This window comes from Cornus florida, unplaced genomic scaffold (assembly GCF_030987335.1).
Source record: "Cornus florida cultivar Cherokee Brave unplaced genomic scaffold, ASM3098733v1 CherokeeBrave_3.0.0_Hap2_Chr03, whole genome shotgun sequence".
In the NCBI taxonomy this organism is placed as follows: domain Eukaryota; kingdom Viridiplantae; phylum Streptophyta; class Magnoliopsida; order Cornales; family Cornaceae; genus Cornus; species Cornus florida.
The window spans coordinates 28,059,399-28,131,487 of NW_026775573.1; the positions used below are offsets into that span (position 1 = coordinate 28,059,399).

General features: G+C 35.6%; 5 protein-coding genes and 1 long non-coding RNA gene across 9 annotated transcripts in view; 5 read left to right on the forward strand and 1 right to left on the reverse strand.

Annotated features, from left to right (window-relative positions):
* Window positions 1-12,079, forward strand: part of LOC132300079 (uncharacterized) — a 14,187-nt gene extending 2,108 nt beyond the window's left edge. The window contains exons 3-10 of one of the 3 annotated variants that reach the window (XR_009480276.1): window positions 6,746-6,866; window positions 7,005-7,099; window positions 8,571-8,642; window positions 9,352-9,657; window positions 9,842-9,950; window positions 10,318-10,504; window positions 10,698-10,924; window positions 11,419-12,079. Coding sequence is in view for 1 of the 3 variants with exons in the window: in XM_059797011.1 (XP_059652994.1) it covers window positions 6,746-6,866; window positions 7,005-7,099; window positions 8,571-8,642; window positions 9,352-9,657; window positions 9,842-9,950; window positions 10,318-10,504; window positions 11,419-11,506 (978 nt within the window). In the remaining 2 variants the exon portion in view is untranslated. The remainder of the gene's footprint in view (window positions 1-6,745; window positions 6,867-7,004; window positions 7,100-8,570; window positions 8,643-9,351; window positions 9,658-9,841; window positions 9,951-10,317; window positions 10,505-10,697; window positions 10,925-11,418) is intronic. The other 2 variants (XR_009480277.1, XM_059797011.1) reach the window with 2 other exon arrangements.
* Window positions 12,080-16,505: 4,426 nt separating this feature from the next.
* LOC132300080 (transcription factor bHLH84) lies at window positions 16,506-19,204 on the forward strand. The gene is made up of 5 exons (XM_059797013.1): window positions 16,506-17,895; window positions 18,012-18,251; window positions 18,342-18,407; window positions 18,516-18,581; window positions 18,806-19,204. The coding sequence occupies exons 1-5, from the start codon at window positions 17,302-17,304 to the stop codon at window positions 18,896-18,898; spliced, it is 1,059 nt and encodes a 352-aa protein (XP_059652996.1). The 5' UTR covers window positions 16,506-17,301; the 3' UTR covers window positions 18,899-19,204.
* Window positions 19,205-21,191: 1,987 nt separating this feature from the next.
* Window positions 21,192-26,257, forward strand: LOC132300081 (probable beta-D-xylosidase 5). Its single transcript, XM_059797014.1, has 6 exons — window positions 21,192-21,902; window positions 22,657-22,826; window positions 23,600-23,697; window positions 23,896-24,660; window positions 24,840-25,907; window positions 26,032-26,257. Exons 1-5 carry the CDS (start codon window positions 21,213-21,215, stop codon window positions 25,448-25,450), a joined length of 2,334 nt encoding a protein of 777 aa, XP_059652997.1. The 5' UTR covers window positions 21,192-21,212; the 3' UTR covers window positions 25,451-25,907; window positions 26,032-26,257.
* A 3,904-nt stretch (window positions 26,258-30,161) lies between these two features.
* LOC132300082 (uncharacterized) lies at window positions 30,162-32,488 on the forward strand. The gene is made up of 2 exons (XR_009480278.1): window positions 30,162-30,596; window positions 31,272-32,488. It is a non-coding gene; the product is annotated as an uncharacterized LOC132300082 (long non-coding RNA).
* A 3,866-nt stretch (window positions 32,489-36,354) lies between these two features.
* On the forward strand, window positions 36,355-43,750 carry LOC132300083 (uncharacterized). 2 transcript variants are annotated; one of them, XM_059797016.1, is made up of 9 exons: window positions 36,355-36,571; window positions 36,698-36,860; window positions 37,556-37,666; window positions 38,049-38,183; window positions 40,512-40,616; window positions 41,568-41,737; window positions 41,850-41,949; window positions 42,483-42,739; window positions 43,282-43,750. In XM_059797016.1, the coding sequence occupies exons 1-8, from the start codon at window positions 36,480-36,482 to the stop codon at window positions 42,720-42,722; spliced, it is 1,116 nt and encodes a 371-aa protein (XP_059652999.1). In that variant the 5' UTR covers window positions 36,355-36,479; the 3' UTR covers window positions 42,723-42,739; window positions 43,282-43,750. The 2 variants fall into 2 exon arrangements, with proteins under 2 accessions (XP_059652999.1, XP_059652998.1); XM_059797015.1 differs by having other exon boundaries at window positions 36,356-36,571; window positions 43,303-43,750.
* Window positions 43,751-44,681: 931 nt separating this feature from the next.
* Window positions 44,682-51,994, reverse strand: LOC132300084 (uncharacterized). Its single transcript, XM_059797017.1, has 4 exons — window positions 51,865-51,994; window positions 47,773-48,043; window positions 46,332-46,392; window positions 44,682-45,507 (listed from the first exon to the last, which is right to left on the reverse strand). Exons 1-4 carry the CDS (start codon window positions 51,930-51,932, stop codon window positions 44,918-44,920), a joined length of 990 nt encoding a protein of 329 aa, XP_059653000.1. The 5' UTR covers window positions 51,933-51,994; the 3' UTR covers window positions 44,682-44,917.
* Between the last annotated feature and the right edge of the window lie 20,095 nt (window positions 51,995-72,089).

Here is a 72,089-nt window from a genome sequence, read left to right on the forward strand (position 1 = left end):
AGGGTTTTATTTTTTTTTGCATTTTTGCCCTAGATTTAAACCATCAACTGAGTGACTAGTCTCTATGATTGCACGGATGCTTTTCAGAAAATTGAGAAACTCATGGTAGTAAATCAATCTCCGTAATTAGATATTGATGGGAATAGATCCATTTCCATCCCTGAAATGTAATGGGAATAGATCCATCTCCTAATGATTGAACTCATCACAAGGTGGACTAGTCCTTGGAAGGTAATTTCATAGGTGCTCTTTAGAGCTTTAAGGACTATATGCTCTTCCCAAGGGGTTTTTATTTAGAATGAATCGATCTTTGATACATAGCAAGATGTTTTAGGAATGCAGTAACTCCAGTGGGTGATTTTGTTCAAATTGGATTTTGAGAAGACTTATGGCCATGTGGATTGTGTGTTCCTTCAGTTTGTCCTGAATATGGATTTTTTTTTTTTTTTTTTTTTTTTTTTTTTGATAAGTAAATTGTAATAGAAGGCGTTCAAAAGGGGAACGCGTCCCAAGGACTGTACAAGACGAAAAAGAGAGAAGAAAATGAGATCTATGGACCTAACAACCCCAAAAAGTCCATAATAGCATCCAAAGAAATACAATCTCTCCCCATACCCCAACTAAAGCCCCAATGGAAGTCCCCTCCAACATCAAAAGATCTTTGATTGCGTTCTTTCCACAAACTCATCCAAATACAAAGGGGAATCACCCTCCAGAAATTACGAGTGCGCGCTCCCACCCTTTGGCCCCTCCAACCATCAATCAAATCCCTTAAGGTCCGGGGCATAACCCATTGAACTCCAAAGAGACCCAACAAAAGGCTCCAGCAGTCGTGAGCAACGGGACAATGCAAGAGAAGATGATCCACGGATTCTCCATCATTCATGCACATACAACACCGGTTAACGATAACATGTTGTCTCTTCCTCAAATTGTCAAGAGTCAAGATCTTACCCCAAACAACAGTCCACACAAAGAAAGCCACCCTAAGAGGAGCCATCGAGCGCCAGACCGTTTTCCACGGGAAGGTGGATCCATGAAAATCTGAAGCTGGTGAAAATAGGACCGGACTTGGAACTTTCCCTAAGGAAAAAGCACCCAAGTCAGTGAGTCCGGCCCGGTGCCATCCATCTCCTGTCTATACAGAAGGTCCAACAAACCAATGACATCATCCAACTCCCAATCCTGAAAGGAGCGTCAGAACTGAACATCCCAAGACAACCTACCGCTATCAAGACGATAGCAGTCAGCAACCGTAGCATGTCTATCAACAACAATCCTGAACAACCTCGGGTACAGATGAGACAAAGGACGGTCCTCGCACTAAGCATCCTCCCAAAACCGGATATCCCTTCCTTCCCGGACTCTGAATCTAATATGCTTTGAGAAATCATCCCAACCTCTCCCAGTGGATTTCCAAACCCCCACATCGACAGGCGACCTAACCGGTCTAGCTAACCATCCCCCCCTCCTCTCCAAACCGACAAGAAACAACCTTCCTCTATAGACTATGTTGTTCACTGCCGAACCTCCAAAGCCACTTGCCTAGGAGGGCCCTATTGAAAGGGGCTAATCTCCTAATCCTTAGGCCTCCCAACTTAAGGGGCCTGCAAACCTGCTCCCATCGAACGAGATGATACTCAAACTTCTTACCTCTACCGCCTCATAAGAAATTCCGTTGGAGCATCTCAAGTCTTCCAATAACAGTAGAGGGGATCTGGAAGAGCGACGAGAAAATAGTTGGGAGACTAGATAAAGTACTCTTCACCATAGTAACTTTTCCCCCCTTTGAAAGGTATTGCTTTTTCCACCCTGCCAGGCTTTTCTCGAAACGCTCAATCACCGGGTCCCAGCTTCCCACCCTTCTTGTCGAGACACCCAAAGGCAAGCCTAAATAAGAAATAGGAAAGGAGCTCGTCCTACACCCTAAGACAGCTGCGAGAGACTCCATCTCTTAAATATCCCCCACAGGGACAATAACACTCTTTCCCACGTTGACTTTCAGCCCAGAGACTGCCTGAAAACAAACAAGGACACAACGCAAGTATCTCAACTGGGACTCCTCAGCCTCACAAAAAACCAGAGTGTCATTCGCTAAAAGCAAATGAGAAATTTCCAAGTGATGAGCTGCGTCAGAACCAATCTTGAAGCCCCGAATAAACCCCAAGTCCATAGCTCTCCTCATCAACCTACTAAGAGCCTCCATGCCAATAATGAACAGGAAAAAAGAGAGAGGGTCCCCTTGCCTCAAACCACGGGAGCTGCCAAAAAACCCGGATGGTGACCCATTGACCAACATCGAGAATCTGACAGACGAGACGCAAGTAACAATCCATCGCCTCCATTTCTCTCCGAAACCCATCCTCTCTAACAGATAAAACAGAAAATTCCAATAAACATGATCATAAGCTTTCTCAATGTCCAGTTTGCACAAAACACTCGGAATCCCACTACTGAGCCTGAAATCATAAACATTCACTGGCAATAGGGGTGGAATCCAAAATCTGTCTACCCCCAACAAACGCATTCTAAGAATCAGAGATGACGCTATCCAAAACCCCCTTCAAACGAAGCGCAAAGACTTTAGCAATCAGCTTATACATACACCTAATCAGACTAATGGGTCTAAAGTCCTTAACGTCAGTTGCCCCTCCCTTCTTTGGGATGAGAGCAATAAAAGAAGTATTCAACGACTTTTCGAACCTCCCATTAGAATGGAACTCATGAAAAGTTCCCATAACCTCCTAACGAACCACCTCCCAACTCTCCAGAAGGAACCTCATAGTAAAACCATCCGGACCTGGGGCTTTGTCACCCTTACAACTCCTCAGCGCCAAAAGAACCTTCTCCTCCGTAAAGGGTCTCTCAAGCTCTTTTTTATCCTCCACTGAGATAGACTCAAAATGAAGACCATCAAGACGTGGCCTCCAACGAAGAGGCTCAGTGTACAACCTCTGATAAAAAGAAACAATCCCCGTACGCACTTCCTCCTCAGAGCTCAACATTGTTCCGTCCACACACATCCGCCCAATATGATTGCCCCTCCTATGAGCATTAGCGGTGCGATGAAAGAACTTAGTATTACAGTCACCTTCCTTAAGCCACAAAGCCCGAAATTTTTGTCGCCACGAGATTTCCTCCAAAATCGCAATTTTGCCACATTCAGCCTGACAATTGCTCTCCTGTTACGTTGAGACTCAACATGACCACTCACTGCTTCCAATCTGTCTAACTCTGCAATGTCAGCGAGGGCTCTATTCTTCCTCCATTCCAGATTACCAAAGACCTCCTCATTCCATGTTTTGAGCTTATCTTTTAAAAGGCGAAGCTTCCCTGCGAAAATGAAACTCGAAGTTCCCACAACCATATCCTCCTCCCACCAAGACCGCACCAACCCCTAAAAATCCACCGCTCTAAGCCACATATTCTCAAATTTGAACGGGGTATGACGTGAACACAACCCTCCACAGTCCAAAATCAAAGGAATATGATCCGACATGACTCTAGTCAGAGCGGCTTGAGCAGCATCCAGAAACTTCTCCTCCCACTCTCCAGAGAGCAAAGATCTATCCAGATGGGAAAAGGTAGGCGTCTCCCTCCCACTGGACCAAGTAAAAGAAACACCCTCCAATGGAAGATCAATAAGCTGATGACCATCAATAAGCTCCGAAAAAAGAACCATGGCCTGGGTCCATGCACCCCCAGTAGATCTCTCAGACGGGGATCTCACCACATTAAAATCTCCTGCCACGCACCAAGGAAAAGTCCACCTCCCCTTCACCCCACTAAGCTCCTCCCACAAAATTGGCCTATCGCAGTCATCCATCGGCCCATACACACCAGAAAAGACCCAAGAGAAGTCGTCCTCCTCCATCTTGAAAATACAAGACAAAGAAAAGTGCCCCCTGCAAACATCCACCTTTGCCATCCATCTCCTATCCCACATGAGAAGAATTCCTCCAGAAGTCCCAACTGAATTCAAGGTCTCCCACTCCACGAACTTATTTCCCCAAAGACTCTTAACCACACGGTCAGTCATAGATTTGATCTTCGATTCTTGAAGACACACCAAATGGACCCCCCATTTTCTCACAGCCATCTTCACCACCTTCCTCTTGCCCAGGTCATTGAGACCACGAACATTCCAAGATAAGATTCGTAGCTTTATGGAAAAACAGAATCCCCCACCTCCCCCAAACTCCTCCCCCCCTCCTTAACACGCCCTCCTTCCACCTCCCCCACGAGCGTCCTATCATAATTCACATCAGAACAAAGGTTTCTCAACTCCCTCTCCCCTCTCCAAGGAGAATGAACCTTCTTCTTTCTATTCCTCCTCCTAGAAAACTGGATCATCTCCCCTTCCTTCCCCTCCACCGTGGCCTGAAGAATTGCTAAGGCCTGATCCCGATTATCATTACAAGAGACCTTCAACAAATCACTGGTGACACCGATATTTTCCAAAACCCACTCCTTGCCTAAGTCGCCATACTCCTGTCTATCAACATTACAATCCAGAACCTCCGGATGCACAACCGTCAGGGGGTCAACAATCCACAAATTAGAGTGACACTCCTCCTCCCACAAAATCATGTCAAGGGGCCTACCTTCGTCATCCCTACTCCCTCCCTCATCACCTCCCCCAGCCTCCTCTGCCTCGTCAAAACAAGACTTCCAGTCCTTAGAATTGTCCACCCCACCTTCATGAACAGCAGTGAAAGTGTCTGGATCAACTGTAGGGAAATCATTCTGATGCCTGTGTTTCTGCAATTCCTTGATTAACAGAGAATTGGTGATCTTGGATTAGGATATGCTTGTTTTTTTGTGAATTTTGTGCTATTGTTTATGGTGAGCATAGAGGTTGGTTTAGGGCTTCTAGATGCTTTCAGGGGGAACCCATATTCCTCTAATTGTGGTTGTTTATGTTCTTTCTTAGTAGGTTTTACTCTGCAGTTGAAATTGTGGATGTTATTGAGGGTTTTGTCCTGGGTAAGAAAAGAATTAAGGTTTGTCTCTTATTAATTGTGGATGCGATTGAGGGTTTTGTTATTGGTTGGAAAAGATCTAACTTTTCTCTTAATATTAGGTTATTCCTTTTTGCTCCCATGATAAATGAAACTTCATCTCAATAAATTACATAAGTTGAAATGTTACAAAAAGGCACTTACTGGGAGAAAGAAATATTAAGAAGACGTACATCATCAGTGAACCAGTCCTGCCTAGGGCCCTAGGTAGAATGTTGAAATGGGAAGATGGGAAGCAAACTGAACCTTCACAAAGTGGCTGCTTCATGAATCATGACTTGAATCTGCATCCTCACACTCACCAGCTCGAGCTTTGCCATTGGATCAAGCAACGACCTGCTAGTAAAATATTAATTTTTTTTAAAAAAATATACCCCATTATCCACCACTCTGAAGCGAACTTTTTGAACTCAATGAACTGAAATTTGAGAAATTTGGAAGTGAGTAGAGAAATCAAACAGGGGCAAGGAAGACATGCATAGTGCAAGACAATATATTTAGCATACTGAATAAAAAATTTTAGTGATGATTTTAATGTGTTTTTGTGTGTGCGCGCATGCTCATGCCACAGTTTGTGCTTGTGTTGCCCCTCAGCTTCTCAATAAATATTGTTAAGGTGAAATTTTTAGTTTTGCCACATGATCCAATATTCCCGAATTTGAAGGTAACTTGCCAAAATGAAAGTGTGAGAGAGATCATGTAGGGACAAGGAGCACATGCATGGCACAAGACGATATTTCTAGCTTTGCGAAAGAGAAATCTTCATAAACTATGTTCATGTGTTTTTGAGAGTGCTAGTGTGCTCCTGCCAGAGTTTGTGCTTGTGTTCTCTCTATTTACTCAGCAGCATGTACAAATGATGCAGTTGCTGCTTACTCATTTTATCAAGACCATGGAAGCATGGAGTGAATTTTCATAAATGGGTTGTTTTTAGAATTTAGGTTTCCTAACCTGTTCACAGTTACTTTAGAATTCTGAGATTGATGTCATTCAAATGTAACTATGGCGATTTTTATGTCATTTGTCTCTTGTAACTATTTCTAATGGTTTGATTTGGTTCCTATGTATTCTCATTTTGTGAACTCGCACACCGTGTAAGTATCTCAACAATGGTGTATTTGGTTTAGATTTTTTGGAAGTGATTGGTATTTTGCTTTTATTTCCAGATTTCTTAAAATGGAAATGCTAAACAGTTTGAAAAGAAGTTCAGTTTTAAGTTGGTTTTTTATTTTTTTTAAATTTTTATGGACCCAGTTGCCCACTTTTCACGAAATTTTTTCAAATTAGTTATTACAACTGGTGTATAGTCTTTTCGGATTTTCTGTTTATGAAAACTGAAAAACAGTTTTCAGGAATGAAATGTGACAGAGCCTTGAAGACATCATATCTTTTTGTTAGTGATTTCCTTTTGGCATTGATTATTAACTGTTACATTTTCCTTTTTGTGTTCTCTTTTTGGTGTTTGCTTTGTTGGGTCCGTTTGTACTTCAAGTTTCTTACTTATTTGGTAGGATTCCCTAGAAAGGCATCAGTACTGGTTAGTTGTGTATGGCTATTTTAACTTTACATAGGATTATCTGTATTATTTTCTTGATAAGATATCTGTATCTTGTGCACATGCATATGCTGCATTTGAAGTTTAACTTTATTAAATGATATCTTGTTGGCCAGATAGGATTTTGATCTATTTGGGTTATGCTTACTTATATTGTCAAATTTCATAGGTTCGTACTTACTCAGAATGGGTTATAGATGGAGAGTATGATTGGCCTCCTAAATGCTGCCAGTGTCGTGCTGTGCTAGAAGAGGAGTCTGATTCTCAAACTACTCGATTGGGTTGCTTGCGTATGTGATTCTGTGATATATATTTAAATTTTTTAAATGCAATTTTTTTTATTATTATTATTAATTTTATGTTTTTTAGAAATGAAATCCTGTTGAAGTCACACTGCAAAACTTACGTTTCTTTTTTGCTCATTTCAGATATTATACATACAAATTGCTTAGTCTCACATATTAAAAGTTTTCCGCCACACACTGCGCCAGCTGGATATGTGTGTCCTGACTGTTCCACTTCGGTAAGATTTATTTCCAGAAGCTATAAACAGTCTCACATCTATAATTGGGTTCTTTTGGTTAACACCTTTCAGGATGTTGTAGTTCTCAATTCTCATCAGTGTTTCAGATGTCGAATTAAAGTGTACATAAACACATCTTGTTTTTCACAAATTACCATTAGCAAATGATGATTTCTCAATTTGATTAGTGATTGTGGTGAACGGGGCTTTAAAGAAAAAGAAAAAACTCAGAAAAACGTAAACATGCACTAAACTGCTTTACGTTACTGGAGTACAATTTGCTAGTGACAGATATAGAGAAGATGTGATTAGTTATTAGTTAAGGTTTAACTTGAAGTGTTATTTTTGTGCAAGGCTTGTTTATAGATATACGGATTATTTTATACCTGTTATTTGGAGTTCTAGGGATTGGTAGAAAGGACCAACAGTTATAGTCTTGTGTACTTACTCACTTCCTAGAACATTATGCTTTTGGACTTCGTGTTGTAGAGTTACTGAGTTGTTTTGATTAAAGATTGTGGTCCAAGAGCTTTAATTGTAGGAACTTTGACTATTGAAACAAGAGAATAGCAGGAGTAGGAGCCTATGATAAGTTCTGTGCGCAAGTAGCTGAGTAAAAATGTCTAGTTTTCTACTCATTAATAACGAGGAAATGGTTATTTTTTCTTGTCAAAAAATGAGGCAGGAAACTAGTTAATATTAGGATTTTTATTGTTTTCTTATGATAGATCTGAAGGAAACAATTGTTTTCACCCCTCCCACTCTCAAACCACCTATGGTTAAAAAAAAGGGTAACTTTTTTGCTTGTGAAACAACTTGGAGTTTTTTATGATAGCTTGACTTTTGCTATAATCAATTAAGATGGTTTTAGCATTGTGGAATATAAAGAGAATGCTAACTCACCATGGAATATAAAGATAATATTGAGTCCTGCAACTTAAAGGTGGAACTTAGCTTGGATTGGTTTTCCTGGTATTGAGCCTGATCCTAGTCATGAACTGTTTCACATTCCAAGAACCAAAATGACATTGAACTTCTCAATCCAAAAAACAACTTTTGCTAGAGTGAGTTCTTCTGTTCTGTTTGGGATGGTTTACATTTGGTCTAGCTTATTGATAATACATACAGAACAAGGTGTAATCTAACTTGATCCTGACATTCAAAAGGCTTAACCCTGGAAAGCTTCAGTATGCATGGCATAGCCCTCATTATCCTTTATTAACTTGATGGATGAATTCAAACCACTTATTGCAATCAATGAATTAATAGTAGAGAAGAACCGAGGAAGTCATCGTAAATTGTGATTGGTTTTAGTGACCTCAATTCTTTTGACATTTACTAGGAAAATCAGAATCCTTTGGGATATGCATTATAATAAGTACTCGCGGGAATATGGTGTTGATTTAGAAGTTGTTTTGGCTGTGTTTATTGCATTGAGTAGTTTGTTTTAAATGCTGCTTTGTTGTTGCAGGTATGGCCTCCAAAAATTGTCAAAGATTCAGGATCCCGTCTTCATTCGAAGCTGAAGGAGGCAATTATGCTGGTAATTCTGATGCTTTGCTCTAAACTTGCTGGAATGAATTTGTTACTCTATGACACTATTTGACATATATATATATATATTTTCCCCCTTAAAAATCTTTTTCCATCATACCGCACAAGTTTCACCACATATAATAAATAAGGTATAACAAATCGTCTCTGTTATTGGTCTTATTTTTGAAAGTTGCGGTCCTTATAGTGCGGTGATTTTTTCCATCTTCTTTGATGGATGAATAAAAACACGAAGGAGAAGGATCCTTGTACATTTTCTTATTTCCCTCTTTAGCAATGGTATAGATGAGGTGACTTTGGAGGTACTTTCATCTGTTTAAGTGATTCTGTCAGTAAATATATGAGAATTCATTAAGTGAGGAATTTAGATATGAGGAGACATAATCTAAAGTTGGTACTCTCATACAAGCGTATACAAAGAAAACATTTTGGGCATGTTTGTAGCCAAAGTTATTTTGTCCAACCTATAGGGTCCTATATGTGGTGCAGATTATAATGCAACAGAGAGACAAATTAAATGAACCAGGCCAAGCAAGCATGTGGCTACATATAGGTTGATACAAGTGCTGCAATTGAACCAGGCGAAGGGAAGCCTGGCATTGTGTTTATGCATTATACATGAAAGCTAGAGTCAATGGTCTTGATAATTAATATCCCTGTGACATTATATACCGTGTTTCCATGTTTCTGTTGTGCAGACTGGTCTGGAGAAGAACTTATTTGGGAACCATCCAGTTTCATTGCCAGCTACAGAATCCCGTGGTCCTCCTCCTGCTTTTTCTTCAGATCCACTGATGCATGCATCTGCAACTGGAGGGAGAGAGTATAATGCAAGCTTGTCATCTTCAGTAGCTAAAGATTCTGAAGGTTACTCGGCTGCAGCTGGAACAGGGCCTACTAATTCTTCATTCACAGATATTGTGGAGATAGATGGTCCTAACTCGGCAAGTCCATCCCTGTCTAATCATGAGTCCAGTTTCGTGAAAAATGCAAGTCCTGCTGGTGTAAGAAGATTCTCTTGTTAATCATTGCATGTAAATTGGGATGTATTGGTCATTTCTTTTCCTTACGACATGTATATACTGATTTAGCATGTTTGTGAATGCACATTTGTCTGGTGTGTATTTTCTAGTTTCTAGTTTGGTGTCTTATATATCCTCTTTATAAAAAAATTGCAACAATATGCAGGCTGGTGCTACAACGCGAAAGACTGCTTTCCAAGTTGATAGGCAAAACTCTGAAATTTCATATTACACAGATGATGAAGATGGAAATCGGAAAAAGTACACGCGAAGGGGTGAATTGTTGCTTCTCTTCTTTATATATGAATTGCAATCTTATTGTTATATGACCTTCTTGATGACAAACTTTGCATTATAGTTGGTGCTAGAATGAATGAATCCTTCTATCCCTGATACTTATCAAATTTGTTTAATCTTCCACATGCTATACTTTTATTTACTTCTGGTTGAATATTTCATGGTTTTCAGTATCTTTGTACCAAACTGTTGGAATTAAGGCATTTCTCAAACTTATGAAGATGTTTTTGAGTTCATTCTGTTTGCCTTCTCATTTTGTTTTATTTAATGCATGTTACGTCGTCATTTCATTAGATACCATAAAAGAATTCTCTATTTTCAAATTAATGAGGCTCTCAATTGCAGGTTCTTTCCGCCATAAGTTTCTTAGGGCATTGCTACCTGTCTGGTCGAGTGCATTACCAGTTCTTCCAGTGACTGCACCACCAAGAAAAGATGCATCAAATGCAGATGATGTCCCAGAAGGTCGTTTGCGGCATCAGAGATCCTCAAGGATGGATCCAAGGAAAATCCTTCTCTTCATAGCAATCATGTAATGTTTGCGGATCTCTTAACTTGTTCCTATTGCCTTGTTTACCCATATTTTTCCCCAGATAAGAGAATTAATATAAAGTTAGAAAAAGGCTTGATAATAACCAAAGGAATTGACGAAGTACAAATGAATATTCAGCGATTGAATCAATGAACCAATTGATCTAATAGGGATTTTGTTTTAGGGTGTGCAGGCATGGCGCATTTCCCATGCTTGTATTCATATGCCGCACCTGGCCAAATTTATTTGTGGGGTAAAATTCTGTCAGATGACTGCAATCATGTGATTTCAGGCAAGGTGCACCATAAATGGTTGTTGCTGGAGAAGGGAATGTATAAAGAATACAGATGAAAGTTATGTGACTGAATCAAGCGATTCAGTGGTTGGACTCGAGGGATTTGCTTTAGGGTGTCAGTCAAGGTGCAGTACCATACTGGTGTTCATTTGGTGTACACTATCAAACGTGTTGTAAGCCTTGTATGGTAGAATTCTCTCTATCAGATGATTGCGGTGATGTGATCTTGCTCGGAATTCTTTCTTTTGCACTTGTGTTTTCTTCTTGGAAAAAAAATGGAATCATTGAAATGTGGATATTTGTCCTGTAACGTGGGGCAACTGTTAGCACCAACCACCTCTCGTGTAATTAATATAGGTTCTCTTATGTTGATGCAGGAGTGTTGCATAAGCCTCATATCAAGTTCTCACCACTGGCCCATTTAGAGAGACCAACAAACAAACAATTATTAGCATTATCATTATTACCATTCTGGAAAAACTATCAGCATCATTATCGTTCCAGTCTTAACCTAGATAGAGAAAAAACACAAGATTTGAAGTTGTTATTTTCTCACTTTTTTCAGTTCATAAATCATGCCTAGATTCACTAATGCAAGTGTTCCATAATTTACATGCAGGGCATGCGTGGGTACGATGGGTATTCTGTATTACAGACTTGCACAAGGTGGCCTTGGTGAGGAGCTGCCCGGTGACGAGCAACAGTGATCAAAATCTCATAGAGGTCGTGATGGTATATTATTTCTTGATATTCTGGTTACTTCCACGATTCTTCCTTGTTTCCGCTGAGTCACTCCCTCGTGATGGACTGGGCTGGTTCACTGCTAAGCACACCAGTCGATGCTTGCTGTAGAGAATTTTCATTTTTCTCTGATGGCAGCAAAATGGTGCGTATGAATTTCTTGCTCATCTTGGTCCTCTGCTCGTGTTTTGGCTTTTGTTTGTAAACAAAAGTATCGCATTAAAACCAATTTTTTATTTTTATTTTTAGGTTCAGTTATTTTGTGAATATCTATTTTGAACTAATAACCTTGAGACAGCTAAGGTTGTATGGACCATTTGTGGTTCAGAATGTCTCATTTGTGTATTTTTTTTGCATCTTTACTGTGTTGGTATTGTATGCTGGGCTGAAGAGATCATTGTTTCAGTTACTTCTGGAAGATAAATTTGTGAGAACCACTGTCCACCTTGATAGTTTTGAAAACTAGATTTGATCAAGGGGTTGTTTCTCAGATGACAGAACAATGGTGCATGGAAATTTTATTGAAGCTTTCATCATAATTTATTTTTGAGTGTTGCCGAATTCAATTTATGTGAGAAGGGCGGTTGGTCTTATTACATGATGTCACATCATGATGACATTATATAGTAGGATCCACCACTACACTCACATAAATCGAATTCGATAATTACCAAATTCGTTCTTTAAATCACTATTGTTGATTTTTTCAATGTTTTGGTTTGGCAGTTGAACAAGCATATTAACTAAAAGGTACCTGAATGAGTTCTCTAGTTTTGCTGTTTCTTAGATTGTGGTGCTGGAAAGCAGAAGTAGAAGGAATAGCATATTTGAGAACAATCTCTTCTGTGTTGAACCTACCTTGGGTCTACCCCCTTCCATTTAGAAGGGTTATGGGAGGGACTGGGATGGGAATGAAAAAAGATTACCCATTCCTTTTATACATACAAGTAAATTATAATTTTGCCCTTATAATTTATTTTATATTTAAAAATATTAGGTATATAGTAAAGCAAAATCTGGTTAACCTATTCCAATCACTAGATTTCCTTTCACATTCAACTTTTTACTGAGTAGAATATTATGATTTCATATTTATTCATCAACTCTTATATTTTTCAAATTGAGCAAATAAAGACATTTAGTCAAATTGAAGATTAAAATACTTAAAATGTCCTTAAAAGACAAAATAAAATAAAAAATACTAATTTAATAAAACATGGGATTTTATTTCATTTTATTTTATTTTATTTATTTATTTTTTTGATAAGAATAAAACACGGGATTATTAAGGATATTTTGGAATTTTAATAAAAAAATCAAAGGGACAATTTGTATATATTTTCAAATGATAGGGATATATATGTACGTACCAAACTATAATTTGGCCCAATTTTTTATACAGCGTGATTTCATGTTTCTTGCTTTTTATTCTTATTTAAATAAATCATCAGATGTTTACTAGAAAAATTATATGCCGAAGTGGGGAAAATATAAGATTGCAAATGGAGTGCTTTGAACTTGAATTTCTTAGTTGTCTTGACAAACTTAATTTTAGAGTTTCAATTAAACTCCGTTTGTTGGTAAAATAATTTTTTTATTTGTATTTTTTTATATTTGACAAAGATCTAAGTCGATGTTGAGGTTAAGTTTATCGGGTGGAACGTGTAAAATAACCTGTCATAAGTCCATAAGTAAATTACTTTTGTTAAATTTTGATAATTTTTTTTCTTCATAAATATTTTATAACAATGAAGAATAAAAAAAACATAAAAAAATATTTTACATCCAAATAAAAAAAAAAAGTTATAACAAGGACAGATAAATTCAGGCTATTTTTAAAAATAAGACACTCTATTTTAAAATGTGAAATGACATTATCATCTTTTATTCAATTTTTGAGGAACAAGTACTGGGAGCATTTACAATTTAATTTTGAAAGAATAAAAATGTACATTTATTTTCAAAAGTAAAAATAAAAATTATAAAAATTGAAATGCATTTATCATTTTTAACCAAAATTTTATTAATGTACTTCCTCGTGTGACCAATTAAGAATTAGGCCGACTATAAGCATGAAAAGCCATAATCTTTTATAATAATTTTCCACTCACAACCAATCATTCAATCTTTTAATTAATGCTTATCATTTCAATTGATCTAGTGTTATTATAATTATAAGTTATAACTATATATTTTTAAAAAAAATGTCATGCAATAATTCATATTTAAGTATACACTATCCAGTTTAGTCACTTTAATACAACTGACATATTCGATTTAAAGATAAAATGAAAACTAAATTATTCAATGCATATACTAGTATATCTAAGAATTTCTACCAACCTATACAATGAAAATAAATTAAGATTTTTAAAAGGCTTCTGTTAATGATGAGGGGTCACATATTGTTGCTAAACAAAACCCTAGAAGGAACCCCAAACGTGCAGGTTGGCCATGGATATTCTCCATGAGCTACACAATCTGAGTTTCCACTTTAATTCTCGCAATCCCTAAAGATCAATTCCATTCTCTCAAAAGTTGGTGTATACACACATGAATATATATATATATATATATATTGGATCAACAAAAAAGGAAATGCACACGGATGTGTGCGTGCATATATGATATCTTATGCATAATTAAGATTCCAATTGTGTGTGTGTGTGTATATATAGATCGTGAAATGGCCGGTGCAACATTCAGCTATATATATAAATATAAATATACATATACATGTATATATATTATATTGTATATATGTGTGTAATTACAAGGAAGCTTCGTTTGATTCCCTGTAGAGAGGTCGATTCGACGCGTATGATGAAGAGCGAACAACGGCGGAAAATCGGGACGCGACATGGCCACAGATATGGACAGACTACTCCGTCTCGGTGTGTGTCAATTGAAGGTATCTTTGTTATGTAATTAGATTGTGCTGCTGAAATTTTCTGGCGGGAAAATTTAGGGTTTTGTTTGTTTGTGATCTAATTTTTTATTTAGGTCTCACAGCGCATGTCCCTCTGATGGAAAATGGGAAGTATAGCATTGGTTAAGATACTGGGAGATATTAGTGTTGTTTTTTTAATTCTTTCCTTCCATTTCTTGTTAAGTTGTGAGTAAAATATTGTATAAAGGGCCAACCGTTCCTTATAATTATTTTGTTGATGCCAGGTAAGAACCCATAAATGGATAGGATTTTATATTTGTAAGCACTACTTTGTTGTTGATCAGATGCATCTACATTTAGAAATCAGATCCCCTCACCTTCTGTGGAGAGGAGGGGATCCTGTGCCTTGGTTGTGTATTGCTAGTGCAACGCATTACATCGTAGTTCAACAGCCTTATGACAAAGTGCAACACTATGAACTAACAATGTAATGTAGTTGTAGTATATACAATGTAAAGGCATATGATGTGGCACAAAATGAAACGGCACAAGAGAGGATCCGAGATCCTATATCGAGTTCCTATATTTATTGATTTATTGCCTGTTATGGGGACTTGAACTCTCAACCTTTCACTTGCCACTTGGATAGTAGAGGTCCAGAAGTGACCATCGCTGGAGCTAAACTTTAGTGATATATGCATCCATAACACCTCTCTATGATAATTTGGTCATTTTGTTTATATGTATATTTTTTGGGTCTATGGATATTGGATGGTTGATAGTTATTCTACTTTTGACTAGTGTGTCTTTAACATGCAATTCTCATTTTGATTTAGCATTTTGATAGTCCTAGTTGAGCACCCAGAGTAGCAAATGGCGATGAGCCAAAAATTAATGGCATCATACCGCCCAATATCTTTAAATGTGTTGCATGCTGATTCTTTTTTTATAAGGCTGACATGGTTAGATTTTGTGGAAAAAAGTTGAGGGACAACCATTGTTTGATATGAGCACCAGCCTAATTTGATTAATATTGTGGGAACCACATGAGTTTTTATAAAAAAAAAAATCAAATCTAACATAAGTGGTATAAGTTTTGCAATTTTATAAAGCTTATAATATGGTATTTGATAAGAAAGAGAGACCCTCTGGTGCGATGACAGTATATTTATTATCATGTGGCTGTGAAGTTATTTATGAGTTTTTTGTAAATTGATTTTTGTACCACTAACATTATGGTGAGTTAAATTTGACCAATTCATTTTAATCGAAATTTTGAACACACAGTAACATTGTCAATAATTTTTTTTTGAATGCAGATGCAAATTTTCTGTCAGTGTCTTATTTGCCTGATGGGATTCATTGATGGTGAGTCACAATTCTTTTTTCTCTCAGTAATGATATACTACGATGAGGAGGTATTAAGATAACAGATATCAATCTCTCATATATGAATATATATATATATGTATGAATATATATTGAGGGTATTCGATTCTGTGACTATTCACCTTTATTTTCTATAAAGAAGGCATCCAGTAGTACAAAGACAATAATATTCTGTGCTCTTTTACTTTTGTCAAATGATTAATGCAAGTGGCTCAAGTTTACATTGTATTGGAGTGCTCTTTTACTTCTGTCAAATGATTGGTGCAAGTGGTTCAAGTTCACATTGTATTGGATCGGCTTGTATTTCATGTCTGCTATTTTCTTGCGTTGTGAAAATATTTGAACTGGTTTCGTGATGGGTTCAATTTAGTAGCTCAAGTGACCAGACATTAACTTGATTTAAATGGTTGCAGCCATTGCATTTAAAGCGAATCAGTTGGATGATGGAAAACTTTTGACGATGAATCGGAAAAGGAAACAGTAAGGGGTGAACATGGTAAGAAATTTTATTGTAATACTTTGTATATTTTTAGCAGTCAATGGAGCCATCAGTTGAAAAATTCTCCAAATTTTTTTTTTTGCTGGCATTTCAGGAATTCAGAGGTCATTAGACATTACGAGAAAGAGCACCGGAGACGTATCAAACCCTTTAAGATCAATTTGCTTGGTAATGCAGAGGTAACTATATGGATTTCAATTTAGTAGTTTTGATGTCTGGTTCACTTAGTGAATCATGTAATGGATTCGATTTTTTATCTGCTCATATTGTTTTGTAACTAACAAACCTGATGAAAATAATATAGTACTAACCAAGTGGTTATATAGCATGTTCAAAAAACAATTGTTAAGTTTGGAGCATTGTAGGGGAAAAGGATCCAGGTTGGAATATATTGTGTCTGGTTCCAGGTTGTTTGTAGATGTCTGACCCTTCTCCACGATCTTGCCGTCCTTCAGAAACATCATTATCATAGATTTTTAAGTTTAATCATTCATGCTAACATATTCAGAGGAACCCCGCGTTCTCTGGACCTACCAAGTGTTGTTCTCTGCCTTCCTCTTTTCCCAAATCTTACTTTCATTTTACCTAATCTAAGTGTTCAGATTTTGATACTAATTAATAACACTCGTCGCTTTCCAACGATGAGTCACCCTGAACATTTTTATTTCGTTAATTAAGTAAGTTTAAGGCATTTAAAGCCACTGAAAGGTCACACTATTTTAGTGCATCATTGGCTTGGATTTGGTCACTGGCTGAGTTGTACTTGCCCCCATTACGGATTGGGAGTTGTTTTTTAGTTAATTATTGGGAATTAATAATTGAAATCTTGTTGTACAAATGAAGTTCATCCAGTTCGACATTCTTCCGTACTTTTTGGTATAAATAATCTTCATCTCCATTTCTTCTAAGCAGAACAGTTAGCACTCTACAGAAAGTCCCTTTATTTCCCCATAGGCTGTCCATTTTTCTGTGGCAATAAGAAAATGGAGTCTTTAGGAGTCATGTCAGATGAATGGAACTCATTTAGTGGAATGTACTCCACTGATCAGGAGGCTGACTTCATGGCACAGTTGCTTGGTTACTGTGAACTTCCGAATGAGCTGTCAGAGGGTTCGAGCTTTTTCGTCCACTCCTCCCATGAGTCAGCTGTGAACATGGCCGGGGTTGGCGAAGGCTTAATGTGTTCTTCAAATAGCACTAATACTAGCATGTACTGTTCTCCACAAGGGACTAGTACTTATAGTGGTCTTAGTAGTATTCTTTTTCCCAGTACTTCAAGTCTTGAAAGCTACTACCTGAGTGATTCTCATCATACATCAGGGGCAAGCGATGGTTCTGTGTCGATGGATTTATGCATTGGGGAGGATAATAACACCGGCTTAATAGAAGAGGATGACTTCTGGAACCAAGATATGAGTACTGGCCGTATGGAGTCTGGTGTGAACCTGTCAGAAGCTGTTCACGGAAAGAATTTGCAGCTCAAAAGGGAACCTACGATGGCAGTACCGGATCTGTCTAGTGAAGATAAAAATGATTCACTGGACAATTCTAAGAAAAGATCTCGAGTTTCAGGAGAGGTGAGTATATTAAGAAACACATTACATTGTTAACAAAGTGTTTTACTTTTCCTATTGCAAATGCTACTTAATTTTGAATATTGTTTGCCGTTTCTCATCACAATTTTCTAATGCAGGTCCAAAAGAAGAGGAATGTGAAGTCGAAGAAGAACAAGAAACTTGACGAAGATAACAATGCCGAGCTTAATAAGCAGAGCTCAAGCAGCTGCTGCTTAGAGGATGACTCCAATGCTTCTCAGGACCTGAACAGAGTGACTTCGAGTTCAAGCTCAAAAGGGGCTGCAGCTATGGATTCAAATGGCAAGACAAGAACCAGTAGGGTGTCAGCTACTGATCCCCAGAGTCTCTATGCAAGGGTAACTACTTACCAGTGTTTCGACATAGTGTGTTTGCTGTTAACCAATGTGCAATTGATTTGGATTTTTCCTTTTTTTCCCATATTGTAGAAAAGAAGAGAGAAAATAAACGAGCGGTTAAGAATCTTACAGAACCTCGTCCCAAATGGAACAAAGGTAGGCAATTATGTATGGAACTGCTTTTTTTTTTTTTTTTTTCGCGCTAAATGGAACTGCATGTTGATTTCTAAGTTCTTCAAGTTAATCAATTCTTGGGCATGACAGGTTGATATTAGCACAATGCTGGAAGAAGCTGTCCATTATGTGAAGTTTTTGCAAGTTCAAATCAAGGTCAGTGAAAAAGAATGATAACTTTATTTTCATTTCAAGATTGTCTAAGTTCCACTGAGATTGTACTATTCTCGAACTGAGTAGAGGAAATCGACAATGTGGTTTTGGAAATAAGTGTTTTTATGTATCTATTTACGAGATTCAAACATTGTTTGTTTCTTGAAGCTAAGTTGGGAATGGAGTTACTGATCCTAATGCTGACTTTACTGTTTGTATATATGTAGCTATTGAGCTCTGATGATCTGTGGATGTATGCTCCCTTCGCATACAACGGATTGAACATTGGGCTTGATCTGACGATCTTGACGCGGAGGTGATGATCTTGAAGATGAAGGGAAGGAATGCTGGTGCTGAGTATTCAATTTATTAAATAAATATAGCAAATTATATAGAATATGTATGTAGTCAATTCCGTCTTGTAATGAGTTTCTTTTTGCAATTTATTGACGGCCTATTGCTCTTACACGATGAGTAATCATCATGAATAATTGATTAAACTACTAAGTTTCTGTTTGATTTTGCCTCAACATAATAAACAAGGCTTTCATCTTCATCTGTTGTTGTCAATGATAGTATAACTCTTGTACAGAACATTGATTTGAATTAGTTGCTTTGTAACAACTTGGTGGTGAAATGGTAATTTCAATTGTTTAAATTGTGTGTAATTAATTTAATTTGAACTGACCTCTTGGGAACGCCTCTCAAGAATTTTCTTGGTAATTGTTTGGAGTGTGTGAGATGGTGGATTACGTGTCAGATGGTGAATGGTGGATTATGGAGTGCTCTAATCATCCTTGGCTTGATATTATATAAATAGTGTTGGTCATATGAATTCTTTCTATAATATTTTCACCTACTATATTTAAACTTTCTAAAGTCATTTTTAACTTCATCCATGTTATTTTTAGTCGTTGTCGGTCTCTTTACCTTTTATTACAATTAATCTTGATCCTTTGACCGGCATGTCATTCGGTCTCTACAGTACTATATGTCCGATAAATTGAAATTCACTCTCTTGAATTTCCTTATCAATGGATGTTATAGTTAATTGACTCTCTCTCTTCTAGTCACTCCACTCGATCATTTTAACACTCTCATTTACTAACAAGTTCCCGAATAGAATTTGTTACATTTGCTTTTTTGGTATGGCATTTGGTTGATAAAATTTATATTTCTTTTAAATTAAAGCCTCAGGGATCCTCAATGTACAGTGCCATGGCTTAAAAATACATAAACAACAAAGGTTGGTAGACTTTCATTATTATTTTAAAATTAACTTGACATCCATTTTCTCCTTTTTATTCTTTAGGACTGACCATACTGTAAATTTGTTAAGAATCAGTTTGATTCAATGGATTGTAAATTTGTAATCTCCACCATTCCTTGTCAATCAATCCAAAAATTATTCAATTTTGCTTCTTCTTTTTGACATGAAGTGCCAATTCAAAGCATTCAAGGCATGTTTATTAATTATTACTCAACTTTCACATTATATTAAACTTGGAAGGGTCTATTTTTGTTAAAAGAGTTATTAAAAAATTTAAAACTGAGTGAACCAAACCTATTTTTTTCAGAAAGTTGAACCAAACAATGTACTTAGATATTGTTCTGGTCTTTTATGGGGATAATTGTGGAAATTTGAGGGAATTAGTTCCACCCGATACAAGATTGGGACACAGTCTTTCTGAGTAGACAGTGTGCCCCCATGCTTTTTGTGGCTTAGCCGCATAGGTGCTATAGTGGGCTTAGCGTGCAATGTGTTTGCAATTTCTTTGAAGCAACGTACTCTTCTTCCCCTCTCTCTCTCTCTCTCACACACACACACAAACTCTCTCTCTCTAGACTCTAGAGTAGTAGTATAGCTTGCCTGAGATGAACTCGATCTCTTGCTTTCCAACATTAAGCTTGTCCTGTACAACATACTACGATACTGTAGTAAGAAATGTATGTGTACTACAATCCAATCTTGCAATTCAAGCATGAATTAAAATGACGGTATCCAATTAAGATTGCCTGAAAAAGACCATCAAAGTTCAAAATCACCCCAAACTATCTTTCCTCCTCCTTATACATACAAAATAAATAAATACATAAAATAAAAAAATTAAGGTGGAGGTAAGACGTTGGTCAATTGTAGAAGGATTTCGCCTCTGGAAGTGTCAAATATACGAAGACCTACATGAACTCGTCACCTCCTAAGTCACAATAGAGAAACTTATGGTACCCATCCTATCACGACCTCTTTTTATTACAACCATATATTACAATAATACCAAGTCCATACTTTTCAAAAGAAGGTCAAGATTTCGAGCATCTGAACACTCACAGTAGTGTCATTAAAAGGACTCCATATATTCACGTGTGGGCAAAATTAATAGAGAATAAAATTAGACCAAACGATGTAAGAATCAAATTAGGTCAATTTACCATCTCAACTGAACACTCATAGTAAGCTTCCTGAAAAAGGTATACATATATATATTTTACACACGTTACCTTATAGTGTATACTAGTTTATAGTAAAGCAAAAGTTAAGTATAACTTTAGGATCACATTCTAGTCCAAGTATAAAGACTGTGAGAGGTAACAGAAAATTAAACACCAAACACATACACCTAAAGAGAAGAAGCCATGAAAGCCCATCTTCTCTTACCTCTCTTCTTTTCACTCCTCCTCCTCCTCCTATTCCCACGCGCCACCCACCAATACGCGTGCGACAACCGCGACCCCAACACGGCCAACTATGCCTTCTGCGACACTTCCCTCTCATACACAGACCGAGCCAAGGACTTAGTGTCACGCCTCACTCTCCAAGAGAAGGTGAAACAACTAGTCAACAAAGCCACCGGGATTTCCCGGCTTGGCGTCCCCGCCTACGAGTGGTGGTCTGAGGCCCTCCACGGGGTCTCAAACACCGGACCAGGGGTCCGTTTCAATGCCACCGTGCCTGGTGCAACTAGCTTCCCGGCAGTGATTCTTTCAGCTGCTAGCTTTAATGCCTCGTTGTGGTACGAGCTGGGGCGGGTTGTGTCAACCGAGGCTCGAGCCATGTACAATGCTGGCTTAGCCGGGCTGACGTATTGGAGTCCGAATGTGAACGTTTTTCGGGACCCGAGGTGGGGACGGGGGCAGGAGACCCCGGGAGAGGACCCTCTGGTGGTGGCTAAGTATGCAGTGAACTATGTCCGGGGTTTGCAGGAGGTGGGACAGGAAGGGGACTTCAGTAGTGAGAAGCTCAAGGTTTCGAGTTGTTGTAAGCATTATACTGCTTATGATCTTGATAACTGGAAAGGGGTTGATCGGTTTCACTTTGATGCAAAGGTATGCATGTTTGATCATTCATATATATATATATATATATATATATATGAATAATGTTTTTGTGTCCGAAAGAACATTTCCAAGCTTTCAAGGCCATCAAGGTATTTTTGTCAAAATAATTGTCCCACGTGGTCACGTGCTTGAATATGATCACTTTAATTTTAGAATTCTAACTTTTGTGCCTAAGAGGAGGGTAATTTGCAATTTTTGATAAATTAAGGGTTTGTTGCAAAAAAAAAAAAAAAATTAATATAGGGGGTATTTTGTAACTTTTTTATAATACAAGGGGTCTAGAGCAATTTGGCATGTTTTATTATTTGAATTGTTTTGATTTTTGATTTTATTTTATTTGATTTTATTTATTATTATTTTTTTTTAAACACTAAGTGTTTTGATTAAAGTGGACTACATGAACTATCTAATAATTTCTTATAGTACAAGAAAATATAATATTCCGGGATATTTTACATGTAGTCTTCCCACTCAATACACATTCATGTTTTTTCTTGAAAATTCCTCATTTCTCGTATATTAAGTCAAATTGAGAGATTTTATAACTGTGCATTGGGCATGGATATAGCACTTATAAAATACCCTAGGGTTTTGTATACTCTCTCCTCATATTAGGGTGTACCAGCTGACCATTTAGTTACTGAAGAAAGGAAAAATAATCAAAGAAGTCCAATTAATAAAGCTATGTTTGTGTGTGTGTGTATATATATATATATATATGATCATTGTATTGGGGCTGCAGGTGACACCACAGGACATGGAAGATACATATCAGCCTCCATTCAAGAGCTGTGTAGAGGAGGGGCATGTCACCAGTGTGATGTGTTCATATAATAGGGTCAATGGGATCCCCACATGTGCTGACCCTGACTTGCTCCAAGGGGTAATCAGAGGACAATGGGATCTTGATGGGTTTGTACCTCTCCCATGTCATTTTTTTTATTTCTATTATTGTATTGTTACTATTTATTATTTTGTTTTGTTGTAATAGTGGACTGACAATAAGCAAAACGCTAATGTTATTTAATAGCATTTTTATAACTGTACCACATTGGTTTTGCCTCTACAATATTTTCAAGCTGGTTTAATTTGAAGGAGACCTTATATCAATATTTGTTGGAAAAATCAAAATAAAATTGTAGCTTTGTCCTCAAGATGTAGATTGGGTGGCAAAGGGTATAGTTTGAGAATGCCAACCTGATGAGAAGGATTTTTTTTTTTTTTTTTTTGGGGATCAAGATTGGCACGTGTCATTACTCGATCATTAGTTCAGGTGGTATAACCTTTCTTTTTTTAAAAGAGAGGTGAGGGGTTCGAGCATTTGTGGGTGTGTAAATATTTACCTAATTAAAAATTGACATGTGACAAAATGGTTGATGTTTAAGGCTAAAAATGTAGGATTAAAGGGGGCTTTTTGCACTCTTCTAGTGAGAAAACGGAGTGATACAAGAATGTACTTCATGACTACTCCCTTGGACACATTGGAATTTGCACCTTTCTTCTACTGCCCTAACTATTGATATATGTATGGGAGACAATCTGATATGAAACCAAATGAGCCAACTATTCAAATCTAGTTTAATCTCTTAATATCATAGATGGGGACCCTTTTTACTACTTTAAAATGATATTTTAATTGTCTTCGTTACCCTAATCAATACTAATTCAAGTATACTTTGGAACAGATATATTGTTTCAGACTGTGACTCCATTCAGGTTTATTTCAACTCTATACATTACACTGCTACACCTGAGGATGCAGTAGCTCTAGCCCTGAAAGCAGGTATTCCATTTTTTAAATTATTATTATTATTATTATTATTATTTTATATTTTTATGTTCAAGAAAATGCGCACACACCCACAATATTGCCCCCGTTCGAACGAAGAGATCATACCTTTTGGGCTAATATATATTGGTAAGCAGGTATCCTAATTGCACCAACATATCATATGCTAAATAGTCCTACATGATCATGCAGGTTTGAACATGAATTGTGGAGATTACCTAGGGAAATACACAGAGAATGCAGTGAAATTGAAAAAAGTGGAAGAGTCTGTTGTAGACCAGGCACTGATATACAATTATGTGGTCTTAATGAGGCTTGGTTTCTTTGATGGTGACCCCAAATTGCTCCCATTTGGGAAACTTGGCCCTTCTGATGTATGTACCAATGATCATCAATCATTGGCAGTTGAAGCTGCCAAACAGGGAATAGTTTTGCTAGACAACAATGGAGCTCTTCCTCTGTCTCCAAAGACCATCAAGAATTTAGCCATTATAGGACCTAATGCTAATGTCACTGTGACTATGATAAGCAACTATGCCGGTGTGCCTTGTCGCTACACTAGCCCTTTGCAGGGGCTACAAAAGTATGTGTCGGCAGTGACATACCAGCCGGGGTGTAGCAATGTGGGATGCAGCAATGGAGGCCAAATCGATGCAGCAGTCAAGGCTGCAGCTGCAGCTGATGCTGCGGTGGTAGTAGTGGGGCTTGATCAATCCATTGAGAGGGAAGGGCTGGATAGAGTGAACTTGACATTGCCAGGATTCCAAGAGAAGCTTGTAACTCAAGTGGCTAATGCCACTAATGGACCGGTAATTCTTGTCATAATGTCAGCCAGTCCAATTGATGTTTCCTTCGCGAAGAACAATAGCAAAATTGGGGGAATTTTATGGGTTGGATATCCTGGTCAAGGTGGAGGGGATGCCATAGCTCAAGTCATATTTGGAGACCATAATCCAGGTTCTCTTTCTCTTGAACACACAACACACACACACACACACACACACACACACACACACATTTTGTATTGTCTTCAGTGCATCTCTGAAGTTTTTTAGGCATCTTCTCTATTTTACAATGCCTTGCAATTGTTTAAGCATAAGGCACAAGTATATTGATACATTTGTTTGTGCTTTCAGGTGGAAGGTCACCTTTTACTTGGTACCCACAAGCGTATGTAGATCAAGTCCCAATGACTGACATGAACATGAGAGCTAATGCCACTAGAAACTTTCCGGGAAGAACCTACCGATTCTATAATGGCAAATCTCTCTATGAATTTGGCCATGGACTAAGCTACTCAAAATTTTCCTACTCCCTAATATCTGCCCCTTCCACCATAAACGTCCTATCTTCCGAGTCCACCACGCAGCTTAATGGCCAAGCAATCGACATTTCAAGTATAGATTGCCAGGATCTAGAAGTGGAATTGATGATTGGAGTGAAAAATGAGGGGCCTATGGATGGTGCCCATGTCGTGCTATTGTTTTGGAAGCCGGCTTGCTCACAAGGGGTGATTGGGACACCGAATGTGCAGCTGGTGGGGTTTGAGACAGTGGAGGTGAAAAAAGGGGAGACAGGGACAGCAACCATGAAGTTGGACGTGTGCAAGGAGCTAAGCGTGGTGGATGAAGATGGAAAGAGGAAGTTGATCCTTGGGCCGCATAAACTTGTAGTTGGTTCTTCTAATGAGAACCACCTGAAGCACAATTTCAATGTCAGTATGTCTGGAAGTGCCTTATCTATGTAATATAGCAGCTAAGAGTACTACCACCACTTCCACAACCATTATTAATAATATTGGCTAATTAAGAGTAAGAGTAAAAGCTAGAATACATGTGAAAGAGATGTGCGCACTCATATGTAATAGAAGCTTCTTTCTCTGACTACAAAATATCACCCTACCCTTCGAAACTTATTTGATTTCTGATAATACAGGAAAATAAATGAAATCCAAGAATTTTCTCTGGATCAACTCACTAAGATGCCAAACAGTCCTTAAAGGATTCTTGTAAAGACCAATTCAATTATAATCAAATAATACACACAGCTAAACTTGGAGAGATACCATAAAAAATAGCAAATATAGAAGAATGGAGCACAAACCAGAGCTTAACAAATTAATCATCCTCCTCATAATTACTGCCCTAATTCCTTCTTCCTTGGTTCATTCGAGCAAGCTTGCAACCTCTCCATCACTTGCAGCAGTAAGTTCATCCTGGATTCTCTAATTATTTTTTGTTATCTGACTTATGTAGTGCTTTAGTGAAACATAACAAGTTCGAATTACAAAAACAATTTTTTTTTTTCCTATTTGTATTTGTATTTTAGGCTAATGGTGAGGAAGCTTCCTATGATATGAATATGTTTAAATGGAGCATTAAAAAGGCGATTAAAGGGTCATTTCCTGTGATCTGTAATTCAAAGTGCAACCAATGCAAGCCCTGCATGCCAGTTGAAGTATTAATCCGAGCGACGGAGCTGGAAGAGAATGAGTATTATCCGCAGGTGTGGAAGTGTATGTGTGAAGACAAACTCTTCTCGCCTTTTTAAGCTTCTTACCATATTATAACCATAAAAAGGCTCTTTGCAGCTTCCTGCTAAGAAGAGTACAGTATATATATGGAATACTTGCTATTGTAGTTATGTTAAAACTGTTTAATCAGATTGTTATTTCCATGACCTGAATTCCCCAAATAAACAGATTTTATGGTCCATTAACCATCTATTTCCAATGCCAAAAGTCTAGAATCTAAGAGAAAAAAAGGGGCTAGCCGAGTGCATGAGTCAGATTGTTATTTCCATGACCTGAATTCCCCTAATAAACAGATTTTATGGTCCATTAACCATCTATTTCCAATGCCAAAAGTCTAGAATCTAAGAGAAAAAACAGGGGGCTAACCGAGTGCATGAGACCCTCGCCATTGCAGGGTTTGGGAGGGTCAGATGTACACAGCTTTACCTTCGCATGAAGAGGCTGTTTCTAATTCCAAACCCGTGACCACCTTACTGTTGCTCTGAAAAAGTAAAATGATGATCATTTAACTTTCCATTGAAAGAAGCAAAAAAGTAAAATGACAAAGAGTTTTGATCATGGTGCAAAGTATAATATAACGACCCGAACCCGAAGGTCTGAATCGTTAACCGAGTTCTTACCTGAACCCGAGGACTCTCAAGGGTTATATGGTCATTTCTTTTGTCGAGGCATTAATAATGATGTCCCGGGGTCAACAAGGCTCAAGATAATCATGAATTGGTCAAAGGAGAAGTAAAATCAGGTTTGTAAACAAATTGGCCCAATATGTAGGAATCGGTCGACGTGTGAGGTGTACACGTCGACCGGTTTGGTGAACTCGATCGATGTGAAATCATAAACGTCCACCGATTCCTGCATGTTGGGCCAATTTGTTTGTAAACCTGATTTTACTAATGTATCCCACTTCTTTTAAAGGCATATCTAATGTATCCCACTTCTTTTAAAGTCGTATCTCTTCTTCTGTAAAAAGACAATTCATAATCTTTGTTTTGAACACATTTCAAAATTTAGAAAGGACAAGAATATTTTTTTTTCTCATGGAAAAGGTTTCCTCTGAAACAAGCCCTAGCTTCCATAAAAACAAAAAAATTTAAATTAAAATTAAAAAGAGAAAAAAAGCGGATTTCATTAGCTATTATAAAATACAAAAAGCTATTATAGAAAAATGTAATATGTGATTGTGATATATATTAAATATAAAAAGATATTTTCTATTAGAATGAAAAATTAAAAGTCGATCTTATATAACTTTTACTCAATACGTTCCTCAATAATCTTATAAAATACAAAAGGCTATTATAGAAAAATGTAATATGTGATTGTGATATATATATTGAACACAAAAAAATGCTTTCTATTCGAATGAAAAATTAAAAACGATCTTATATAACTTTTACTCAATACCATTCGAATGAAAAATTAAAAACGATCTTATATAACTTTTACTCAATACGCTCCTCAATATTCTGCAATGGGGTAGTGAGTGAATTGTCATATATATTATGCACAATTAGTTTTATTTATAAATATATTATTTATGCATTTATTTGAAAACTATATGATACGTTTTAAAATAGTATTTTTTTTTTCTAAAGAGTAATTTATAAATTAAATCCTATAAAACAAAAAAAATTCAAAAGGATTTCATTAGCTATTATAAAATATAAAAGACTTATATATAAAAATGTAATACAGAATATGTTATTGTGATATATATTGATTATAAAAAGGTGCTTTCTATTATAAAGAAAAATTAAAAGATGATCATACATTTTATTCAATACGCTCTTCAATTCCTCAATATTCTTATCCCATTTTTTTTATCACTCAATGGGTAGTGAATTGTCATATATATTATTAAGCATATAGATTATAGAGTATATAACCCCTTATATGTTCTAAAACCTCATTAGCATTCAATTTTGATGCAAACAAATACCTGAATGTAAAAAAGAATAAAAAAATCCATGAATACATTCTCACTTCGAAATAGTGACTTCAAGCCATTTTTTGCTCATTTCTTAAACTTAACGGACTTATAAACACAACATAAGTCATTCATTGATAATTTTTTCAAACTTAACTGAATTATATAACCCAAATAAAAGATAGGGATATTATTTGTTCAAAATCAAAACATTAATTATATATATATAAATTAAGGTATTTAGTATGAGGTAGTAGTGGTATATATATACAGATTCAAAAATTATAGTAATAATGTGTATATATGCTTATATAGAGAGAGAAAAAAAAATATTTTATTTATTTTATAAATAATTAATAATTTTCTTTTAGGTGATGCTATAATTTTTGCTATTAAGTGATGCTAGAAAATAACAACTAACTTATTAATATTTATAGAAAGTATATATAAATTATAATTCATTTTATAATATATACACACTATTAATAATTATATATAATGTTAAGTGCAAAAAAATCTCTTTAATATATAAGATTTGTGCAAAATTAGTTCATACTTTTTTAAAATGAGCATGTTAGCTCATAAAATTTAATAAAGGTGCAAATAATCCCCTTGGACTACTTTTGACAAAAAGTGAACATGAAAACCCTACTTTACCTTTTTGATTTTCATTTTGCCCCCGGCCCATTAGTACAGTGAACAGCTCAGCTCGCCGGAGATGTGACCGGATAATTGCATGAAATTCGCCAGAATCGAATTTTCGCCGGAGAAGATGCGTGGGGCGCGTGTAGGAGAGTGTAACGCCGTATGTGGCTTTTATTTGCAGCATCGTATTCGTCTTGGTCTTGTGGACCGTATTATGCAATCAAAATGTGGTTTTGATCACGTTAAATTTATGCGTTGTTGGCTCTCTTTCTCTCTCATCTCTGTAATTTTTGGAGTCCGGCCTCTATCTCCAGCATAAGCCTCGCGTTCTTGCCGATGTCGTTGGGATATTCTTTCTGGGCATGAACTGAAGTTTACCGAGAGAGACGACGCGATCAGTTGAGAGAGAACAAGATTTAGGGAAATTTTCTACTCTGTAGAGAGAGAAAATCAGATATACTGTATATTAAAGGGGTTCCCCAATAAGCTGAACCAATATTGTATAAATTCACAACAATACCTCACTCACTGAGCTCCAATCATCACATGCAGGTGCACATATATGTATATCTATGTGTAAGTACGCATATGCATATAGAGAGAGAGAGTACAAAATTACAATCACAAATACACATGAACATAAAGATTTTCACTTGAACAACAAATTTTACATAAGAACGAAACAAAACATCATAATTATGAACTGGGCACTGCCCTAATTCATAAAAAACCCACAAATTCCTCAAAAAATGATGAATTAGAGCAATTCCCCAAGAAGCCGAACAAAGAGATAGTAAGTGAATAGAGTAGAAAAAGGTGAGAATGAAAGCATACCATGGCGTACAAATTGGTGAACCCATTGACCAAAGTTAGGGTTTTGGTGAACCGCTATTGGAACGCATCACTGAGATTGTGAGCTGGGTCGGTGGAGATGATGAGAACAGAGGATCGAACCATAGAGAGAAAGATGGAGATGATGGAGCTACAAGTGGTCTTGCCCACGCCGCCTTTGCCTCCAACGAAGACCCACTTGAGACTCTCTTGGTCCAGTCCGTTCTGTACCCTCCCTTCCGGCTAGACTCCCTCGTACCCTCCCTTCGTACCGTCCCTTCCGACAAGTCCTCCAGGTCATTTTATCGTCATTGCTATTAGGGTTAGCGGCGCTCGATTTATTTATTTATTTTTCTTTTCTTGATAAGTGGGCAAAAAGGTCATTTTACATGACCTAAAATTATTATTGTCATCTTACACCACAGAGCCTATTTGCATCAAATTAATAGGATATGAGATTTTTTATACTGGATTTATTTACATAGGGAAGATTCCCTGTATATTATACACACACTATTAATATTCAAGAAACCCTAACTATAAGTAGCAAGGGTTGGTCCAAAGCGCCTCGCTCAGTCTCTCTTTCAGCCTTTCATTTCCATTTTCCAAACCATTCCTCTCTTTCAAATCCTTGATACACAGCGCCTCCAAATCCTTCCTCTGCAGTCGACGGAGGACGGCGGGACATCGACGTCGGTCTGCAGTCGACTTGAGGTCTCGACATCGACTTGACGTCGCCCCGCTGTCCCGCCATACTCCGTCAACGACATCGGTCTGCAGTCGACGTAAGGTCTCGCTGTCCCGCCGTCCTCGACATCATCCTACCGTCATCTACATCGATCTGATCCCGACGTCGTACCGCCGTCCTCGACATCATCCTACCGTCATCGACATCGATCTGATCCCGACGTCGTCCCGCCGTCCTCCGTCATCGACATCGGTCTGCAGTCGAGATCGGTACGGTACTGCAGATTTTTTTTTATATATTTTTGATTATTTAGAAAAACGTGAAATGAGCTTACAAAGAAAAAAAAAAAAACATTTTTCTGAGATTATTTATTTATTTTTGGTTATTTATTCAATGTAAGCAAAGGAAAAAAAATCGATATTTACCCACACTGAAATGAGCTTTCACTTTACTTTACTTTTCATATACAATTATGTCAAAGGAAAATTCAATTTTTTCTTCGACTTCTTCAACATCAGATTCAGAGAGTATGTAAATGAATACTATAAATGAAAATGGCAAAAGACTAATTGATGATGTGATTAATGAAGTCATTGATGTCGTTGTTAGCGAAGGAAATCCATTTCAAACAAATAAAAGAAAGAAAACATCTCCCGTCTGAGAACTAATTTTTTGTGGAATACTAATTAATTTTGAGAAGTAATTTTTTTTACCAGCCGTGCCCAAGCTTTTAAAATCCAACCAGCCTGAGCCCGATCTCAAGTTTTTGAGTTGAGCCGAGCCGGATCAGACCCAAGCTCGGCTCGTGGTTCATATGCAGCCCTAATTGCTACTGTACTATATTTTATTTCTTCATTGTTGAATTTTTTTCTTACTTTTTAGTTTATAGTTTTACATTTGTTATATAAATTAATAATGGGTGTGTGTTTCGTTCTCCATTGTAGGCTGATTCCCTATCCTTCGCCAAAATGCATCAGTTTAATGAACATCATATTAAGCCTTCTATGTTGAGAAATGCTACTGGATGCTTTCGAAGAGCAAATCACAACCCGCAATCGATCAGGTTGTTCTCTCTGACCGCTGATTTGAATTTTCTCTCGTCTTTTTAGATACTTACATGTCATATCTGCATGAGTATGGTTAATCCAATTAAGCATTTTTTTATAGTTTATATAGTAAATTTTATATGGAATTAGTTATTGGAACTTACCATAGCTTAACTTAATCTTGTTTTGCCCCTTTGCTGTGACACCTCAATTTGACCACATGCTATCATATGACATTGTCAATTTCTGGTTTTTATCTTTTAAAATATTGCACAACACTTTCAATTATTTGTGGTCTTATTCACTAGGCGGAGGCTCTCTCTTACCTCTCCAATGGTACAATGATGACATACGGACTGTTATGGATGCGGGGTATTCCCCAAGCTGGTTGATCTTCTGCAGTGAGGATTTTATAATTTTACACTGTAGAAGATCAACTAGCTTGGGGAACACCCCACAGCCATAACAGTCTGTATGTCATCATGTGTACCGTTGGAGAGGTAAGAGAAAGCCTCACATGCATCAACGAACACGTCTATGCAATATTTTAAAAGATAAAAACCAGAAATTCACAATGTCAAAAATGTGTGTATGAATTTTACAAAATTGGTCAAATTGAGGTGTCACGGCAAAGTGGCAAAACAAGATTAAACCGATTACAGCAAGTTCAATAACTAATTCCATATTAATTTTATTTTATAAACTATAAAAAAAATGCTTAATTGGATTAACCATACCCAAGCAGCACATATGACGGGTGAACAACCTGATCGAATGCGGGTTGTGGTTTGCCCCCACATAGATGCTGAGGGGCTGGATGAGATTTTGGGATGCGGATTGAAGTTCAACTGAAGTTCTGTATGATTTTGGTTGCTGATTGTTAGGTCATTGAAGTTGCTGAATAGGCTCGGGATTATATTAGACAATTCTGTCTTTTGTATAGGGGGTTCCACGGTTGGAGGTCCTTGTAGTCATATTTCTAGAATTTCTTCCTTTGTACATGTTACCGGGAAATGTTGCCCAAATCCTGAGAGTTTTATCAAGAAATTTAAAGAAAAAATGGCTATAAACTCGACTCGATATTGAAGTAAAACGAATGGCAAGCATTATGATTACATTTTGTGTATTATTTGCTTTTTATCGCCTGCATTTTCTTTTAAAATGTGATTGATTTGTAATATTTATCAATGGTGAAATGGATATATGTTCAATAAGTTGGGTTCTTTTGAATTTTCTTTGCTCAGTAATTAGCTGTATACTGTAACGTAAAACTGTGAAGTAGTAGATAATGGTTGGAGAGAATAACTTGGAGAGCTGGAGCACTCGTATAATAAGCAAGTGACACAGAATGGTGTGAAGGAAAATGATTTTTGCACCAAATAGTTACAGTGATTTGTTAGATCTATTTGTATTATGCATATTTCATTTAGTTTAGTATACTTGTGTTTGTATACTTGATTTACGAGGGTCTCCATATTAATTGTATGTTTGTGTATTTATCTTGTTGGTGAGGAACACTTTAATTGGGCATAAAAATTGATCTTGGGCATAAAAATTGATCTAGAAAATATTTTTTGTACCATTGTCAAACACCACAAGATAAAAAAATAAAACGAACCTTTTACATGAAAATGTTTTGTTTAGCGCCCTTGCGCAAGTGCGCATGCATGCCAGTGCCCACTATTGAACGATTGACCATCGTACAATTGAACGATTGTACTATACGATTGACCATGGTACAATGTTCGTGGTGAAGTTAAAGTCTTGAGATTTTAAATTCAGTTTAATTTTATTTTATGTTCGTGACAATTAATCAATCAAATTTAATTTTATTGGTCAATTATGCAACAAGTAAAGAAGTATAGTCCTTTATTTAGTTGTATTGGGACCATTTGGTATAAATCACTTAGTTGCACGAACCAACCAATCAAATTTAATTTAATTGATCAATTATGCAACAAATAAGGAAGTATAATCCTTTATTCAGTTGTATTGGGACCATTTGGTATAAATTACTTAGTTGTATTTGGTATAAATAATCAATTAAAAAATTATTGCAATTCAATGTAAGTGTATTATTACTCTAATGTGAATTGTGATTGTGGTGTTGCTAGTATGTGAAAATTATTAATACTTGTGGTTCATTTTTTTTTATTAAATGGAAAAGGAATATGGTTATTCCATATTTACTAAATATATTTTTTCTATGTTAAATGTTTTTGAGAACTATTTTATAAATCAAAAGTGTTGTGCTACGAAAATGTCCATGAAAGAAAGCATTCAATTTTTTCGAAGTACAAGGAATATTTCATTGCTCCCCATATCTTGACATATTATTTAATAATGCAATGAAAGAAAAAAAAAAATGCAAATGTTTCTTTCTATTTTTGGGAAACTTAAAAATAAATAATAAAATAAAATCAATTATCATGCCTTTTGACCCCAAAACTCAGTGTGTCAACTTAGATGACAACAACATGATGGTTGCACTGGTCAACAATATGAGTTGTCAGTGCCGGACTTGAACTTGGTTCCTCCCTCAATGTCATCATTTTGGGTTTCTCAGTTGTAGAGAGAACTTTGGGTGGTCTTACACATGGTTCATTGTATCGGTCAATACGCAACTCTCGGTCAATGTGTAGCTCTTTTTTAAATTTGATATGCGATTCGTATTCATTCCAACTACTTTCAAGTGTACTGCACTTTCTATCATGGAGCCATCATTTATTTCCCTATTTGGATGGCTCTCAAGTGGCACAACTCCATTTTGATTTACTAGAGTTTCCATCTCAGTGAAATTTAATTCTGCATAGATCACTTGCGTTTTTATTCAACAATTACATTATATTGTTTATGCAACAATTATATTTTTGTATATTTATTACGCACCGTCACACAAGACTATGGCATAGGATCCCCTCCTGGATTTGGTCGGCTGACTTGTGTTGCCCGTGGCACGTCCTAATGTGTCATCATTCTTAAGGGCACCATTAACATTATCCATGGCAAGGTAAGTGCTGAATAACTTTGGGGCTATTGAAAAACACCAGGATTAATAAATTTAAGGCAATTGAGTATTTTAAAATTTTTAAGTAAAATTGGTTATATATGGTATCATTCGAACTAAAATAATGAAATGAAAGGATAATTATATGGAATCCTTTGAACTTAATGCACTTCAACTTTATTTTTAATCTTAACCATCATCCTTTATTAGAATTTGTAGACTTTTAACTTTAAAAATTCTCTATAATATGGTATCAAAATTTTGGAACCCACCCTGTCATCACTAGTAATAATTTACAACATACTGATCCACATCGATAGTCAATATGTTAGTCAATATGTTGTAAATATATATATATTTTTTCTAGTTGGTACTCACACACATGCCTCCACTGAAGTTCGAACTCGACCTTTGAGAAATAAGAGTTTGGTACCGCTAGGCCACAGGTCTGTTGATCAGTATGTTATATATACTAACTAGTGAGGGGCCTAAGTATTGTTTAACTACAAAATCTTCAAAAAAATGTACTCCTGAACCAGTTGTTGGCCCGACCCGGTGCAATTGAGAAGATGTTAACAGCGATGAAGCCGGAATTAGTGACTCGTCGAGCAAGAAGCGAAGCACAACAGATCAGGTTTCTTGTCGCGGTTCACCTGGTCATTGCATTACTACTTGACACTGTTCGATTTGTTGGTGTGTGGGGGGGTGTTGGGGTGGGTCGTCGTCCTGGTGAGTGCCATGTTGTACCTAGGGAAGGAGATTCGTGGTTGTGCTTGGATATATATGCTATATTGAATAGGTTTTTTTATATATTTATTTTGATTAAGTTTTAGAAAGAGATTCTAGAGATTTCATTTAGAACATTTTGGTGAGATCATCTCTGTTAATCAAATCAAGGGGCAAAAATAAAATTTCTCATATTAATAATGGCACACCTCAACAATGAGGCATGCATGGAATAAATAAAGGAAGGGTTATAATGGTAAATTTATTTTTTCGTCAAAAGACAAACTGAGGTTAAATCTGATTGGGGTGTGTGAGTAATTTTGGACAAAGTTTAATCTATCAATAATAAATAAAAACCTTTAAAAAATGTGGGGTGTGTGAGTAATTTTGGGCAAAGTTTAATCTATGAAAAATAAATAAAAATCTTTAAAAAATTTGAGAGCATTTCACCCAATATAAAATTACACGAAGTGTTTGTGAGAATTTGATTACAACATTAATATTGTTGTTAATCCAGTTTGTTTCAAATCTTACTACAACAAAAGTCTTTTTCTAATTATTATGGGTTTATTTGGCAATCACAATTACTTTGTATTTTTGTTTTGACCATAGCAGAAGTAATGTTTCTATTTTAGAGTGTGTTCAACATTATTTCAAAGCTTCTTTGGTAACCTAAATTTGTTACTAGAAGTAAAAACATGAAAACATGTTTGGTAAAAACGTTACAAGTTTAAAAATTTAAATGACCAGTTAAAAATGTTATTTTAAGTTTTTATTTATTTATTTATTTTAACAGTTCTTTGCTACCATCCGGATTTCGGAAGCAAATTTTATTCTCAATTTTAAAAGTACTTTGATACTATTCAAATAATAGCAAACATTTCCAAAAATTCTTTGTGCTTTTATTATTCAAATAATAACAAACATTGTTAAAAAAATTTCGTGCTTTTACTTCGTTATAATACGCTAGTAATAATAAAAAAAAACACCAAACAAAAGCATTAGCCAACCGGCCCACGTTTCCCACATTGCTTCCTGAATCAAATCAAATGTTCTTTACTACAAGGCCAAATTTTGTTGTTTTGACAATATTAGAGGAGATTTGCAAAAGAATAAAAAATTAAAATTAAAAATTAAAAATTAAAAGAAAAAAGATGGGATACGACGTCGTATTTTGGAAGTTGAAACGACAACAATAGTTGCGTTGCCCTTGTACCGTAGGTTATGCCCGGGGCTCGTTGATTTTCATTCTTCCATGTGTGTGTATGTGTGTGTGTGAGAGAGAGAGAGAGAGAGAGAGAATCGAACGATTGAGTTAGAGAGAGAGAGAGAGAGAGAGAGAGTGCAGATTATACGAGAAATCGAAGATACGGATGTCATTAAGATCAATCTTCGACGCTGCTGAGATCAGAGCGGAATTTCAGAAAGCAGGAATCAGCACTCACTTCATCACTTTCATATGGAAGTAATAAGATTCTCTCTCTCTGCGCGCGCGCGCGCACACACACACACACACATATATATATGCGGGCATATACATAAACATATTGATGCTATATATTCTGTATTCATTGTTTGTGAATACATGCAGGCATGTGATTCAGAACCCTAATTGCGAATGGCACGAAGTTCCTTCGTTGCCCTCTGCAGCTTACTCACTCCTTCGAACCAAATTCAAACCCTTGACTTCTACTCTTGACTCCGTCTTTGATTCAACCGACGAGGTCACTACCAAGCTCCTCATCAAGTTGCAGGTATAGACTCTCTCTCTCTCTAATAAAAAGAAGAGCCTTAGTTGCTTAAGACGCGAGAATTGGGATGCTATCCTAAAAAAGAACCATTTTGAATCAATTAAGAGTCAATTTTAAAGAAAAATTAATTAATATCCTCTCTTTTACTTGATCTTGATGGGTATGTTGTAAACATTGTCTTATTAGTTAGTGAATTTTAGATTTTTTTAATTATTATTATTGTTTTTTTTGGTACTCAAATTTGTCAAAAGTTCCAAGTGGTGGACCTTTTCGGGTCAATTTGAGAGCTAGGATGCTTGAAGACCATTTTCCCGTGATACCATTGATATGTTTCATGTAATATACTGGCCTCGGTAATGTGGGAAATGATTTTCCACAATTTTTAGCTAAAGTCCAATGCTAGAGTTTTATTTGATTGAATTTATGTAGTATTTAGCAGTCTTCCAATTTAGTACTTTCCAGTTCTACAGCTTTTTGGAGAATGGAGACTAAATTTTGTCTTCCATGTTAGTACTTCAGAGTTTTGTGGTTTGAAGCACTGTGTATAGGTTTGTGCTCTTCTTTTCCTTGTAAGTTAGAGGTACTGATAGTTGCAGTTAATTTTACATGTTATTGTGATAAAAATGTGCATTGGTCTTGTTTACTGTTGTGGATGGTAGACCATGTTGTGGTTCATTTGATTGTTAACAACTTACCAGAATGGAGCATTTGTGGAGGCAGTGGTAATGCGGTATGATTCACGTTTGGGGAAATATGGCGGAGATCCTCGCCCGGGTGGTCCAAGAGCAACCTTGTGTATATCTTCTCAGGTATATTATTTATTCTATCACGCACACTCACACACACACACACACACACACACATATTCCCTGCACACCAGATAATATATTGTCCAAGTTGTGCCAAGTCCAGACTCTGCTAATTTGGCTAGATGTAGTTAAATCATAATTATCCCTTGTCAATAGACAATAACTGTCATTTTGAAAGGAATGTACCAAAAGAAGATTGACCCTTTCCGTTTAAACCCATTTGTGGTTGGCATTTATAAACCAAGTGAACTTGTTAGTCAAATTTCTCAAGTGACTACTTGAAAATTTAGTTAAGGGGTGATTATTCCTTCTTGTCTTTTTTCCCCCTCCTTTTTTTTTTTTTTTTTTTTTTTTTTTCTCCTTATTCCACCTATTGTTACAGGTTGGTTGCAAAATGGGTTGCAAATTTTGTGCAACTGGCAGCATGGGATTCAAAAACAATTTATCTTCAGGAGAAATTGTGGAACAATTAGTGCATGCCCTTCGCTTATCTCATATACGCAATGTTGTCTTTATGGTAATTTCTTTATTGTCCTTTTGCAGTGTCCATTTGATAGAGTATTAATGTTCTGATATTAGTTTAGAGAAGCTTGTCAATTTGTAGCAGTTCAGTTATATTTTGTTGCCTTAGGGTCGCTTTGATCCTAAAACTTCCAAACAAGAAATTTAAAATGCCACTATCATGATACCAAAAACCTGCACCATAGAATCGGTATTAATAATTTGTAATATATCATTTTAAATTTGGGAGCTTTTTAATAGTTCTAGCAATATTGTGTGATTTCCAAAAATAGTTTAGACTTGAGAGTTTATTTTTCCTTTTTATAACAACGGACTATTCATGGGGCAATGATTAAAGTTTAGGCAGTAAGTGTGAGATTACAATTTTGACTTTGATGGTCTTTTTTTGTTGTAAGGTCAAAGATTAGGATACTGCTTTTTTTTTTTTATCCCCCAAACAAGCCAATGATTAGGATAGTGTTTAGAAAGCATCCGAACAAGCTAAAACCAAAATTACTTTACCAGCAAGTGTTGGAAGGAATTCAATATATATATGTATGATGAATTCAAATTTTAGAAGTCTTTAAATAATGGAATATATTTCAAATGACGGTGTTACCATTTACCCTAAATGAGAATGTAGATTACTTTGAAATAAATTAATTTAAATATAAAAATTCTCGGTGTTCTCGCAGACCATATTCCATCTGTTCCATTGCTGTCAATGTCCTCACAACCTGAATCACTACAGCAGATTGACACACTGTAGCTGGCCGCGATGCATTAAATTTAGATAGTGATAGATATAAGAGGGAGGGGGGAGAGAGAGAGAATGCCTGTAAAATCTCTCCTGCCACAGGCATGATTTTTGTTGATAAGCTCGAGGGCTCAGTTTCTATAACGGCAATGAAAGTCAGGAATTCTTCACAATCATTCTGGTGGAATTTTAACAATGGAATTGAGGTCATAGTTTTACTGTAATTCACAAGGGATTGTCCATCCTGAATATATTGGAAGTCCATTTGGTCCCTTACTTTGACAATAGTGTTAAGATGTCTGGTTTATTTGATTTTTCCTCATTTGCCCGTTCTTTTCTTGTGGTATAGGAGGTGGAACAATGGTGAGTTAGTGATGTTGGAGTAGTTAGGATGTCAGCTATGAGTGGAGACTTGACGATGGTTGTTTATTTACTTGCCTGTGATGGGGACAACTATCACACTAATTGGAAAATGAAGTGGAAAGTATAACAAAATACATCAAGAAAACTGACACTAAAATTTCTTGTACAAGTACTCTTATGACTTCATGAAGTCATTTACAAAAGCTACTATCACAGGCTTCAACTGTTTTAGATGATTGGACTTGCCACTTATTTAAAAAATTCATTTCTTTTCGTCCCACCAAACAATCATATTTTTTCTAAAAGAACTTTTTGGCCTTGGAGGAACTGTTAGAGCCATGCAAAAACTGTCTCAAACACTACGTAGGTCTATACTAGACTACTAGTAAGTCTACCTCTCCTAGTACCCCAATGTGGCAGAACCAATAATAGTTTTTTTTAATTGTTGCTCTTTTCATTTGGCTTTTTTGTAGCTAAGAACTGGCTAGGTGGAAAAGAATATAAATGGAAATCAAAACCAGAGACCTTGTGGTGTTGTGATGTTATGGTAACTAATAATGGTAATAGTGGCAGCGCTAGCAATTTAATGATGGTCATGTATCATCAGTCATGGTGGTGTATGGAGAATGATTAGTTTTGAGGTTGTGGTGAGATGGTGCCATTTGTGTTGAATGTGATGGTGATGGTGGTGTCAGTTGTGGTGGCAGTGTTGTTGTTATTGGTGAAAATGGCTTTGATAGTGGTTTCGGTAGTGTGTTGGTGATGGTGATTGCATAGGTATAAGGAAAGGCTAAACCTCCTGAAATATTAATCTTTTTGCCTTGACTTGGTCCCTGAATTTAGTTCATGACCCCAAGTTCATGCCCAGCAGCTTGAACTTTATAAAATTCCTCCCTGCTTTCTAGGCGCTGATCTGGCCCAATTAAATTACTTCTCCCATGATCATTAACCATAAATATGTTTTCAAACAAATCAGGACACTGGTTTTGGTAGTTTACTTTTCTGAATTGCAGCATACTTAATTACTTCCCAATGCTGTCTTCTAAATGCAAGTATTCATATTCATTAACCATATATATGTTTTCAAACAAATCAGGACACTGGTTTTGGTAGTTTACTTTTCTGAATTGCAGCATACTTAATTACTTCCCAATGCTGTATTAAAATTGTGGCTCTAATGCAATTGAGATTATTTATATCGTTGGTTATTAATTTTGTGGGCAGGGAATGGGGGAACCATTAAATAACTATGCTGCTTTGGTAGAGGCTATCCATGTCATGACAGGACCTCCCTTTCGGCTTTCATTGAAGAAAATTACTGTCTCGACGGTATGCACTATATATTGATTTAATGTTGAACTTCTTTGGTGTATTTCATAAATAAATCTATGCATCAATTCCATGTTATTTATTATTATTGCTTTTGGTGTGTTCTTTGAGCTCAGTTCTAAATGTGCCCTGTAAGTGACTAGGAACTATAGTCTGCCATCTGAGACTCTGAGGTGACAGGAATCTTGTCTAATCTAATAACTAACCAGTGATCTAAAATTGTTCGACTCTTACACTATTAGTATGATCATCAGGGATATAACTTGATATTTATCCTAAATGTGAAAACTCCATTCATTCTAATGCCTTGGAAGTCATCAACTGGGCTGAAACAGTTATGTTTTCTAGATCATTGAATTATTGTAAAGTTTTTTTTTTTTTTTTTTTTTCTGAAAGTTCAAGCAAATGCGCACACCCACAATATTGCCCCTCGCAGGGTTGAACACTCAACTTCCCCTTTGGGAAGGAGAGATCATACCATCGAGGCTAATACCCATTGGTGTGAATTATGGTGAAGTTGTTTGTTCCTTTTTTGCATAATTTTATAAAGCAGGCGACAGGAGAGATCTTTACCTCATGCTATCATCAGATGGAGCTGATCTGAAAATTAGAAACAATAAACCCTGTATGTAATTCAATAAAATTACCAAATTGATTAACAATGACAACTGAATCTCAAGAATGACCAAAACGATATCAAGTACAGTTTCATGAATGACATTGAATCTCCTTAGTGACATTGGCTCAATTTATTTTAGAGCTTAAAAATGCAGAGGTTGAACTGCATGCAATTTACGCCCTTTGAAGATGAATCTTATACATGTATTCAGAATTTAACCTCTTTGTAAATTTAGAAATTAATAGTGGATGTCCAATCAGTTGGTTTTTTTTTTTTTGATAGGCTGTTACTATATGAAGTTGTACATCATATCAGCGTTTAATTTATATCAGGTTGGGATAATACATGCTATCAAGAAGCTTCCCACTGACATACCAAATCTGAACCTAGCAGTGTCTCTGCATGCACCTGTTCAAGATATTCGTTGTCAGATAATGCCTGCAGCTCGGGCTTTTCCTTTGGAGAAACTTATGGATACACTGCGAGAATATCAAAAGAAGTGGTAGGAGATCTTCTTTCACACTATTAAGAAAAAGTTGTTAAATTAGATTTCTTAAGAGTTTTAATATTCTGCCAACATGTCAGGGTAATAAAATATCTCTTTTGATTTTTAGTCAGCAAAAAATCTTTATTGAGTACATCATGCTTGATGGGGTGAATGATGAAGAGCAGCATGCCCACCAGCTTGGCAACTTGCTGGAGACATTTCAAGTGGTGAGCTTTAAGTCTTCAACTTAGCATCCTAATGTTTTCCATTGTTATTTTAATAGGGAATGCTACATGTGTTTGAAGTTGTAAATCAGTTACTTTCCAAAAAAGAAATGAAAAAGGGTTGTAGATAGTTGTTTGTGTGGTTCACTCCTGATTGTGTGCAATGTGTCATCTGGAGATGTGTATGATGACCATGGAAAGTTTCCTAATCTAATGCTTTATTTATGTGTTGCAAATAGGATTGATAGGAATTCTAAAAAGATGCCTACTACAAAAGATAATGGCAACTGTTTTGCTGGATATGTGTCATCCACTAAATGGAATTATATCAATAGAAAATAATTACTTGAAATAACGAACAGTGAAAAATCAAGCTTGAAGTAGTTCAAGATTCGTTCTGATTTCATCTAGTTAGTCAATTGAACGGTTTTGATAATATTTTCAATGAATTGTGATCTTTTTTATGTTATAGTACTAATCAGTATTTTAGCATCATTTATTTTTACTTTAGATCTTGACTGTATCCATGGTGGCAGGTTGTAAACCTGATACCTTTCAATCCAATTGGTACCTTGAGTAATTTCAGAAGCAGCAGCGAACAAAGAGTGACCAGATTCCAGAAAATACTTAGGGGTACCTATAACATCCGAACAACGGTTCGTAAGCAAATGGGCCAAGACATAAGCGGTGCATGTGGTCAGTTGGTTGTTAACCTGCCTGAGAAGAGGTCTATTGGGCATGATCACTTAACTGACATTGAAGATCTTCATCTTTGATATAACAAATTGTTCGGGTAAGATTTTTAATCCTCGTAAGAGTTGCTGATATCAACTAGAACTTAACATTTTTATTCTATATATATTTTTTTATTTAGTACTTTTGTTCTATTAAATATGCCCATTAAGAAATGTACCTATCTCAGTGGGAAATGGCCTCTATGAAAAGGATAATTACTTCTGCAGCGAAAAGGAGACTATGAGAGTTGGCCCTCCTTTTTGGTGGGCACTTCTTTGCTGCAAACTAGTCCTTGAAAAAATATTTACTTTGGAATGAAGACACTGTTTTTTTCAGCCTAAAGTCTTTTACATCAGACAATACTTTTCATGTAAAATATACTACATGAAAATAATTCACTTCCCTTAATGTTTGGATGAAGTTCTGAAATTTTTTTTTTTTGAAAAAAAAAAAAAAAAAAAAAAATCATTTTCCTTATTAATCCTCTTGCTCCTGTAACAATAGATAGAGAAATCAAATAATACTAACCTTATTGTTTATTGCAACACTCTATAAGGTGCCAGGTAAGAACTACTTAATTGTAAAGATTTTCATTGTCAGCATCTACTCTAAAAATTGCAGGTTTTATTTGCCGTCATGTTAGCAGTTGGAGGGTCTCTTAGACGACTTTCCATGTCAGAGCTTGTGGGATATGGCTTGGCTTCTGTTTGGAGCGAGTGAAATTCCAAAAACTCGGTTTTATGTCAAGCGTACATGTAGTACCAGTATTATGGTCGGAACAAAAAAAATTCTCAGTTGAAAGGGTACATTCGGACCAGATACAGAGATACCGTCAAGGGAAGCAGTTGTCCAAAATGTTGACATAACTGGGCTTTTGCCTGTTTTCATAGAGTACAAGATTTATAGAATTTGAGTGTATGTCTCAAGATGATGTTAACATGGTAGTAATAATTGTAGTAGAGAATTTTTATATATTGAAGTTTGTGTACTTAAAGATGAATGGAGCATTTTCATCTCAGCCTATTTTTAATCCCAACATTTATGCGAGTAGTAAATGATGTTATCATGATGTCATGATGATTTTATTCTCACTCACATAAAATAATCGTATTAGTCCGAGAATTGGAGGACTCACCATTGTATTAGTCCAAGAGTCGGACTATTTATCATTTTGCACCTAATTTCGGAAACCCATAGGGCCGTGTTTGTTTGTTTGTTTTTTTTTTTTTTTTAGCATTCACTAAAACACGGCTATGATCAGTTTTGTCCTCAACAAGTTGAATTGTCAACCATAAGGTCCATAAATATGTTGAGGGAGAGAAACTGTAAAATAAGATGAACCCCAAGAGATACAGGGTTTATCTTTCAAACCAGAGGTTCAGTGTAGTTATGAGAAGCATTATGGAATGGTAGTGAATTTTCCTTTTCTATCATGTCCACTTTGCACGTATGAAGAGGGTTACACATGATAAGATGACACCGCGTGACACCTCCATGAATGTGTATTATTTGTCTTGCATTGTTTTTTTGGCCCACTCAGTCAGCAAGAGTAACATTGTTCCCCTATTGAAAGCCTATATCAGTAGAGCATCATCCCATCATCCTGTGACCTAATTGGTAGAGTGCTCAACTTTCTGAACAGGTGTGGTCATGCCCGAGTCCCCTCCCCCTAGTTTTTCAGGATAAAAATAAATAAATAAATAACATATATCATTAACTTGGTAAAACAGCTGCCAACAGTCCACACCATTAACCCCTATGGGATGGAAAAGAATTGCACACATCAACATTAATGCAGCACAAATAGTATCGTCCTCTTTCTTTTTTCCAATTAGACTTTTTAAGGCCTTGCCTCACTGCAAGTATTGCAGGTATTATTAATGCAGTTGTCATCCAGACAAGTGAAAAATAAAGCAAGCTAGCTGAGAACTTGCCAAGTTTGTTGAGCTCAGATCAAAGCTCAACTTTGCGTCAACGCAGCCACGTTAAATGCATCTCACTTCCAGGCCAGATCAAAAATACTAGTAGCCAAAGAAGAATGTAGTACAAGAGAGACTCAAAATGCAACCAGTACAGCAACTACAGGCATGAACAAAAACAAGAAGCAAGTTTGTGTTCAAAAATCAATGTTTCATGCGGGCAAAATATTCTGAGTACACGAAAACATTAACTCGGCACTTCAACAAACGTAACAAGGCCGCAAAAGAACGCCATTAATGATCGAGCAGCTGCATTCTTATGACAACAAGAGTGCTTCAACCTTCGCAATTTGATCCTCTTCCTTCTTTGGGCTTGGACTCCTGTTAGCCTCATCAAATAGATCATGTTTCCATTTCTCGACACGGACACCACCTGGATAATATCCTCGCCTCCCATTGAATCTTTCTCTTCCCCTGTAGTTACCACCACCACCATATCTATCTCTAGGTGGAAAGCCACCCCTTCGTGTCTCTTCCCTGTTTGCATCCCTATCCCCTTCAAATGTCTTTTCAGATCTGTCTGAAGGCCGGGGTTTGTTGCCTCCTCTTTCCTCCTTTCTTTCACTTCCCAACACAGAATGGTCGGGACGACCTGGCTTCACAGTATCCGTTCCTGTCTTCTCTGTATTTTCAGAGTCCGCGGGGATTTTTCTCTCTCTAAATGAAGGTCTTTTCCTTGCAGGTGGCTGTGGATCTGCCTCCACTTCAAAGAACCCATCATGGCGCCAAACACGTTCATCAGCCTTCCGAGCTTGGGGTTTCTCATCTTTTTGTTGTGTGTCAGAAATCACTGACCTGTTTGTCACTCTTTCACTATGCCGATCCTTTGAATCACTCCATCCACGCTCTTCACATGAAAAATCAGTCAGCCATAGCAATGCTTGACAAGGGATATATCATTGAAGTTCAACAATTATTAGGCACTTTTCGATGGCACATAGTATGTGAAGGAAGTGAAAAGAAGCTTGCTTCATACTTTAACACTAGGTTTTGATGAACTGACGCTTGATCGTCATTTTTCCTATTTCTCAATTTTTATTTGCTATTAACTTTCCCAATTACTCAAGGATATCAAAGATTTAATTGAGGCATATAGCAGAGTCAACCATAAGTCTAATAATATTTAAATTTTATTTACCTTCTGCAGGAAAACAAATTTTAACACTTATTTATGCTTTAACATTGAACGTTAAAACAACTTAAATCTCTATGATTAAAAATATATAAAAATTAAGTGGATGGAACCACAACTGTAATCAGCATAAACAAACAAGCTATAAGAATTTAAAGGACAGATGGGATGCTAATAGTATGGAAAGGTGCTAGATGGGCTTGAAGTTGTAAAAGTAGACTGGTTATTAATTAAAGAATTTTCTGTTTATTACTGGTTTCAAAACGACACGATTGCTGCAAAATTGAGAACTGAATAATATGATGAATGTGATAGTATGAGGTTTGTGTGCTATTAACATATCGTGGCTAAATATCTCAAACATATGACGTCTACCTAATGCAGCTTTTGACATTACAATAATAAATAAATAAAAATTAAAAAAACAGCAACATTAAGATTTGGGGCAAAATTGCAACACACATGAAGACAAAAAAAGTAAGAAGAATGAAAAAACACAAATATAGTGAGATAAAGGTAAATGAGTAAGAGGAACTCACCAGTAGCGGCTCTGCGGCTGAAGCTTCGACCTACTTGCGCGGCATTACCACGCTCATCGTGCTGTTATAAAGACATGCACAGGCAAGCCTAAAATTGTTATATACAAGGATGCACTTGAAGACAAGGGGGCCAAACAATTATCCCGCTACATCAGCCAGAAAAAAAAAAAAAAAAAGGTTGGGACACACTGAATAACAACCAAGTAGTTAACAAAAATATGGTTGGTTAATCGAATAAATGATCATATGGAAACACAGCTAAAGAATTTCTAATTTAATTTGGAAATAGGCACAAGCGGATCTTCGACCAACTTGTTGAGATAGGCATAAAAAAAGTTACTTTATCAATATCTTTTACCTCCTACAATTCATAACATCAAGTAGCCCCAGCAGGGTAAACATCCAACTAGAAAAATACATGGAAAACAGTTATCTTCAACCTATTTTAAAACATCAATTGTTGAAAGAAATTTACAATTATTATTTTGGCTCATTTTCTTTAAGGTAGATCTCACCTCTTAATAAAAAAAAAGTAAACCTATATCTGGCCTGTAGACACATTTTTCGTGAACTTTTCTCGCTATTTACTCCATATTGCCTTCAGGGTGAAATCTATAGAAGTTTTCAGTATCTGAGAATGAGAAGACTAGACAAGCAGCAAGATTTAGAGTCCATAAAGCAGATATTTTTATTTACTTATTTTGGTGGGCAGTAGAGTAATTCATATGCTTAAGTTTCTAAATTTCTCTTGCAAGCATATCAAATTTCTCCTCAAAAAATTAAATTATAGAGTGCTATTTTCCAGAAGGGAGATTTTTTTATTAAAAAATTTATTCAACTACACCTAAAACCATTTGTTAATAGAAATGCAGGGTCTTATGTTGATATCAGGAAAAAGACTTGCACATTTTACAGAGTTATCTTGCAAAACAAAAACTTACCTATCTGCATAATTATCAAACCAAGGAGATATAACCTTCAAAGTTCATGACTTCAGTCCCAGAAAAGTTCAAAGGAAGAAAAAAAAAAAAAAAAAAACTGTTACACTTATAAGCACAGCAAAATGGTGAACTTCTATGTCTCCCCGCCATAATAATACCCTACAAGCTCACAAACAGTTAGCATAGATACCACTATCCCTGCTGCCTGAAGAGTGGACTCACATTACAGAGCAAATAGGTTGTCACTATCAAACGATAATGATAAACCATAATGATCGTAGATTTCAGATAATTTCCAGTAACTAACAATTTACAAGATGTTCAAATGGCAGATAAAAAGAAATTCTTCTAAAAACCTATAGGATCCCAAAGATGATAAATGTGACTGAGATCAGTTCACAGCATTCAACTGAGTTTGTAAGAAGATATTTTTGAAAATCAATAATGAAATTTTTTTTTAAAAAAAACATTTCTAAGTGATGTATAAAATGACACAACACCTGAAAATAAGTACGAGGTCGGGGTACTTCTGCAGGGTCCAAAGAATTTTTGGTTCCTTCACTATGTCCATTAGTTTTCTTGTCAGATTCCTTGCTCAGAGCACCAGTTTCTACTTTAGAATCAGATGCTACAGGGACCTCAAGAGGTAAAGCATCTTGCAGACGACGGTGGTGCTTTTCATCCCGATTTGAATGATTTCCAGTATCCAAATCAGGGTTGATGGACAGTCTCTCTGTTGCCGGTTTACCATCCCTCCTTGATCTCTTAGGACTGTGAAGTGCCAAGGAAAAATTGAGCCATGTTAAAATTGATGCCATTTTCAACAATCATGTGCAACTACGCTTCTAGTCATTCTTATTTTGATCTAAATAACTGCTAAATTTAAAGTTGCAGAAATATTTGAGTCCATGGTGAATAGTAATTCCCAGAGTTAAAGCTGTGTGTTAATAAAACATAAACCAATAAACTTTAACATATCACAAACACTAGTAATAAAGTGATGTGTAGCATTCAAGTTATATATATTGATGAGACTAAGGACTTAAAGAAAATGACTGCAACATCAAGCCAGAATGTTTATATTTCTCAGAGGAAATAGAAAATAAACTTAAGGAATCTGTCAAGCAATACTGTGATAGATAACTATAACTCTCTCCTTTTCTTCAAGTAGCAATAACTAGCCAAGCCTTTTCAATTTGTCAATATTTTGACTTCAATGGAATTGAGAGGAAAGATAGAAATAGCAGTGATGTACTATGACATACTCCAAGCTGTGATCTTACATGCAATGCATTACACACTAACAAAATCACATCAACAATAACCACCAGCTGATCTTACATAAAATGCATTGCGCACTAACTAAAATACATTAACAATTAACTACCACCACCACCACCACCACCCTTGCAAAAGATAAAAAGGAAAATGGATCTCTTAGATAGAAACTACAAAGAAATCCATTATTACAAAATCCCACTCACACTCCTTCTAGGGGACCAGTATCAGAAAAAAGAATGGTGTTCCTATCACTACCAAAACTAAGGATACACAAAACTGTGACACAATGCTCCTCTTACATTATTACTCCAAAATAAGGGAAGGCTCGTGCCAAACATTATATACATAAGATATACCATTTTACCCCCAGGGAATAAAAAAGGACTATTAGAAAAATAAAAGAAAAAACCTAGCCATGTCCTCGTGCCCTTGATTTAGGAATTTGATCAAATCGATATTTCATTCCCTAATACATTGCATGAGGCGAAAGAGTAAATTTCAGCACTGTTATAGATCCAATCACTGAATGAACGAAGAAAGGTAGTTCAAATGGATAAAAACAGCTTCTAAAGCATTAAGTAGTCAAGAAGTGCACGGCATAAGCGCCAGTGATACAGTAGTCATATTCATCCAAAGTGTTTGAGGTAGCTTATGGCATCTCATACATTGGTATTGGTGGTGTAATCAACCAAGAAGACCATCCAGTTGCACTCTTTAGAGAAAATGCTTAACAATGCTAAAAAAATATTCCACATTCAACAAGATGTTGTACATGGCATTACAATCTTTACATTATAAGCAGCAATATCTTATTCTTAAAGATACATGCCATTGCCCAGGCTTCTCCCTCCTATTTTCTATCCTCTTCCTTCTTTTCAATCATTCAAAAACTATTTTTCTAAGAAGTCATCCCCCTCCAAGATTAGGTTATTCTTTATTTGGTACTAAGATCAATGATTCTACATCAATGAACAATGTTTTGGGTTGTGCATTCAAATCTTGGATAACTAATGGTGTGGCTATCATGATAAACTCTTATATACCATCCAAATAAGAACAAACAAGCCTTGTGGATTGAAAACTAAAAGTCACTCTCCTTCACATTTCCAGAAGATAATATTGGTTTAAAGGGGGAAAAAGGGGCATACTTAAACTAGAAGAAGATAGGTTCACAGAAAGAACTAGCACACCTACAATCACTGCGTATAAGAACTAAGGACCAGAAATTTGCAATCAACATTTTCCTCTTAATCCACGTGATTATACAAATAATGAAATCTGGAAGACTTTGATTCCAACAAAGTTAAATTTGAAAAGAACAGTTGCTTTTCTATATCATTCAATGTCTAATGGAATGGTTTGACATTAAAGTATAAATCAAACCCTTAAAGAACTTTAAGGAATTGGCTAACTGAATTCACAGAGTGTAAGAACTTCACTGTTACACAATTAGGTGGTGACAGTCATCATTTTAGACAATACACAATGTTGTGTACTCCTCAGATACAAATTAAGCCCACAATAAAGAAACCTCTATTTAAAGCAGCACGAGTGCCTTATAGATTTTTCTATTGTTTTAAAAGTTAAGGTATGCCCCCTCCAATACCTATCAAAGATTGAACTCCAAAGATCTAAACAATTACGAAATTAAACCCGGCAAGGTAACTTGTATCTCTGGCCACCAAGGTCTATTGTCATCTTATCTACTTTTCAAAGTGGAACGTAGAGAGTGCAAGTTGAGAAAAAAAAATAATAATAATACTTTGATTGCGTGACACTTTATTTTTATAATGGTCAAACACTTTAAGATCATTTATGTATTGATGAAATAAATTGAATATAATCTAGTTTCAATAAATTGACAATCTTTTTAATCCAATTAAATATTACAAGTGTCTCCCTGGTTTAGCATGACTTTTTAATCCAATAAAAAAATTATGAGGGCAGGAATCTGATCACCAATGTTCAATCACACAATGTCACCCACTACGACTTCAAAGATCCATATTCGTTGTCGCCGTCCATCTCTCACAACTTCCACTTTTATGTCGCTGCTCTCCTCCGACAGCTTCTCGAACTCTGTTTGAAGTTACTGATAGCAGTGACTACAACAACTAACACAACAGCAACTATGATGCTCCCTCTATCATACTACCTTTCCTTGAGGCCATGCTGCTTAATCACAAAGCCAAGAGAGAGAACTGCACATACAAAAAGTATGATAATTGTTGTATCTTTAAATGCTTCAATCACAAAACTGATTAAGCTTTTTGCAGTAGGCTTCTTGTATGTGTTGGAACCGAACACATCGACCCTGTGTTTGGTATCATCATTGCTGCCACTGATACTGAACCTCTCGTCCATTTCAAGAACGGTTGCAATGATGATACCAAGCACAGACAGTTTGAAAAGCTGTCAGAGGAGAGCAGCGACATAAAAGTGGAAGTCCGGAGAGATGGTCGTCGAATCGATCTTTGAAGTCGTAGTGGGAGACATTGTGTGCTTGAACATTGGTGATCAGATTGCAAAATTGACTGAAAGCACAGAATCGATCTTCGAATACTTCAATCACAAATTTGACTAACCAAATTTCACACCCAGAATAAGAACTTCACTGTTACACAGTTAGGCAGTAACAGCCATCATTTTAGACAATACACTGATGTTGTGTGCTCCTAAGACACAAAGTGAACCCACAATAAAGACCCCTCTCTTAAAGTAGCATGAGTTCCTTACAGATTTATCTGTTGCTATTAAATATAAGCCATGCCCCTCCAATGTCTATCAAAGATTGAACTTCAAAGATCTGACCAATTGTGAAATTAAACCCGGCAAAGGTAATTTGTATCTCTGGCCACTCCAACTTAGCTGTGTGTGGTTGAGATACAATCTATGCATGTATAAACCTATAAACATAGAGACTCACCACCGAAAGGTTGAGTCCTGGGACCTTCAAGCACAATGAGGGTTACACTCCACATTTCTCCATGAAAACATATCAATCTCATAATCAAAACAAAACCCAATAACTTGTTTCTTGTTTATTTCATCAATAATTGTTAAATAGCAAAGAATTTTCACAAACTCATCCAAACATGTGATTCGTTAATTTTTTTTTCCTGAAAATTTACATGAATGAACATATCTATAACAATGAACAAAAGCATAGAAACGTAAGCATCCACTAATTGTTGTTATAGCAAATAATACACCACCTTATGATCCGAAATGGGAAGAAGTGACCTAACACTACGAAAGAGTGAACACAAAGAGAGAACCATATCAATTCGAGAGAGAGAGAAATGCGGTACCTTGGTTCTCGATCGAACCTAGAGCGGTGGCGTCTGGAGTCGGATTCTCGACCCTCCCGTCGAGACATTGGTTTTTCGCAAGAGAACACACAACGAAGACTGAATTAGGGCTTGAGATAGCAAATACTACTCCTCGGTGTTATAGTGGTGACACACTGATTTGTGGGGCCTGTTTGGACTTCAGTATTTGTTGGAATATATATATTTTTTTATTATTATTTTTATTTTTTATGTTGAGTTTGGCTCTTAAGAATGGGATTTTCAAAGATTTGTAAATATTAATTTGAACTAGGTTTCCTTCAATTGCAATTTCATTGTCAAATTCATTTTTTTCAAATACAACTTACTTCTTTCCTAATTTTAGATAGTAAAAAAAATTGTAAATATCACGTGTGATTTTGAACATATTGTGAAATTGGTTCGAAGTAATGTTATCTTAGATATTTGTTCCATTGCTACTATAGATTAATACTTTTATGTTTATTTTTATATTTAATGTTTTGATCTCTCTCAATTTATTCTCTCTTGTTATTTTTTTTCCTTCTTATTGAGTTTTATTTGTCAATGTGATTTGAATGGTAATAAAATCAGTCTTTAGAATTGGTGCGCTTTAAGTCAAGTCACTAGTGCATGTCATATTTGAACACATTGTACCCACACCATTGCACACTCAAGACACCTCCATAAGTTATCATTTGTTCCCATTTGTCTTTTATGCATTATTAAGGTAACATTACTAGTTTTGCTTCATTGATCATAAGTTTGGATCTTTTATTACATTTTGATGTTAAAAATCCAGGTTGTGATTAATTGAAGGAGTTTGGGAAATATTTTAGATTTTGATTGATTTTGGGTGATTCATTGCATTTGGGTGATTGATAATCATTATTTTTAAAATACTTGATTTTCTTCATTTATATTTGATTTGTGATTTGAACCCATTGGAGAAGACTTTCAAACTTGAAGATATGTTTTATTATTTAAACAATAAAAATATTCAAATACCACTTATTTCTTTTGTTTCTTCATAATTTAATGATTTAAGTAACTAACACTATTTCAATATTTTTTTCCCTTTATCACATCCTTTTCAAGTGCTCCATCCTTGAATTTTAGTTGTAGGCGTTGTTTGCAAATGTTTTTGTTACAGGTTTCATGTTACAACAAGTGTATTGTAGCGAAGCAAAACACCTATCATGTCTAATAATCTAGTTAGAGCCATTTGAACAACACCCGATATGTTTATGAAAAGAGAACCAAGAAAGAAACACCAAATTAATGTTTTCTAATGTTTTAACACTATAACGCAAACATTGTAATGGTCGTTTTAATGAAGTCATATTGTCATTCAATCATGCAACGTCATTCAATCATGCAACACTTTGACATTGCCAAATATGTTTAAATGTTTCTCTCTTCTTTAGAATTCTGAAAAGCAAATATTTTTCTCAATGTTCTTTCATGGAGACTCTAGCTTCTTGGTTTTAGAAGGGATTTTCGTCAACGAAACTAGTGATTCAGAAAGTTAGAGTCTAGAAAGTCAGGTCAACAACCAACATTAAGTGTTGGGTCGATCCCTGGCTTCCAAACAAATTTAATCATTAGCCAACTTCTCATCCTCCTTCTCAAGGTGTTATTCACATAGTTGTTGATTTAATCGATCTTGTATCAAGACAGTGGGATGTAGGGATCATTCACTCATCTTTTAACCTTAGAGATGGTAATCTCGTTAAGTAAATCCATATCTTAGATACATGAGGTATTGATTAACGGATTTGGGGCCTTAGTCATAATGACTCATTCACAGTTAAACCTACTTATGAAGCTGCTCTTCTCTTGTGATGACCGAGTCATCTTTTTCTTTTTTCGACATTATTATTTTATTTTATTTTATTTCTTTTCTGTCTTCGGGTCATGTGGGCCCAAGACTGGGTCAAGTGCTCAGGAATAGTTCCCGACACTTTATTCATCATATCCTTTTACATATTTTACCTTCATAGTATTATGGATTTGTATTGCACTTGTTTACGTTTTTACCTTTTGTTACTTGAGGGCGATTGTGCTATTATGTTGGTTGACATTTCCATTTTTGGGGGGTATTTGTGTGTTTATCTTTTTGATATTTTCATTTGGGGCAATAATGCGATTATTTTTGAGATATTTTCATGGAGGGACTTTTGTGCAAATATGAAAAGTTGGGGACAAATGTTGTGTGTTGATTGAAGACATGTGTTGGGATTTGATTTATGACATATGGAAGGCTGGATTGATGCCAAGTAGAGGGTGGATATGTGTGTATGTGTGAGAGGTAGTGCTAGGGTTAGTGTGTTTGATTTATATCATCTTTCCTTACATATTTTTTTGCTAATCTTCTTCTTCTTCTTCCTCACCTCCTCTCATGGAATCCATTAATGCCACACCTTTGACCTTTATTCCTTCATCTTCCATTGATATTTTTGTATTGCCATTGAAGAAAGAAAGCTTGTGGACTCTAAGGCCAACCTAACCCTTCCATTTGTTTTGGCTTTTGGACTTTTTCTTCTTTGATTACTAGGGTGGCTTTCCCTAGTGAGGTAGGGAATGTAGTATAATTAACTATAACCTAAATTTTTCCTTGTGTTTTGAAGTTTACCATAAGATATGCATGTGTTGTTTGAATTGTGAGATTTTAATCCATTTTGTTCATAACCTAAGTTTACCTTAAGGTTCTATAGCATGAGTAATGATAGATTTGTGAATTACTTGCTTAATTAGTTGATTTGTGTGATTAATCGACTTTCCTTGACGATTTGCGCAAAGACTTTTGCATTGCTCTCATAGATATATATAGTTTAAGATGTAATGTGTATTCATTTTTTTGAGGTTAATTGTTTAGACTTTTGAGTACCTTACATGAGTATGTGTGAATGATATTTTAGGTTGCTAGTGGTTCTTGAGGATGAAGTTCTAGCATGATTATGATCTCATTTGGCTTTCCTTGATACTTGTGTATAATTGCTCTCATATAACCCTTTTGTATATGATTTGTTAGATGATGTATGTCTAATCTTTTGACGTTGTTGTGCAGAACTCATATGCTACCTCAAAAACATTGTATTGATGTGATATGCATTAAGTTGGTAAAGTATCTTGGAAAGTATATTGCTAACATGATGATAGCCTTGCTTGCTTGGACATATACAATTGCATTGTATGTCATCTTATCTATATTCATGTCGTGAATTAGTATTGAGGACCTTAGGGCATGGTTTGTGTGAATTGTAAATTTGGTACGCTTATGAAGTGCATTACTTGTCTTAGATGTGTATGATACATTGGGAGATTCTTGTTGATTTTTGGGATATACTTGGGACAATTGTTACTTTGATAATGCGAGGGTTTGATACTTGCGGGTGAGACATGAGTTTCCCCAATTTATAGTGGTCACTTGGGTAGTTCCCTACAGGTTAATAGCCTAAGAACAGTTACGGTTGGTTATCGGCAGTCTGTATTCCGGGAGAACCATATTTTTTGTTCATACAATGTGTGTGTGTGTGTTCGGGGGTTGCATATGTATTAATTTATCCCTATTATGTGATTTTGTATTTGGTGTCCAAGTTGACATTCTTGTGTGATGGTAACTTGGCTCATTTTGGAGTTGTTGTATTCTTCTGGCTTTATATATGTACTTCAGTTGGCTTCACATTCTTGATTCAATTGCTAGTTCTAGGTGTTGGGATTTATATGCCCTGGCATAGCAAATTCCTATCTGGATTATAATGACATATATTCCTGACATATCTGAAATATTTATGATTTTTATAATTGGTGAATTTAATGTATTATGTTTCGATTCACTATGAAATTGATAGTGTCCATGTAATTACAAGAAATATTTATATATATGTATGTGATGGCAATCAATGCATGATATATAAATAGTAATTATAAATTGTTCATAGTCGGTAATTATGGATGGACTCATAATTAATTAAGACTTGAACTGGATCCGCGTTAGGTTAAGATATATTGCGAGAGCCGTCGTATGCAATTACTCCCTATCACCGTCATGTCATTTGACTCTTAAGCATGAGAAAAGTATAGACTCTTTTATTAATTAATAATTACTTTAATTTGTTCGGCGGATTCTTCGGGATCCTTAGACCGACACTTTGGGTAGTTATGTAATTAATAGTTAGAGGGTTATATTTTCAATATTTGCATCATTGCTACTTGTATTTATTTTGTATTGATTATGGTTGATCACAAAGTAAATTCGAAGGCCTTCGTGTGTTTTTAGACAAAATGATTTATTATATATTTATTTATTTAAATTATTATTTTTATCAAACAAATGTTTTATTATGATCGAGCCAGAAATAATCAGAGGTACCAAAATAGATATATTAATTAAGTAGTCGGATTGATGGCTTTATTTATCCGATAACTAATTATGCATAGAGGGGTCAAAGTGCAATATTGACTTAGAGGTTATTTATTATTGGAGTTCAATTAATTTCTTTTAGTGGAGTAAAAATTAATTTATGAATTAATTGAATTGGGTCCATGGACCGGGCCAATTATTAATTCATTGTAGCCAATAAAATAATAGGCCCAATGGATTCTCACTCATAGCCCAACTTGATATTGGAATCATATTAGATTTGAGACATATGAATTAGAGATGGAGAAGGATTTGTTGTTTCCTTTTCTTTATTTTTATGTTGCCTATAAATATACATGGTCTATGTATATTTTAGGGGGTGATTTTAATGAGAAGGAAAAATGAATTTATTTTCTCTCTCTAGAAAATTAGGGTTTATGTTCTCATCTAATGGAGGCTCCCACAAGCCTAGTTTTCCAAGGTCATTCATGGAGGCTTATGAGTGATTCCTAAAGGCAAAACAATTACCAAGAAGATGGAGATCCATGGAAAAGGTGTCTAGCAAAAGGGATTTACAATAAGTGAGAACATTCACTTTAGAGGAAAGTTTTAAAAGTTTACTCAGACCTTTGATGTAAGTATTCAACCTGTTAATTGAATGATACATCATATTTTTATTTTTGCGTAAAACTTGTCTTTATGTGATGAATCAAGATCTATGAATCAAAATCCCTCGAAAAGTTTTTAAAACTTGCACGTTTCCCAACAGTGGTATCAGAGCATGGTTTGATTCATTACTAGAGATCATGTTTTTATCAAAATTCATCATTCATGGATCCAAAATTATATTCATATATATTTTTATTGATGTATGTTAATGTATGATTTAATATGTTGATATATATTGATACATGATGATGTATGGATAATTGTGAATGAATGATGATGTATGGTTAGGCCATGGATGAAGCTTATAGGAATATTGAATGTAATTTTATCTTTGGATGAATGTAATTAAGGCTTTGATTTAGCCGTTTGAAAGTTCAATGATGTAATTTATTTTCCCATTGTATTTCAAGTTGTAAATATTTTTAAAGCCATGTAATATTCATCAAAGGATGTTATGAAGCTTCAAGAAGGTCCAAAAGGGTTAAATTATGCTTCAGTAATTTTCTGGAATTTTTCTGAATTTTTTGGAATTTTTCTGGAATTTTTTAAGGCTTAATTTAATTTTCTGGGAATTTTTCTGATTTTTCTGGAATTTTTCGGCATTTTTTCCGGTGGCCGGAGCATCGCCGGCGGCGAGAAGAGGCGTCGGAGGAGGCTGGAATCAGATGTGGTGCATAGGAGGTGAGCCTGGCGCGTGAGGAACATGCGCCAGGAGGTGGCATATGCTGGCGCGTGCATTGCACGCGCCAGCCAAGGTTGTATGGCCTCCACGCGCATGCAGGCGCGTGGAGGCGCGTCCCACTCGCCCCACACGCGTGCCAGCGCGTGGGGGTGCGTCCCACGCGCCCCAGGCGCGTGCCAGCGCGTGGGGGCGAGTGCCTTCACCTGCAACATGCCCCAGGCGCGTGTGAGCGCGCGTGGGGCCCTCCAGGCGCGTTCCAAGCGGTGTTTTGCTTCTCCTGGTGCGTACCAGCCTTATGTAGGTGTTTGCAAGCCAATGGATGATCTTCCCGCGATGCTTAGAGTAGTTAAATGTTAAAAGCTGATTCCATTGGCCGTTTTATTTGTTTTATCTGTTATTTATTTATTTATGCAATGTATGAAATGCATGGAATATATAATTGTTAATTAATTATTATTCATGCATTGGATCCATGATATTTATTTAAGTGGCTTGATTTATATTAATTAAGTTACGAAAATTAATTGAATCTGATTACTAGTTAATTTGAGGGCACTTATTGGGAAACGCAAATTTTTTTTTTTTTAAAGTGTGCTTCAAATTAAATATTAGTGAATCGTTTAAAGTCTAAATATTTTCTAAATTTAATTGGATTAAAATCAAGACGTTTTGCATGCATTATATCATGTAAATGAATAAAATGAAAACCCTAATTATGAATGATTAAAAAATTGAGTGGGAGCGGGAATTTTTATACATTGCCCCATGGCCTTCGTTATTAATACCATTGTAATTAGATTTTCAAAAATAAGGCCCCACGCATGATTTGAAGAGTCTTAATATTACAAGAATGGTTATCTCATAAAAATAATAATATTAAATGTTCATTGTAATTAGATCTTTAAAAATAAGGCCCTACGCATGATTTAAAGAGTCTAGATTATAATGACAAGATATTTAATATTTTATTTTTCATTAGAGCATTAATAACGTTATACACTCAATCTAAAATCAATAGTGTTAGCTCCCCAACGGAGTGGTCTATACTAGGTGATTTTAGAAAGGCTAAACATAATCGGAAATCATTTCATATAGATAGACAAGGCATTGTCTTAAGAGATATGGAAATGATGGGATTTGCCTGCCAATAGCAATAATGAACTTCGCCAACCGAATAAATTATTGGCGTATTGGTTATTCGATTTTTCATGCAGTGGTTAAGGGACCCACATATTATTATTTTAATGGAAGTGCTCGCCTAATAGCAAATGAATCTCAATAATAGTAATAATGAACTCCTCCAACAGGATAAGTTATTGACATATTGATTGGTTGATTTATTATGCTACAGAGTTGAGGGACCTGCATTAATTAAAAGGGATTGTTCACCAATAATGATAATGATCTCTTGTTCAATTGAGATTTATTGTATTATGTGGTTAACAAGCTCATTTTAATTTTAAATATGCATGACAGTATTAATAATTCACCTTGCATATTGTATGAATGCATTTATATTCAGATTAATTGTGTCAATCCAGTTTATCTGCTTGCTTACATATTCAATGTAACTGGATCTCATTAATGTTGACTGAGAAAGGAACTTAGATATTTTATTCACAATGTAAGGGTACAAATGTATTTACTACTTCTAAACCTAATCCTTTTACTTTAAGATACCCAAGAGAACATTAATGCTTTGAATAAGTGAAATAAGGCAAATGAGATAACTTGGTGCAATATTCTAGAGTTTACCTCGAATACGCTCCAAAACTAACATTTACATTATTTTATTTTCTTCAAGCATCATGTTAAAATTTAATAAGATGTTTTGGTGAGATTAGATAGAGAGTATGTCAAAGTACTATGTCAGACTTGAATAGCATCAAGATAGCCTAAGGAACTCCAGTATGAAATCGAATTTTGAAAAATGATTGTTTATTATTTAAAAATTAGCTGGAGATCAATAAGGCCGACTTGGGTGATAAGTTTCAAGTTGACATGATTATTGCCTTGTTACCAAACTCGTTCGGCTCTGTTAGAGTGAACTAAATAAGGAATCAGTTTGAGTTCACACTCGCTGATATTCTTATAGAATTGGTAACAGATGAAGGGATAATCAAGAGTATGGGCGTTCCTATCAATCTAACTTAGTCTATACCATCTTCTTCTAGGCCCAAGTGGAAGGGCAAAGCACAGAAGAATGATGATAATAGGACTAGACTAGCACAAAACATGGGTATTCAAAAAGGTTAAAGGGAATAAGGCAGTGTATGTTGAGGGCGAAGAAAACTGATTCTTTTGTCACTAACTAAAACACTAAAGGACGAACTGTTTAAGCAATAACGTGGCATAGGAAAATATATATTTAATCATTGAGTCATGTTATGTGGTTGCGTCTATTAATTCCTGATAGATAGATTCTGGAGCCACTAAACATGTTTGTAATTTATTGTAAGGATTTCAGGAATCCAGAAGCCTTGATGATATGGATATATATTTATCTTTTGACCTGATGCCAAGGTTGTAGTTAAGTCAGTGGGAGTATTACATCTGAAATTAGAGAGTATGAGGATATTAGTATTAGAGAACTATCTTTATGCATAGAAGTGAAACGCAATCTCATTCTTATTTCACTCTTGGTTTATAAAAACTGTGTTGTTATTTTGTAAAACTGGTTTTATAAAATTGAAAAGATATGCGATTGCTTTTGGTGCATTGAAAGATGGTTAATATATTATAATCACAAACTCTTAAGATTTGCAGGATATAGAAACTAATGTTGCATCTTCTAAATTGAATGTTAAGAGAAAAATTGTTATTCCTGACTCATTATATTTTTAATGTCTATTTTTGGGTTGTTATCAATCAAAATAAGATTCAAAGATTGGTCAAAGAAGGTTAATTACCTAGTGAGGCAGGGGAGCCTAAACCAAACTTGTGAACCCTGTTTTGAAGGATAGATAACTCTTAGGGCTTAATCAGCCAGATGAAATAGATATAAAGGACAATTGGAGTCGGTACACACTGACACGTGTGGTCTTATGAACATCCAAGCAAGATTACTCACGTTTTGGATAAGTTTATCTGATGCAACACAAGTCTTAAACTCTTGGTATTTTCTGAGAAGGTTAAGACTGATGTGGAACACATATTAGGTAAACTTATCAAGACACTTCGATCTGATCGAGGATATGAGTATTTCTTGGGATAGCGCAAAGACTATATGGTCAATGAGGGTATTATGTACCAGTTTTCCGCAATTGACGCTAAATGTATTTAGGTGTCAAATAGGAATAACAGAATTCCACTTAACATGGTTAGATCTATGATCAGCTATGCTACATTATCTCTTTCATTTAAGAGTTTAGCGTTAATGACATCGATGCGCATTATGAACTGCATTCCATCTTAGTCTGTCTCAAGGATACCGTTGAGTTGTGTTTTTTTACTAAATATTAGTTTGAATCATATGCACATATGGGGTAGTCTTGCACATGTGCGCTTGATATGGACAAGTAAGTTGGAAGCAGATCATAGGCATGCTAGATTTGATAGCTACTCTAAATGTCACTAGGATGGATTATTTTATAATCTCAAAGATAAAAATTGATTGTTTTCACTCACTGTTTATCTATAGGAGAATCATATTATGAATCACATACCTAGTAGCATAATGTTAGAGAATTTGGTATGAGTACCAGATGTACCACATGTGAACACACTTATTATAGAGATTGAGAATAATATATGAATTCCCTATTGATACGTTAGCATCATCTACTACACAGATTCTTGCATCGGTACATTGATGTAGTGGGAGGATTATCATCCAATTCGACAGAATCATGTTTTTAGGTGAGACCATTATGGACATCCCTGTTAAACATGAGTTGGACCCAGTAAGCTACACGGAAGCGTGAACCGATGTGGATACAGATCGTTTTGGTGAGTTACTATGAAATCAGAGTTGGAATCTATGTATTCTAATAAATTCTGGGATCTTGTAGAACTTTCTAGTAGGGTGATTCCTATGGAAGGCAAGTTAATCTACAAAAAGATACCAGAAGATTTCTTAGTGAATAAATCATGAGTGTACAAGGGAATGTCATTATTTTTCTAATTCTATATATATTGATGACATTCTACTCATTTAGAATGATGTGGAAGTTTTGTCATCAATAAAGAGGTAGTTGTTCAATTACTTTTAAATGAAGGATTTTCAGGATGTAAGCTAGATTCCTAGGATCAAGCTTTTGCAAGATCAGGTTAAAAGGAAAATAGCCTTATCTTAATAATCCTACATTGATAAAGTTTTGACCAGGTTTGGTATACATTACTCAAAGAATGAGTTCTTGCTTTATTGATATGGATGGCTCTCTCTAGTAAGTAGTTTTTCAAGACTATCAAAGGAGATTGAGCAAATGAGACTGGAACAATATGTTTCGGCATATGAGAGTCTCATATATGCCATGGTCTATACCAAACAGGACATCCGTTACATAGTAGGGATAGTCAGTAGAGATCACTCCAATACTGGACTAGACAACTGGTTTATTGTGAAAAATATCATTAAGTACCTAAGGAGAACCAATGATATCATATTCATTTATGGATGTGATGATATGGTCCTAATCAGGTATGCTAGTTCTGATTTTCAATCAGAAGTGGATACTATGAGGTTCATGACTTAGTGTATGTTCACTTAATGGAAGGGAAATCAGTTGGTAAATTGTTAAGCAGATTTCAACTGCTGACTCAAACATGTAGGTGGAATATATTGCAGCCTTAAAGGCGGCAAAGGAAGCCTATTAGTTTGATCTCACTGATTTAGAGGTTGTGGAGTATACTAGCCTGCCTATTGAGCTATGTTGTGACAATAGTGCAGAAGTAGTCCAAACCAATGACCCAAGGTTCCATAGAGGAACAAGATACACTGAGAGGAAGTATCATGTTCTACATGATATTGTCCTGCAAGAAAATGCACTTGTAGTTAGAACATTGCATTGGAACACAACTTTGTTGATCCATTATCAAAGGTGTCATTGATCAATAATTTTGATCATCATCTGGATAACATTGGAGTTAGGTGCAATTTGAATTGGCTACGAGGGCAAGTGGGAGCTGTTGGGATTTATATGCCCTGACATAGCAAATTCCTATCTGGATTATAATGACATATGTTCCTGACATATCTGAAATATTTATGATTTTTATAATTGGTGAATTCAATGTATTATGTTTCGATTCACTATGAAATTGATAGTGTCCATGTAATTACAAGAAATATTTATATATATGTATGTGATGGCAATCAATGCATGATATATAAATAGTAATTATAAATTGTTCATAGTCGGTAATTATGGATGGACTCATAATTAATTAAGACTTGAACTGGATCCGCGTTAGGTTGAGATATATTGCGAGAGCCGTCGTATGCAATTACTCCCTATCACCGTCATGTCATTTGACTCTTAAGCATGAGAAAAGTATAGACTCTTTTATTAATTAATAATTACTTTGATTTGTTCGGCGGATTCTTCGGGATCCTTAGACCGACACTTTGGGTAGTTATGTAATTAATAGTTAGAGGGTTATATTTTCAATATTTGCATCATTGCTACTTGTATTTATTTTGTATTGATTATGGTTGATCACAAAGTAAATTCGAAGGCCTTCGTGTGTTTTTAGACAAAATGATTTATTATATATTTATTTATTTAAATTATTATTTTTGTCAAACAAATGTTTTATTGTGATCGAGCCAGAAATAATCAGAGGTACCAAAATAGATATATTAATTAAGTAGTCGGATTGATGGCTTTATTTATCCGATAACTAATTATGCATAGAGGGGTCAAAGTGCAATATTGACTTAGAGGTTATTTATTATTGGAGTTCAATTAATTTCTTTTAGTGGAGTAGAAATTAATTTATGAATTAATTGAATTGGGTCCATGGACCGGGCCAATTATTAATTCATTGTAGCCAATAAAATAATAGGCCCAATGGATTCTCACTCATAGCCCAACTTGATATTGGAATCATATTAGATTTGAGACATATGAATTAGAGATGGAGAAGGATTTGTTGTTTCCTTTTCTTTATTTTTATGTTGCCTATAAATATACATGGTCTATGTATATTTTAGGGGGTGATTTTAATGAGAAGGAAAAAGGAATTTATTTTCTCTCTCTAGAAAATTAGGGTTTATGTTCTTATCTAATGGAGGCTCCCACAAGCCTAGTTTTCCAAGGTCATTCATGGAGGCTTATGAGTGATTCCTAAAGGCAAAACAATTACCAAGAAGATGGAGATCCATGGAAAAGGTGTCTAGCAAAAGGGATTTACAATAAGTGAGAAAATTCACTTTAGAGGAAAGTTTTAAAGGTTTACTCAGACCTTTGATGTAAGTATTCAACCTGTTAATTGAATGATACATCATATTTTTATTTTTGCGTAAAACTTGTCTTTATGTGATGAATCAAGATCTATGAATCAAAATCCCTCGAAAAGTTTTTAAAACTTGCACGTTTCCTAACACTAGGATGATCCCTTAAACCTACCCTTGAATTAGATGTTTAGGAGGCATGTTTCACACTTGTATAGCTTATGTTATTCTTGCAAGACTAATGAAACCTAGTGTATCTTTATAATGCACTTTCCTACGGAGTAATTTAAATTACTCATACCCGTTGATAAATGGTTTTCAGGACAGGGCGTGTTTTGCATGGATGTACCTTCATCTAGCTTGGATGTATTTCTTTTGTTTCCATTTGAGCCTATCTTTGGATTTTGGATAGCCTCTATGTGTAATGTATTTTACAAGTGTTGATGTAATCTCTTTTAAGCATATTGCAATTGGGATTCATTTGATGTAATGTAATGAGGCCAAGGGCCATTTTAATTCATCTCATTTATGCATTTTTTTTCACTTGGGCTGGATTTTGGGGGTCCTAAGGACCATTAGTGGCCAATGGTCACCAATACCAAAACTGGCTTAACCGATCGCATGCAGGCCACCTCTGAGCGCTCGGAGCTTGTCAGGCCTTGGCATAAACACACCCTTTGCACGCACGGAAGAGCACCTGAACACTGTGTGAGCGATCACAGTGCCTTCTGAGCGCTCCCAAGTCCTCTTAAGGCATTTTTTTGTCATTTCATCTCAATTTTGTTTTCAGGCGTTCGTATATAACATTCAGGTCTAGCATTAATTCACGAGACTAGAATGGACCTATTCATCTATAGTATAGTGACATAATAACCATTTAGCCCCTATTTCTTCATAATAACTGTTTTGACCTTCACTTTCACATTCGTGTTAGTTAAGACCTTTTTGTCCTTAGTTTTCGTAGTAGTACCAGGTTTGAGTCTCGTTGACTCTAATCATGGTTCTATTGTTGCCTTAGAGATAGCTTTCATCTCTAGCGACGTCTTCCCTTTATCATGGAATTTGGGGCGTCACATCTCCTCTTGAATCCTTCGAAAACTCTTAGTGAATACCTCAAGAATTTAAAGGGAACTGGAATAACGTTTGGAACATAAAATCCAAACGTAATATCCTCTTTTTTCTTATGGCTAGCAGCAAAGAAAGAAAATAGAATAGCTAACTACAAGAAGAAGGGGAATCCCTTGCAATAAAACGAGATGAGCCACGATGATCGGTCATCTTATGCAAGATTATTTAAAGAGAAAGCCTAAGATCATAAAGAAGAAGTGGGTTCTTAAAGGAACATATGTGCTCTTAGCTAACTCCCATGGACCCAACAAGATTTGGGTACCAAGTGAAAATATTTGAAATCTCGTTTGTAGGATGGTTTCAAAGTCTCCACATCTTCCAAGGACAAATGGTTTCTAGATAGCAGATGTTCAAGACATATGATGGGTGACCGCACAAAATTCACCTCTCTAGAAGCATACAACGGAGGAAGCGTAACATTTGGAGACAACTCAAAGGCAAGGTAATTGGCATTGGGATCATAGGTATTTCTTCTTCTTTATCAATTGAACATGTCTTACTTGTTGAAGGTTTAAAGCATAATCTATTTAGTGTTAGTCAACTTTGTGATAATAGATTTGATGTGACTTTCAAATTGGATAAATGCATTGTTAAAAGAAATAAATCTCAAATATTTTGTGCTCCTAGAAGTGGTAATGTATATACCTTGCTCTTAGGTGAACTTCAAGAACAAGATGTTAAATGTTTCATGTCATCCAATGAACATAGTTGGTTGTTGCATAGAAGGTTAGGACATGCTAGTATGAATTTAATCTCAAGATTGTCTAAAAATGAACTAATTAAAGGTCTCCCCAAGACAAATTTTTCAAAAGACAAACCGTGCAGTGCTTGCCAAATTGGTAAGCAAATTAAGTCCTCCTTCAAAAGGAAAAGGGATATAACCACTTCAAAACCACTTGAATTGATTCACATGGATCATTTTGGACTGGAGAAAATTGCTAGTCTTGGTGGTAAGCTCTATACCTTTGTAATTGTAGATGACTACTCTAGATTCACTTGGGTATTCTTTCTTATACGCAAAAATGAGGCTCATTCAATTTTTTCAAAATTTTGCAAAAGAGTAAAAAATGAAAAGGAATGTAAAATTAAAACCATTAGAAGTGATAGGGGTAGGGAGTTTGATAATCAAGATGTTGAAAGATTTTGCGACGAAAATGGCTACAATCACAATATTTTGACACCTAGGACTCCCCAACAAAATGGTGTTGTTGAAAGGAAAAATAGATCTCTCCAAGAAATGGCTAGAACCATGCTAAACAAGCATAAATCACCTAGATCTCTATGGGCTGAAGCAGTAAACACTTCATGTTATGTTATAAATAGAGTTGTAACATTCCAATCTAAATCAGTAGACCTGGAGAGGAGCGCATGTTTTGTTATAACATAGGCAACCTTATTGTAGGCTCGAAGAGAGTCTAGACAAGGGAACTCTTCTTGAAAGAATCGCTCAATAGCTAGACATCTTCTAAAACTCTAGCTGATAGCTCATTCGCAACCTTCCCATCCTCTACTAACTTGTAATCCTTCCACTACAACTTTTCGATAACCTCCCCTGAGCAAAAACTTAAGACTCTCCTTCAAAACCAAAACTTCATCGAATTAAACGAGGCATCATAGTTACATTTCAGACAATTTAGATCAGGATTCCATGGGGAAGATGTGGGAGGAGAACGTCTAGGATGAGGCCTTAAAGGCTTCTCAATGACTGAAATTTCTTTGAATTCAGAGAAGTTTGCCAAAACTTGATCAACTATGGCAGCATGATCACATCTAAAATTATTAAAAACCCAATCAATCCTATTTTTCCAAAGCAGGCTCAATGTATCCACAAAATTAGAAGAGACATTGGCCAAATTAAGAAGCTTGAGTCAGAATTGTTGCTAGGACATGAAACATGATGATCACAAGTCCAGTCTGATTAGGAAAAAGTTTCCAAACCATTTGAGCGACGAGGCAATTGCATAACATATGGACTGTCAATTCTTCTTCAAGGCCACAACACTTACATATTGTTTCCCTCACAATCCTTCTATCTTTCAGATTTATCATGACATGAAGCCTACATTTGAAAAATCTTTTAACAAAATTTACGTTACCAAACATGCTTCCAATCACAAAAATATTATTTTTGTTTTATATAAGAGCGAAAATAAAAAAATAGAAACAATTGCCAAACGGGTCTTTATTTATTTTTAAATAAAATACTCTTGCACCCATAAGTCTTGTGCACACCTTATCCAGGGGCTTGAATGCATAACATTTTCATATGAAAAGTGTTGGAGATACTAAGTTAAAGTTGTTATAACAGTGGGTCCACTCATAATCAATACATGGTAGTGTTTTGTTGGTGTGACTAGTTGGAGGATTTTGATTGGTACAATAATGTGGTGATGTAAGGTTGGTCTGATGATGCAAAGATGGAAAGGCTTTTGATTGGTACAATGATGTGCTGATATAAGGTTGGTCTAATGATGCAAAGACGGTGGGCGCCGAAATCAAGAAGCGAGCAACACACAGGCGGTGCAATTCATCTATATATATATATATGTGTGGTAGTATGTTATAGGTGTATTATTTTCAAATAATAAAACTTCTTTTTAGGTAGGTCTCTATATATGTTATATTACACTTCTTTCTTTGATATGTCTCTCAATATATTTATTTATATATTTCTTTTTTTTTATATATATTCATAACAAGTTATCAACATGACGCTCTAACCAAGTGAGAAGAAAACTTTTTTTTTCTTTTTCACACCAAAGTTAAGAAAATAAATTATATTTTAGTAATTTAAATATTTTAATTATTATTATTATTATTATTATTGTTATATACATGTACATAGAAATGCAATATTGTATTGTCTATTTTTCTTTTAGCGTTCTCTTTATTAATATACCATTTTTTTTCATGTTATGTTCATTTTAAGAATGGAACATATGTCATTTTATTTATATAATTCTGTCATGCCCCGAATCCCATGACTCGGGTCGCGAAGAAATAAAAGGAAATAAATGAAACTAGATAATTAAATAGATAAATAATTAATTGTAGAAAAACCGATGTCATTCACCACATAAACTATAATAATAATAGTTTTTTAAAGAAAATAATATTTGAAGGTCGGCAAAACAATAAGGATTAATTTGTAGAAAAAAAAAAAAAATGAAAACACATGGTAGACAATTTCATCAACCTGGGCGACATCACAATGTAAATGCCAAAATCTCTTTGATCCAAAGCTACTACTTTGGTTGCCTAGATAATACATGTGGCCGTCAAGTCATCAGGTCCTATATTTGGCACTAAAGTTAACAGCTTGTCCAGTAATAAACTTCACATGGAATGAGCCAATATCAGTTTACATGCAATGTCAATAAATCAAGTACGTCATCATAAGGTTACCTAATCATTCAATGGTTTCATTAATAACTTGAATCTACATAAGCACAAAACATACTGATAATGGATTTCATGAATAATAATAATAATAATAATAATAATAATAATAATATGCTTAAATTCTTAATTAACCATATACCTTAGACTATTTAAGTGAACCCATTTACATACATCATGCAATAATTGTTCAATCACACCACATAAGTCAAGGCCACCATAGCCTCATTACAATCCATAAAGTGAGAAATAATGTTAAGGGATTACATGAGTAGAGATAAGAGAAGAAATTTCATAAGAACTCCAAAAGATAGATAAATGAGTTCCTAAGTCATTTCCCTCCTCCAAAAGAATATTACAAACATGTGTCATCAAATACATTATCCAAATACACCATGAGTCAAAATACAAGTCCAAAGTAAGCTACACAATGGATGTCACAATTATCACAAATAGCTCAAAAATGTTGTCAAGGTCCAATCAAACTAGGGATGAGGAAACTCCTCTTGGGCAATGCCCTTTCCTGAAAAATATAAAAATCAACGGAGTGAGCAACGAATTGTTCCGTAGTAATATCTCATGAAAAATAAACTAGGTTTCTCAAAACTATACAAACATGGCATGGTCATACAATACAAGGAACATGCTTCTTAACGTTTAGTCTCAAAGGAAACTTAAATAAGATCATCATAGTCTAGCATAAATAATATTAATCCATTCATCAAGACAAACATAAACAATATAGTATAATGTACATAAATCCACAAGTTGTAATAACACATAAATGCCAACTTGAAAATAAAAGTCGAAATCAATTAATGGGATAACTCGAAACACACCCACACTTCCGGTCACATAGCCATGCTATGCGCCTAAATAAAAATAGTCGTTCTCGGATTACTAGTCTGCCGGAAACTAACCGATTAGTCAATATAAAGTGGGGAAACTCATGTTTCACCAGCAAGCGCCAAGCCCTCACATTCTTAAAGTAACAACCCCTGAGTTCCCAAAATCAACAAACAAGTCCACAAAATAATCCATATACCATGATATGCCCAAATTGCACCTCACAAGCGCACATAAATTATACTAATCACACACTCCATATCCTATGGTCCAAATCATTATAATGACATACTCTTTGATGCAATGTCAACAAATTGGGTATTTTAAGATCATGTGACTTCATGTTATCAATATCAAATTTCAAGCGTGTAAAAGTTTAATATCATTATAGAAATATACATCTTCAAAGTTAACCCTCACAAGGTAAGAAATACATTATAATTCCATGAACAACCACAATATGTAAGATACTTTAATTACAAGTAATTGTACACATTAAAATCTAACACTTTAATAAACACCAATAATATAAAAAATGAAACAAATAACATGTTACACATGAAAATTAACATAAGAACTCAATAAAACATTATGGACATGCCATTAAATCATTATATAAGCTCTCTAATCCAACCCCCCCACACAAGTGTATACATAACTCACACAATGGTCATAAAATTCCTAGAACCCCAAAGTTATAAGCACAATACACCCCTACCTCAAGCTAGGAGCAAACCCTAGCTACCACAAAGGAAGAATGTGCTCCAAATCCAAAATTGATTGAGGGGTTTTGAAGCCACCGATATTCTCGTCAACTTTCCCTTCTATGGCAACCTCAAAATCTCAAAGGTTGGAGGTGAAATGGTGGGAAAATGGTTGAAGTAAAATGAAAAAGAGAAGAGAGGGAAAGACAAAAGAGAGTGTCGATGGAGTGAGGAATGAGAGGGTTTGGCTTATCTACACACACATGTACATATCACATACATTCTTATCCACACATATGTCACCAATTAGTCAACCGTAGGCCCCACAACATAACAAAATGCAATAATGTCCCACAAATAAAAATAAAGCTTATAAGCATAATATAAACACTACAATTTCATGAATAAGGGTAATGCAGTTAAAAATAAATAAAAAAGGAAAAGGAAAAAAAAACTTGGTCCTCACAAATTCTAACTATGTTATTTTATCATTTATAGTATCCCGAGAATGTCGAATCTAACAAAGCTTTAATTTGTTGCCTTTGATATTTTGGGTAAGAATTATTTATCATGGATCCTTGATGCTGAGATCCACTTGGATGCAATGAATCTCAAAAATACAATTACAGAAGGAAATGAAGCATCTCTACAAGATCGGACAAAGTCAATGATTTTCCTTCGGCGTCATATCCATAAGGAATTGAAAAGTGAGTACCTCACGGTTAAAGACCCACTCACACTTAGAAAAAATTTGAAGAAATGGTATGAGCATCAAAGGACCGTAACCTTTCCAAAGGCCAGATATGACTGGATACACCTGCGTCTGTAGGATTTCAAAAGTGTGAGCGAATATAATTCGGTCTTATTCAAAATAAGCTCACAATTAATGTTATGTGGAGAAAATATTACTGATGAGGACATGCTGGAAAATACTTACTCAACATTCCATGCCTCGAACGTATTCCTCCAACAGCAGTATTGAGAGCGTCGATTCACTAAATATTCGGAGTTAATTTCATGCTTATTGGTGGCCGAACAAAATAACAAACTTTTATTAAAAAAACCACCAGTCTCATCCGATCGGATCAGATCTATTTTTTGAAATAAATACATCCTCATTTCACGATCGTGGACATGGTTGTGGACGTAGTCGTGGTCGCGGTAGAAATAATCACCATAACCGTGGTGGTTATCATTCCTCGATATCTCTTAGAAGAAGCTACTCACCGTACCACCGGGAGGGGAATACAAGTGATAACAAGTAAAAAAAAATGAAAGGTTTACAAGATAAACATTCTAAGAAGTATAAAGATGCTTGTTATAGGTGTGGCATGAATGGGCAGTAGTCACAAGTTTGTCGAACGCCCAAGCATTTAGTCAATCTTTACCAAGCCTCAATAATAGGAAAAAGGGAAAGAAATTGAAACAAATGTTGCAGAAATATGTGAACCATTGGACATTGCTCATTTTGACGTTTTAGATTTATTTGAAGATCCAAGTGCCAAAATTGATCATTTGATTGGTGATGGAGATGTCCGCATCAATTAATGATCATCATCTTTTTATCGGTAGTGTGTTATTTTTCTTTTGGTGTGTTAGTTTTCTTTTGTTGTATTGTCGCTGGTATGTTAGTTTTCTTTTATTGTACTGTTGCTGGTGTGTTTCTTTTATTGTATAATAATTAGTGTGTTATTTTTAGTGTATTTTCATCTATAATTCTTTTAAATTAGTATGGATATTGCATATTTAAAGATGCATGAATCTGACTAATGCAATGACTGAGCATAGAAAATAAATGATAAAGATATATTTCTTGCATAATGTACTTGGTTAGCATTTTCTTTATATAAGATATCTTGTATCTTTAAAAGATGATATCTTTAAGGAAATCTTTGTAATTTTTCCACCATTAAAGGGAGAAATGTCGCAACTAGAAGACTAGATAAAATCTTTTGAATGTTCAATAGCATCAAGAAAGTAATTATATGCCAGTTGCAAAGTTTCCAATATTGATATCCATATAAGACAATTCATCAATAT

Coding starts and splice junctions, on each gene's coding strand:
- LOC132300084 (XM_059797017.1), bottom strand. CDS start 51,932: ATGTCTCGACGGGAGGGTCGAGAATCCGACTCCAGACGCCACCGCTCT. Junction 48,044..51,864: donor AGGTTCGATCGAGAACCAAG/GTACCGCATTTC, acceptor GGCACTTCACAG/TCCTAAGAGATCAAGGAGGG. Junction 46,393..47,772: donor GACCTCGTACTTATTTTCAG/GTGTTGTGTCAT, acceptor TCTTTATAACAG/CACGATGAGCGTGGTAATGC.
- LOC132300083 (XM_059797016.1), top strand. CDS start 36,480: ATGTCATTAAGATCAATCTTCGACGCTGCTGAGATCAGAGCGGAATTT. Junction 38,184..40,511: donor TACGCAATGTTGTCTTTATG/GTAATTTCTTTA, acceptor TTTTGTGGGCAG/GGAATGGGGGAACCATTAAA. Junction 41,738..41,849: donor CGAGAATATCAAAAGAAGTG/GTAGGAGATCTT, acceptor TTTGATTTTTAG/TCAGCAAAAAATCTTTATTG.
- LOC132300080 (XM_059797013.1), top strand. CDS start 17,302: ATGGAGTCTTTAGGAGTCATGTCAGATGAATGGAACTCATTTAGTGGA. Junction 17,896..18,011: donor GATCTCGAGTTTCAGGAGAG/GTGAGTATATTA, acceptor TTTCTAATGCAG/GTCCAAAAGAAGAGGAATGT. Junction 18,252..18,341: donor CCCAGAGTCTCTATGCAAGG/GTAACTACTTAC, acceptor CCCATATTGTAG/AAAAGAAGAGAGAAAATAAA.
- LOC132300081 (XM_059797014.1), top strand. CDS start 21,213: ATGAAAGCCCATCTTCTCTTACCTCTCTTCTTTTCACTCCTCCTCCTC. Junction 22,827..23,599: donor GGACAATGGGATCTTGATGG/GTTTGTACCTCT, acceptor ACTTTGGAACAG/ATATATTGTTTCAGACTGTG. Junction 24,661..24,839: donor ATTTGGAGACCATAATCCAG/GTTCTCTTTCTC, acceptor TTGTGCTTTCAG/GTGGAAGGTCACCTTTTACT.